Genomic DNA, 68217 nt, shown 5'->3' with positions numbered 1-68217 from the left:
CACCCCTAGCCCTAATGTCGGAGATATGGGGGGGGGGGGCCCTAACCCTAATGTCGGAAAGGGGGACAATAAGCCTAATGGCGGAAAGTGGGTACCCTAACCCTAATGTCGGGCAGGGGGCACCCCAGCCATAATGTCAGACTGAGGGCACCCTAACCCTAATGTCGGGAAGAGGGCACCCCTAGCCCTAATGTCGGAGATAGGGGGGGGGGGGGCCCTAACCCTAATGTCGGAAAGGGGGGACAATAAGCCTAATGGCGGAAAGTGGGTACCCTAACCCTAATGTCGGGCAGGGGGCACCCCAGCCATAATGTCAGACTGAGGGCACCCTAACCCTAATGTCGGGAAGAGGGCACCCCTAGCCCTAATGTCGGAGATGGGGAGGGGGGGGGCCCTAACCCTAATGTCGGAAAGGGGGGACAATAAGCCTAATGGCGGAAAGTGGGTACCCTAACCCTAATGTCGGGCAGGGGGCACCCCAGCCATAATGTCAGACTGAGGGCACCCTAACCCTAATGGCGGGAAGAGGGCACCCCTAGCCCTAATGTCGGAGATAGGGGGGGGGGGGCCCTAACCCTAATGTCGGAAAGGGGGACAATAAGCCTAATGGCGGAAAGTGGGTACCCTAACCCTAATGTCGGGCAGGGGGCACCCCAGCCATAATGTCAGACTGAGGGCACCCTAACCCTAATGGCGGGAAGAGGGCACCCCTAGCCCTAATGCGGAGATAGGGGGGGGGGGGGCCCTAACCCTAATGTCGGAAAGGGGGGACAATAAGCCTAATGGCGGAAAGTGGGTACCCTAACCCTAATGTCGGGCAGGGGGCACCCCAGCCATAATGTCAGACTGAGGGCACCCTAACCCTAATGTCGGGAAGAGGGCACCCCTAGCCCTAATGTCGGATGGGGGGGGGGGGGGGGCCCTAACCCTAATGTCGGAAAGGGGGGACAATAAGCCTAATGGCGGAAAGTGGGTACCCTAACCCTAATGTCGGGCAGGGGGCACCCCAGCCATAATGTCAGACTGAGGGCACCCTAACCCTAATGGCGGGAAGAGGGCACCCCTAGCCCTAATGTCGGAGATAGGGGGGGGGGGGGCCCTAACCCTAATGTCGGAAAGGGGGGACAATAAGCCTAATGGCGGAAAGTGGGTACCCTAACCCTAATGTCGGGCAGGGGGCACCCCAGCCATAATGTCAGACTGAGGGCACCCTAACCCTAATGGCGGGAAGAGGGCACCCTAGCCCTAATGCGGGAATGGGGGGGGGGGGCCCTAACCCTAATGTCGGAAAGGGGGACAATAAGCCTAATGGCGGAAAGTGGGTACCCTAACCCTAATGTCGGGCAGGGGGCACCCCAGCCATAATGTCAGACTGAGGGCACCCTAACCCTAATGTCGGGAAGAGGGCACCCCTAGCCCTAATGTCGGAGATGGGGGGGGGGGGGGCCCTAACCCTAATGTCGGAAAGGGGGGACAATAAGCCTAATGGCGGAAAGTGGGTACCCTAACCCTAATGTCGGGCAGGGGGCACCCCAGCCATAATGTCAGACTGAGGGCACCCTAACCCTAATGGCGGGAAGAGGGCACCCCTAGCCCTAATGTCGGAGATAGGGGGGGGGGGGCCCTAACCCTAATGTCGGAAAGGGGGGACAATAAGCCTAATGGCGGAAAGTGGGTACCCTAACCCTAATGTCGGGCAGGGGGCACCCCAGCCATAATGTCAGACTGAGGGCACCCTAACCCTAATGGCGGGAAGAGGGCACCCCTAGCCCTAATGTCGGAGATAGGGGGGGGGGGCCCTAACCCTAATGTCGGAAAGGGGGGACAATAAGCCTAATGGCGGAAAGTGGGTACCCTAACCCTAATGTCGGGCAGGGGGCACCCCAGCCATAATGTCAGACTGAGGGCACCCTAACCCTAATGGCGGGAAGAGGGCACCCCTAGCCCTAATGCGGAGATGGGGGGGGGGGCCCTAACCCTAATGTCGGAAAGGGGGGACAATAAGCCTAATGGCGGAAAGTGGGTACCCTAACCCTAATGTCGGGCAGGGGGCACCCCAGCCATAATGTCAGACTGAGGGCACCCTAACCCTAATGTCGGGAAGAGGGCACCCCTAGCCCTAATGTCGGAGATAGGGGGGGGGGGCCCTAACCCTAATGTCGGAAAGGGGGACAATAAGCCTAATGGCGGAAAGTGGGTACCCTAACCCTAATGTCGGGCAGGGGGCACCCCAGCCATAATGTCAGACTGAGGGCACCCTAACCCTAATGGCGGGAAGAGGGCACCCCTAGCCCTAATGTCGGAGATGGGGGGGGGGGGGCCCTAACCCTAATGTCGGAAAGGGGGGACAATAAGCCTAATGGCGGAAAGTGGGTACCCTAACCCTAATGTCGGGCAGGGGGCACCCCAGCCATAATGTCAGACTGAGGGCACCCTAACCCTAATGGCGGGAAGAGGGCACCCTAGCCCTAATGTCGGAGATGGGGGGGGGGGGGGGCCCTAACCCTAATGTCGGAAAGGGGGACAATAAACCTAATGGCGGAAAGTGGGTACCCTAACCCTAATGTCGGGCAGGGGGCACCCCAGCCATAATGTCAGACTGAGGGCACCCTAACCCTAATGGCGGGAAGAGGGCACCCCTAGCCCTAATGTCGGAGATAGGGGGGGGGGGGCCCTAACCCTAATGTCGGAAAGGGGGGACAATAAGCCTAATGGCGGAAAGTGGGTACCCTAACCCTAATGTCGGGCAGGGGGCACCCCAGCCATAATGTCAGACTGAGGGCACCCTAACCCTAATGGCGGGAAGAGGGCACCCCTAGCCCTAATGTCGGAGATAGGGGGGGGGGGGGGGGCCCTAACCCTAATGGCGGAAAGGGGGGACAATAAGCCTAATGGCGGAAAGTGGGTACCCAAACCCTAATGTCGGGCAGGGGCACCCCAGCCATAATGTCAGACTGAGGGCACCCTAACCCTAATGGCGGGAAGAGGGCACCCCTAGCCCTAATGTCGGAGATCGGGGGGGGGGGGGCCCTAACCCTAATGTCGGAAGGGGGGACAATAAGCCTAATGGCGGAAAGTGGGTACCCTAACCCTAATGTCGGGCAGGGGGCACCCCAGCCATAATGTCAGACTGAGGGCACCCTAACCCTAATGGCGGGAAGAGGGCACCCTAGCCCTAATGTCGGAGAAGGGGGGGGGGGGCCCTAACCCTAATGTCGGAAAGGGGGACAATAAGCCTAATGGCGGAAAGTGGGTACCCTAACCCTAATGTCGGGCAGGGGGCACCCCAGCCATAATGTCAGACTGAGGGCACCCTAACCCTAATGGCGGGAAGAGGGCACCCTAGCCCTAATGTCGGAGATAGGGGGGGGGGGGCCCTAACCCTAATGTCGGAAAGGGGGGACAATAAGCCTAATGGCGGAAAGTGGGTACCCTAACCCTAATGTCGGGCAGGGGGCACCCCAGCCATAATGTCAGACTGAGGGCACCCTAACCCTAATGGCGGGAAGAGGGCACCCCTAGCCCTAATGTCGGAGATAGGGGGGGGGGGGGCCCTAACCCTAATGTCGGAAAGGGGGGACAATAAGCCTAATGGCGGAAAGTGGGTACCCTAACCCTAATGTCGGGCAGGGGGCACCCCAGCCATAATGTCAGACTGAGGGCACCCTAACCCTAATGGCGGGAAGAGGGCACCCCTAGCCCTAATGTCGGAGATGGGGGGGGGGGGCCCTAACCCTAATGTCGGAAAGGGGGACAATAACCCTAATGGCGGAAAGTGGGTACCCTAACCCTAATGTCGGGCAGGGGGCACCCCAGCCATAATGTCAGACTGAGGGCACCCTAACCCTAATGGCGGGAAGAGGGCACCCCTCTCCCTAATGTCGGAGATAGGGGGGGGGGGGGCCCTAACCCTAATGTCGGAAAGGGGGGACAATTAGCCTAATGGCGGAAAGTGGGTACCCTAACCCTAATGTCGGGCAGGGGGCACCCCAGCCATAATGTCAGACTGAGGGCACCCTAACCCTAATGGCGGGAAGAGGGCACCCTAGCCCTAATGCCGGAGAAGGGGGGGGGGGGGCCCAAACCCTAATGTCGGAAAGGGGGGACAATAAGCCTAATGGCGGAAAGTGGGTACCCTAACCCTAATGTCGGGCAGGGGGCACCCCAGCCATAATGTCAGACTGAGGGCACCCTAACCCTAATGGCGGGAAGAGGGCACCCCTAGCCCTAATGTCGGAGATAGGGGGGGGGGGGCCCTAACCCTAATGTCGGAAAGGGGGGACAATAAGCCTAATGGCGGAAAGTGGGTACCCTAACCCTAATGTCGGGCAGGGGGCACCCCAGCCATAATGTCAGACTGAGGGCACCCTAACCCTAATGGCGGGAAGAGGGCACCCTAGCCCTAATGTCGGAGATAGGGGGGGGGGGGGGGGCCCTAACCCTAATGTCGGAAAGGGGGGACAATAACCCTAATGGCGGAAAGTGGGTACCCTAACCCTAATGTCGGGCAGGGGGCACCCCAGCCATAATGTCAGACTGAGGGCACCCTAACCCTAATGGCGGGAAGAGGGCACCCCTAGCCCTAATGTCGGAGATAGGGGGGGGGGGCCCTAACCCTAATGTCGGAAAGGGGGGACAATAAGCCTAATGGCGGAAAGTGGGTACCCTAACCCTAATGTCGGGCAGGGGGCACCCCAGCCATAATGTCAGACTGAGGGCACCCTAACCCTAATGGCGGGAAGAGGGCACCCCTAGCCCTAATGTCGGAGATAGGGGGGGGGGGGGGCCCTAACCCTAATGTCGGAAAGGGGGGACAATAAGCCTAATGGCGGAAAGTGGGTACCCTAACCCTAATGTCGGGCAGGGGGCACCCCAGCCATAATGTCAGACTGAGGGCACCCTAACCCTAATGGCGGGAAGAGGGCACCCCTAGCCCTAATGTCGGAGATAGGGGGGGGGGGGCCCTAACCCTAATGTCGGAAAGGGGGGACAATAAGCCTAATGGCGTAAAGTGGGTACCCTAACCCTAATGTCGGGCAGGGGCACACCCAGCCATAATGTCAGACTGAGGGCACCCTAACCCTAATGTCGGGAAGAGGGCACCCCTAGCCCTAATGTCGGAGATAGGGGGGGGGGGGGCCCTAACCCTAATGTCGGAAAGGGGGGACAATAAGCCTAATGGCGGAAAGTGGGTACCCTAACCCTAATGTCGGGCAGGGGGCACCCCAGCCATAATGTCAGACTGAGGGCACCCTAACCCTAATGGCGGGAAGAGGGCACCCCTAGCCCTAATGTCGGAGATAGGGGGGGGGGGCCCTAACCCTAATGTCGGAAAGGGGGGACAATAAGCCTAATGGCGGAAAGTGGGTACCCTAACCCTAATGTCGGGCAGGGGGCACCCCAGCCATAATGTCAGACTGAGGGCACCCTAACCCTAATGGCGGGAAGAGGGCACCCTAGCCCTAATGCCGGAGATAGGGGGGGGGGGGCCCTAACCCTAATGTCGGAAAGGGGGGACAATAAGCCTAATGGCGGAAAGTGGGTACCCTAACCCTAATGTCGGGCAGGGGGCACCCCAGCCATAATGTCAGACTGAGGGCACCCTAACCCTAATGGCGGGAAGAGGGCACCCCTAGCCCTAATGTCGGAGATAGGGGGGGGGGGGGCCCTAACCCTAATGTCGGAAAGGGGGGACAATAAGCCTAATGGCGGAAAGTGGGTACCCTAACCCTAATGTCGGGCAGGGGGCACCCCAGCCATAATGTCAGACTGAGGGCACCCTAACCCTAATGGCGGGAAGAGGGCACCCCTAGCCCTAATGTCGGAGATGGGGGGGGGGGGCCCTAACCCTAATGTCGGAAAGGGGGGACAATAAGCCTAATGGCGGAAAGTGGGTACCCTAACCCTAATGTCGGGAAGGGGGCACCCCAGCCATAATGTCAGACTGAGGGCACCCTAACCCTAATGGCGGGAAGAGGGCACCCTAGCCCTAATGTCGGAGATAGGGGGGGGGGGGCCCTAACCCTAATGTCGGAAAGGGGGGACAATAAGCCTAATGGCGGAAAGTGGGTACCCTAACCCTAATGTCGGGCAGGGGGCACCCCAGCCATAATGTCAGACTGAGGGCACCCTAACCCTAATCGGGAAGAGGGCACCCCTAGCCCTAATGTCGGAGATAGGGGGGGGGGGGCCCTAACCCTAATGTCGGAAAGGGGGGACAATAAGCCTAATGGCGGAAAGTGGGTACCCTAACCCTAATGTCGGGCAGGGGGCACCCCAGCCATAATGTCAGACTGAGGGCACCCTAACCCTAATGGCGGGAAGAGGGCACCCCTAGCCCTAATGTCGGAGATGGGGGGGGGGGGGCCCTAACCCTAATGTCGGAAAGGGGGGACAATAAGCCTAATGGCGGAAAGTGGGTACCCTAACCCTAATGTCGGGCAGGGGGCACCCCAGCCATAATGTCAGACTGAGGGCACCCTAACCCTAATGGCGGGAAGAGGGCACCCCTAGCCCTAATGTCGGAGGGGGGGGGGGGGGGGGCCCTAACCCTAATGTCGGAAAGGGGGGACAATAAGCCTAATGGCGGAAAGTGGGTACCCTAACCCTAATGTCGGGCAGGGGGCACCCCAGCCATAATGTCAGACTGAGGGCACCCTAACCCTAATGGCGGGAAGAGGGCACCCCTAGCCCTAATGTCGGAGATAGGGGGGGGGGGGGCCCTAACCCTAATGTCGGAAAGGGGGGACAATAAGCCTAATGGCGGAAAGTGGGTACCCTAACCCTAATGTCGGGCAGGGGGCACCCCAGCCATAATGTCAGACTGAGGGCACCCTAACCCTAATGGCGGGAAGAGGGCACCCCTAGCCCTAATGTCGGAGATAGGGGGGGGGGGGGCCCTAACCCTAATGTCGGAAAGGGGGGACAATAAGCCTAATGGCGGAAAGTGGGTACCCTAACCCTAATGTCGGGCAGGGGGCACCCCAGCCATAATGTCAGACTGAGGGCACCCTAACCCTAATGGCGGGAAGAGGGCACCCTAGCCCTAATGTCGGAGATAGGGGGGGGGGGGGGCCCTAACCCAAATGTCGGAAAGGGGGGACAATAAGCCTAATGGCGGAAAGTGGGTACCCTAACCCTAATGTCGGGCAGGGGGCACCCCAGCCATAATGTCAGACTGAGGGCACCCTAACCCTAATGTCGGGAAGAGGGCACCCCTAGCCCTAATGTCGGAGATGGAGGGGGGGGGGGGGCCCTAACCCTAATGTCGGAAAGGGGGGACAATAACCCTAATGGCGGAAAGTGGGTACCCTAACCCTAATGTCGGGCAGGGGGCACCCCAGCCATAATGTCAGACTGAGGGCACCCTAACCCTAATGGCGGGAAGAGGGCACCCCTAGCCCTAATGTCGGAGATGGGGGGGGGGGGCCCTAACCCTAATGTCGGAAAGGGGGGACAATAAGCCTAATGGCGGAAAGTGGGTACCCTAACCCTAATGTCGGGCAGGGGGCACCCCAGCCATAATGTCAGACTGAGGGCACCCTAACCCTAATGGCGGGAAGAGGGCACCCCTAGCCCTAATGCCGGAGATGGGGGGGGGGGGCCCTAACCCTAATGTCGGAAAGGGGGGACAATAAGCCTAATGGCGGAAAGTGGGTACCCTAACCCTAATGTCGGGCAGGGGGCACCCCAGCCATAATGTCAGACTGAGGGCACCCTAACCTAATGGTCGGGAAGAGGGCACCCCTAGCCCTAATGTCGGAGATAGGGGGGGGGGGCCCTAACCCTAATGTCGGAAAGGGGGACAATAAGCCTAATGGCGGAAAGTGGGTACCCTAACCCTAATGTCGGGCAGGGGGCACCCCAGCCATAATGTCAGACTGAGGGCACCCTAACCCTAATGGCGGGAAGAGGGCACCCCTAGCCCTAATGTCGGAGATAGGGGGGGGGACGACAATAAGCCTAATGGCGGAAAGTGGGTACCCTAACCCTAATGTCGGGCAGGGGGCACCCCAGCCATAATGTCAGACTGAGGGCACCCTAACCCTAATGGCGGGAAGAGGGCACCCCTAGCCCTAATGTCGGAGCTTGGGGGGGGGGGGCCCTAACCCTAATGTCGGAAAGGGGGGACAATAACCCTAATGGCGGAAAGTGGGTACCCTAACCCTAATGTCGGGCAGGGGGCACCCCAGCCATAATGTCAGACTGAGGGCACCCTAACCCTAATGGCGGGAAGAGGGCACCCCTAGCCCTAATGTCGGAGATAGGGGGGGGGGGGGCCCTAACCCTAATGTCGGAAGGGGGGACAATAAGCCTAATGGCGGAAAGTGGGTACCCTAACCCTAATGTCGGGCAGGGGGCACCCCAGCCATAATGTCAGACTGAGGGCACCCTAACCCTAATGGCGGGAAGAGGGCACCCCTAGCCCTAATGTCGGAGATAGGGGGGGGGGGCCCTAACCCTAATGTCGGAAAGGGGGACAATAAGCCTAATGGCGGAAAGTGGGTACCCTAACCCTAATGTCGGGCAGGGGGCACCCCAGCCATAATGTCAGACTGAGGGCACCCTAACCCTAATGGCGGGAAGAGGGCACCCCTAGCCCTAATGTCGGAGATAGGGGGGGGGGGGCCCTAACCCTAATGTCGGAAAGGGGGGACAATAAGCCTAATGGCGGAAAGTGGGTACCCTAACCCTAATGTCGGGCAGGGGGCACCCCAGCCATAATGTCAGACTGAGGGCACCCTAACCCTAATGGCGGGAAGAGGGCACCCCTAGCCCTAATGTCGGAGATAGGGGGGGGGGGGGCCCTAACCCTAATGTCGGAAAGGGGGGACAATAAGCCTAATGGCGGAAAGTGGGTACCCTAACCCTAATGTCGGGCAGGGGGCACCCCAGCCATAATGTCAGACTGAGGGCACCCTAACCCTAATGGCGGGAAGAGGGCACCCTAGCCCTAATGCCGGGATGGGGGGGGGGGGGGGCCCTAACCCTAATGTCGGAAAGGGGGGACAATAACCCTAATGGCGGAAAGTGGGTACCCTAACCCTAATGTCGGGCAGGGGGCACCCCAGCCATAATGTCAGACTGAGGGCACCCTAACCCTAATGGCGGGAAGAGGGCACCCCTAGCCCTAATGTCGGAGATAGGGGGGGGGGGGGCCCAAACCCTAATGTCGGAAAGGGGGGACAATAAGCCTAATGGCGGAAAGTGGGTACCCTAACCCTAATGTCGGGCAGGGGGCACCCCAGCCATAATGTCAGACTGAGGGCACCCTAACCCTAATGGCGGGAAGAGGGCACCCTAGCCCTAATGCGGGGAAGGGGGGGGGGGGGGGGGGGCCCTAACCCTAATGTCGGAAAGGGGGGACAATAAGCCTAATGGCGGAAAGTGGGTACCCTAACCCTAATGTCGGGCAGGGGGCACCCCAGCCATAATGTCAGACTGAGGGCACCCTAACCCTAATGGCGGGAAGAGGGCACCCCTAGCCCTAATGTCGGAGATAGGGGGGGGGGGGGCCCTAACCCTAATGTCGGAAAGGGGGGACAATAAGCCTAATGGCGGAAAGTGGGTACCCTAACCCTAATGTCGGGCAGGGGGCACCCCAGCCATAATGTCAGACTGAGGGCACCCTAACCCTAATGGCGGGAAGAGGGCACCCCTAGCCCTAATGTCGGAGATAGGGGGGGGGGGGGCCCTAACCCTAATGTCGGAAAGGGGGGACAATAAGCCTAATGGCGGAAAGTGGGTACCCTAACCCTAATGTCGGGCAGGGGGCACCCCAGCCATAATGTCAGACTGAGGGCACCCTAACCCTAATGGCGGGAAGAGGGCACCCTAGCCCTAATGTCGGAGATAGGGGGGGGGGGGCCCTAACCCTAATGTCGGAAAGGGGGGACAATAAGCCTAATGGCGGAAAGTGGGTACCCTAACCCTAATGTCGGGCAGGGGGCACCCCAGCCATAATGTCAGACTGAGGGCACCCTAACCCTAATGGCGGGAAGAGGGCACCCCTAGCCCTAATGTCGGAGATAGGGGGGGGGGGGCCCCTAACCCTAATGTCGGAAAGGGGGGACAATAAGCCTAATGGCGGAAAGTGGGTACCCTAACCCTAATGTCGGGCAGGGGGCACCCCAGCCATAATGTCAGACTGAGGGCACCCTAACCCTAATGGCGGGAAGAGGGCACCCTAGCCCTAATGTCGGAGATCGGGGGGGGGGGGGCCCTAACCCTAATGTCGGAAAGGGGGGACAATAAGCCTAATGGCGGAAAGTGGGTACCCTAACCCTAATGTCGGGCAGGGGGCACCCCAGCCATAATGTCAGACTGAGGGCACCCTAACCCTAATGTCGGGAAGAGGGCACCCCTAGCCCTAATGTCGGAGATAGGGGCGGGGGGGGCCCTAACCCTAATGTCGGAAAGGGGGGACAATAAGCCTAATGGCGGAAAGTGGGTACCCTAACCCTAATGTCGGGCAGGGGGCACCCCAGCCATAATGTCAGACTGAGGGCACCCTAACCCTAATGGCGGGAAGAGGGCACCCCTAGCCCTAATGTCGGAGATAGGGGGGGGGGGGGCCCTAACCCTAATGTCGGAAGGGGGGACAATAAGCCTAATGGCGGAAAGTGGGTACCCTAACCCTAATGTCGGGCAGGGGGCACCCCAGCCATAATGTCAGACTGAGGGCACCCTAACCCTAATGGCGGGAAGAGGGCACCCTAGCCCTAATGCCGGGATAGGGGGGGGGGGGGCCCTAACCCTAATGTCGGAAAGGGGGGACAATAAGCCTAATGGCGGAAAGTGGGTACCCTAACCCTAATGTCGGGCAGGGGGCACCCCAGCCATAATGTCAGACTGAGGGCACCCTAACCCTAATGGCGGAAGAGGGCACCCCTAGCCCTAATGTCGGAGATAGGGGGGGGGGGGGGCCCTAACCCTAATGTCGGAAAGGGGGACAATAAGCCTAATGGCGGAAAGTGGGTACCCAAACCCTAATGTCGGGCAGGGGGCACCCCAGCCATAATGTCAGACTGAGGGCACCCTAACCCTAATGGCGGGAAGAGGGCACCCCTAGCCCTAATGTCGGAGATAGGGGGGGGGGGGGCCCTAACCCTAATGTCGGAAAGGGGGGACAATAACCCTAATGGCGGAAAGTGGGTACCCTAACCCTAATGTCGGGCAGGGGGCACCCCAGCCATAATGTCAGACTGAGGGCACCCTAACCCTAATGGCGGGAAGAGGGCACCCCTAGCCCTAATGTCGGAGATAGGGGGGGGGGGCCCTAACCCTAATGTCGGAAAGGGGGACAATAAGCCTAATGGCGGAAAGTGGGTACCCTAACCCTAATGTCGGGCAGGGGGCACCCCAGCCATAATGTCAGACTGAGGGCACCCGAACCCTAATGGCGGGAAGAGGGCACCCTAGCCCTAATGTCGGAGAGGGGGGGGGGGGGCCCTAACCCTAATGTCGGAAAGGGGGGACAATAAGCCTAATGGCGGAAAGTGGGTACCCTAACCCTAATGTCGGGCAGGGGGCACCCCAGCCATAATGTCAGACTGAGGGCACCCTAACCCTAATGGCGGGAAGAGGGCACCCCTAGCCCTAATGTCGGAGATAGGGGGGGGGGGCCCTAACCCTAATGTCGGAAAGGGGGGACAATAAGCCTAATGGCGGAAAGTGGGTACCCTAACCCTAATGTCGGGCAGGGGGCACCCCAGCCATAATGTCAGACTGAGGGCACCCTAACCCTAATGGCGGGAAGAGGGCACCCTAGCCCTAATGTCGGAGAGGGGGGGGGGGGGCCCTAACCCTAATGTCGGAAAGGGGGGACAATAAGCCTAATGGCGGAAAGTGGGTACCCTAACCCTAATGTCGGGCAGGGGGCACCCCAGCCATAATGTCAGACTGAGGGCACCCTAACCCTAATGGCGGGAAGAGGGCACCCTAGCCCTAATGTCGGAGATAGGGGGGGGGGGGGCCCTAACCCTAATGTCGGAAAGGGGGGACAATAAGCCTAATGGCGGAAAGTGGGTACCCTAACCCTAATGTCGGGCAGGGGGCACCCCAGCCATAATGTCAGACTGAGGGCCCCCTAACCCTAATGGCGGGAAGAGGGCACCCTAGCCCTAATGTCGGAGATAGGGGGGGGGGGGGCCCTAACCCTAATGTCGGAAAGGGGGGACAATAAGCCTAATGGCGGAAAGTGGGTACCCTAACCCTAATGTCGGGCAGGGGGCACCCCAGCCATAATGTCAGACTGAGGGCACCCTAACCCTAATGGCGGGAAGAGGGCACCCCTAGCCCTAATGTCGGAGATAGGGGGGGGGGGGGGCCCTAACCCTAATGTCGGAAAGGGGGGACAATAAGCCTAATGGCGGAAAGTGGGTACCCTAACCCTAATGTCGGGCAGGGGCACCCCAGCCATAATGTCAGACTGAGGGCACCCTAACCCTAATGGCGGGAAGAGGGCACCCCTAGCCCTAATGTCGGAGATGGGGGGGGGGGGGGGGCCCTAACCCTAATGTCGGAAAGGGGGGACAATAAGCCTAATGGCGGAAAGTGGGTACCCTAACCCTAATGTCGGGCAGGGGGCACCCCAGCCATAATGTCAGACTGAGGGCACCCTAACCCTAATGGCGGGAAGAGGGCACCCTAGCCCTAATGTCGGAGATAGGGGGGGGGGGGGCCCTAACCCTAATGTCGGAAAGGGGGGACAATAAGCCTAATGGCGGAAAGTGGGTACCCTAACCCTAATGTCGGGCAGGGGGCACCCCAGCCATAATGTCAGACTGAGGGCACCCTAACCCTAATGGCGGGAAGAGGGCACCCTAGCCCTAATGTCGGAGATAGGGGGGGGGGGGCCCTAACCCTAATGTCGGAAAGGGGGGACAATAAGCCTAATGGCGGAAAGTGGGTACCCTAACCCTAATGTCGGGCAGGGGGCACCCCAGCCATAATGTCAGACTGAGGGCACCCTAACCCTAATGGCGGGAAGAGGGCACCCCTAGCCCTAATGTCGGAGATAGGGGGGGGGGGGGGCCTAACCCTAATGTCGGAAAGGGGGGACAATAAGCCTAATGGCGGAAAGTGGGTACCCTAACCCTAATGTCGGGCAGGGGGCACCCCAGCCATAATGTCAGACTGAGGGCACCCTAACCCTAATGGCGGGAAGAGGGCACCCCTAGCCCTAATGTCGGAGATAGGGGGGGGGGGGGGGCCCTAACCCTAATGTCGGAAAGGGGGGACAATAAGCCTAATGGCGGAAAGTGGGTACCCTAACCCTAATGTCGGGCAGGGGGCACCCCAGCCATAATGTCAGACTGAGGGCACCCTAACCCTAATGGCGGGAAGAGGGCACCCTAGCCCTAATGTCGGAGAGGGGGGGGGGGCCCTAACCCTAATGTCGGAAAGGGGGACAATAAGCCTAATGGCGGAAAGTGGGTACCCTAACCCTAATGTCGGGCAGGGGGCACCCCAGCCATAATGTCAGACTGAGGGCACCCTAACCCTAATGGCGGGAAGAGGGCACCCCTAGCCCTAATGTCGGAGATGGGGGGGGGGGGGCCCTAACCCTAATGTCGGAAAGGGGGGACAATAAGCCTAATGGCGGAAAGTGGGTACCCTAACCCTAATGTCGGGCAGGGGGCACCCCAGCCATAATGTCAGACTGAGGGCACCCTAACCCTAATGGCGGGAAGAGGTCACCCCTAGCCCTAATGTCGGAGATAGGGGGGGGGGGGCCCTAACCCTAATGTCGGAAAGGGGGGACAATAAGCCTAATGGCGGAAAGTGGGTACCCTAACCCTAATGTCGGGCAGGGGGCACCCCAGCCATAATGTCAGACTGAGGGCACCCTAACCCTAATGGCGGGAAGAGGGCACCCTACCCCTAATGCCGGAGAAGGGGGGGGGGGGGGCCCTAACCCTAATGTCGGAAAGGGGGGACAATAACCCTAATGGCGGAAAGTGGGTACCCTAACCCTAATGTCGGGCAGGGGGCACCCCAGCCATAATGTCAGACTGAGGGCACCCTAACCCTAATGGCGGGAAGAGGGCACCCCTAGCCCTAATGTCGGAGATGGGGGGGGGGGGGCCCTAACCCTAATGTCGGAAAGGGGGGACAATAAGCCTAATGGCGGAAAGTGGGTACCCTAACCCTAATGTCGGGCAGGGGGCACCCCAGCCATAATGTCAGACTGAGGGCACCCTAACCCTAATGGCGGGAAGAGGGCACCCCTAGCCCTAATGTCGGAGATAGGGGGGGGGGGGGGCCCTAACCCTAATGTCGGAAAGGGGGGACAATAAGCCTAATGGCGGAAAGTGGGTACCCTAACCCTAATGTCGGGCAGGGGGCACCCCAGCCATAATGTCAGACTGAGGGCACCCTAACCCTAATGGCGGGAAGAGGGCACCCCTAGCCCTAATGTCGGGAAGGGGGGGGGGGGGGGGCCCTAACCCTAATGTCGGAAAGGGGGGACAATAAGCCTAATGGCGGAAAGTGGGTACCCTAACCCTAATGTCGGGCAGGGGGCACCCCAGCCATAATGTCAGACTGAGGGCACCCTAACCCTAATGGCGGGAAGAGGGCACCCCTAGCCCTAATGTCGGAGATAGGGGGGGGGGGGCCCTAACCCTAATGTCGGAAAGGGGGGACAATAACCCTCATGGCGGAAAGTGGGTACCCTAACCCTAATGTCGGGCAGGGGGCACCCCAGCCATAATGTCAGACTGAGGGCACCCTAACCCTAATGGCGGGAAGAGGGCACCCCTAGCCCTAATGTCGGAGATAGGGGGGGGGGGCCCTAACCCTAATGTCGGAAAGGGGGGACAATAAGCCTAATGGCGGAAAGTGGGTACCCTAACCCTAATGTCGGGCAGGGGGCACCCCAGCCATAATGTCAGACGGAGGGCACCCTACCCCTAATGGCGGGAAGAGGGCACCCTAGCCCTAATGCCGGGATAGGGGGGGGGGGGCCCTAACCCTAATGTCGGAAAGGGGGGACAATAAGCCTAATGGCGGAAAGTGGGTACCCTAACCCTAATGTCGGGCAGGGGGCACCCCAGCCATAATGTCAGACTGAGGGCACCCTAACCCTAATGGCGGGAAGAGGGCACCCCTAGCCCTAATGTCGGAGATAGGGGGGGGGGGGCCCTAACCCTAATGTCGGAAAGGGGGGACAATAAGCCTAATGGCGGAAAGTGGGTACCCTAACCCTAATGTCGGGCAGGGGGCACCCCAGCCATAATGTCAGACTGAGGGCACCCTAACCCTAATGGCGGGAAGAGGGCACCCCTAGCCCTAATGTCGGAGATAGGGGGGGGGGGCCCTAACCCTAATGTCGGAAAGGGGGGACAATAAACCAAATGGCGGAAAGTGGGTACCCTAACCCTAATGTCGGGCAGGGGGCACCCCAGCCATAATGTCAGACTGAGGGCACCCTAACCCTAATGGCGGGAAGAGGGCACCCCTAGCCCTAATGTCGGAGATAGGGGGGGGGGGGGCCCTAACCCTAATGTCGGAAAGGGGGGACAATAACCCTAATGGCGGAAAGTGGGTACCCTAACCCTAATGTCGGGCAGGGGGCACCCCAGCCATAATGTCAGACTGAGGGCACCCTAACCCTAATGGCGGGAAGAGGGCACCCCTAGCCCTAATGTCGGAGATAGGGGGGGGGGGGCCCTAACCCTAATGTCGGAAAGGGGGACAATAACCCTAATGGCGGAAAGTGGGTACCCTAACCCTAATGTCGGGCAGGGGGCACCCCAGCCATAATGTCAGACTGAGGGCACCCTAACCCTAATGGCGGGAAGAGGGCACCCTAGCCCTAATGTCGGAGAGGGGGGGGGGGGGGGCCCTAACCCTAATGTCGGAAAGGGGGGACAATAAGCCTAATGGCGGAAAGTGGGTACCCTAACCCTAATGTCGGGCAGGGGGCACCCCAGCCATAATGTCAGACTGAGGGCACCCTAACCCTAATGGCGGGAAGAGGGCACCCCTAGCCCTAATGTCGGAGATGGGGGGGGGGGGGGCCCTAACCCTAATGTCGGAAAGGGGGGACAATAAGCCTAATGGCGGAAAGTGGGTACCCTAACCCTAATGTCGGGCAGGGGGCACCCCAGCCATAATGTCAGACTGAGGGCACCCTAACCCTAATGGCGGGAAGAGGGCACCCTAGCCCTAATGTCGGAGATAGGGGGGGGGGGCCCTAACCCTAATGTCGGAAAGGGGGGACAATAAGCCTAATGGCGGAAAGGGGTACCCTAACCCTAATGTCGGGCAGGGGGCACCCCAGCCATAATGTCAGACTGAGGGCACCCTAACCCTAATGTCGGGAAGAGGGCACCCTAGCCCTATGCCGGGAAGGGGGGGGGGGGGCCCTAACCCTAATGTCGGAAAGGGGGGACAATAAGCCTAATGGCGGAAAGTGGGTACCCTAACCCTAATGTCGGGCAGGGGGCACCCCAGCCATAATGTCAGACTGAGGGCACCCTAACCCTAATGGCGGGAAGAGGGCACCCCTAGCCCTAATGTCGGAGATAGGGGGGGGGGGGGCCCTAACCCTAATGTCGGAAAGGGGGGACAATAAGCCTAATGGCGGAAAGTGGGTACCCTAACCCTAATGTCGGGCAGGGGGCACCCCAGCCATAATGTCAGACTGAGGGCACCCTAACCCTAATGGCGGGAAGAGGGCACCCTAGCCCTAATGCCGGGAAGGGGGGGGGGGGGCCCTAACCCTAATGTCGGAAAGGGGGGACAATAAGCCTAATGGCGGAAAGTGGGTACCCTAACCCTAATGTCGGGCAGGGGGCACCCCAGCCATAATGTCAGACTGAGGGCACCCTAACCCTAATGTCGGGAAGAGGGCACCCCTAGCCCTAATGTCGGAGATAGGGGGGGGGGGGGCCCTAACCCTAATGTCGGAAAGGGGGGACAATAAGCCTAATGGCGGAAAGTGGGTACCCTAACCCTAATGTCGGGCAGGGGGCACCCCAGCCATAATGTCAGACTGAGGGCACCCTAAACCTAATGGCGGGAAGAGGGCACCCCTAGCCCTAATGTCGGAGATAGGGGGGGGGGGGGTGGCCCTAACCCTAATGTCGGAAAGGGGGGACAATAAGCCTAATGGCGGAAAGTGGGTACCCTAACCCTAATGTCGGGCAGGGGGCACCCCAGCCATAATGTCAGACTGAGGGCACCCTAACCCTAATGGCGGGAAGAGGGCACCCCTAGCCCTAATGTCGGAGATAGGGGGGGGGGGGCCCTAACCCTAATGTCGGAAAGGGGGGACAATAACCCTAATGGCGGAAAGTGGGTACCCTAACCCTAATGTCGGGCAGGGGGCACCCCAGCCATAATGTCAGACTGAGGGCACCCTAACCCTAATGGCGGGAAGAGGGCACCCCTAGCCCTAATGTCGGAGATAGGGGGGGGGGGGGGGCCCTAACCCTAATGTCGGAAAGGGGGGACAATAAGCCTAATGGCGGAAAGTGGGTACCCTAACCCTAATGTCGGGCAGGGGGCACCCCAGCCATAATGTCAGACTGAGGGCACCCTAACCCTAATGGCGGGAAGAGGGCACCCCTAGCCCTAATGTCGGAGATAGGGGGGGGGGGGGGGGCCCTAACCCTAATGTCGGAAAGGGGGGACAATAAGCCTAATGGCGGAAAGTGGGTACCCTAACCCTAATGTCGGGCAGGGGGCACCCCAGCCATAATGTCAGACTGAGGGCACCCTAACCTCTAATGGCGGGAAGAGGGCACCCTAGCCCTAATGCCGGGAAGGGGGGGGGGGGGCCCTAACCCTAATGTCGGAAAGGGGGGACAATAAGCCTAATGGCGGAAAGTGGGTACCCTAACCCTAATGTCGGGCAGGGGGCACCCCAGCCATAATGTCAGACTGAGGGCACCCTAACCCTAATGTCGGGAAGAGGGCACCCCTAGCCCTAATGTCGGAGATAGGGGGGGGGGGGGGCCCTAACCCTAATGTTGGAAAGGGGGGACAATAAGCCTAATGGCGGAAAGTGGGTACCCTAACCCTAATGTCGGGCAGGGGCACCCCAGCCATAATGTCAGACTGAGGGCACCCTAACCCTAATGGCGGGAAGAGGGCACCCTAGCCCTAATGCCGGGAAGGGGGGGGGGGGGCCCTAACCCTAATGTCGGAAAGGGGGGACAATAAGCCTAATGGCGGAAAGTGGGTACCCTAACCCTAATGTCGGGCAGGGGGCACCCCAGCCATAATGTCAGACTGAGGGCACCCTAACCCTAATGGCGGGAAGAGGGCACCCTAGCCCTAATGCCGGGAAGGGGGGGGGGGGGCCCGAACCCTAATGTCGGAAAGGGGGGACAATAAGCCTAATGGCGGAAAGTGGGTACCCTAACCCTAATGTCGGGCAGGGGGCACCCCAGCCATAATGTCAGACTGAGGGCACCCTAACCCTAATGGCGGGAAGAGGGCACCCCTAGCCCTAATGTCGGAGATAGGGGGGGGGGGGGGCCCTAACCCTAATGTCGGAAAGGGGGGACAATAAGCCTAATGGCGGAAAGTGGGTACCCTAACCCTAATGTCGGGCAGGGGGCACCCCAGCCATAATGTCAGACTGAGGGCACCCTAACCCTAATGGCGGGAAGAGGGCACCCTAGCCCTAATGTCCGGAGAAGGGGGGGGGGGGGGCCCTAACCCTAATGTCGGAAAGGGGGGACAATAAGCCTAATGGCGGAAAGTGGGTACCCTAACCCTAATGTCGGGCAGGGGGCACCCCAGCCATAATGTCAGACTGAGGGCACCCTAACCCTAATGGCGGGAAGAGGGCACCCCTAGCCCTAATGTCGGAGATGGGGGGGGGGGGGCCCTAACCCTAATGTCGGAAAGGGGGGACAATAAGCCTAATGGCGGAAAGTGGGTACCCTAACCCTAATGTCGGGCAGGGGGCACCCCAGCCATAATGTCAGACTGAGGGCACCCTAACCCTAATGGCGGGAAGAGGGCACCCTAGCCCTAATGCCGGGAAGGGGGGGGGGGGGCCCTAACCCTAATGTCGGAAAGGGGGGACAATAAGCCTAATGGCGGAAAGTGGGTACCCTAACCCTAATGTCGGGCAGGGGGCACCCCAGCCATAATGTCAGACTGAGGGCACCCTAACCCTAATGTCGGGAAGAGGGCACCCTAGCCCTAATGCCGGGAAGGGGGGGGGGGGGCCCTAACCCTAATGTCGGAAAGGGGGGACAATAAGCCTAATGGCGGAAAGTGGGTACCCTAACCCTAATGTCGGGCAGGGGGCACCCCAGCCATAATGTCAGACTGAGGGCACCCTAACCCTAATGGCGGGAAGAGGGCACCCCTAGCCCTAATGTCGGAGATAGGGGGGGGGGGGGCCCTAACCCTAATGTCGGAAAGGGGGGACAATAAGCCTAATGGCGGAAAGTGGGTACCCTAACCCTAATGTCGGGCAGGGGGCACCCCAGCCATAATGTCAGACTGAGGGCACCCTAACCCTAATGGCGGGAAGAGGGCACCCTAGCCCTAATGCCGGGAAGGGGGGGGGGGGGGCCCTAACCCAAATTTCGGAAAGGGGGGACAATAAGCCTAATGGCGGAAAGTGGGTACCCTAACCCTAATGTCGGGCAGGGGGCACCCCAGCCATAATGTCAGACTGAGGGCACCCTAACCCTAATGTCGGGAAGAGGGCACCCCTAGCCCTAATGTCGGAGATAGGGGGGGGGGGGGGCCCTAACCCTAATGTCGGAAAGGGGGGACAATAAGCCTAATGGCGGAAAGTGGGTACCCTAACCCTAATGTCGGGCAGGGGGCACCCCAGCCATAATGTCAGACTGAGGGCACCCTAACCCTAATGGCGGGAAGAGGGCACCCCTAGCCCTAATGTCGGAGATAGGGGGGGGGGGGGGCCCTAACCCTAATGGCGGAACGGGGGGACAATAAGCCTAATGGCGGAAAGTGGGTACCCTAACCCTAATGTCGGGCAGGGGGCACCCCAGCCATAATGTCAGACTGAGGGCACCCTAACCCTAATGGCGGGAAGAGGGCACCCCTAGCCCTAATGTCGGAGATAGGGGGGAGGGGGGCCCTAACCCTAATGTCGGAAAGGGGGGACAATAAGCCTAATGGCGGAAAGTGGGTACCCTAACCCTAATGTCGGGCAGGGGGCACCCCAGCCATAATGTCAGACTGAGGGCACCCTAACCCTAATGGCGGGAAGAGGGCACCCCTAGCCCTAATGTCGGAGATGGGGGGGGGGGGGCCCTAACCCTAATGTCGGAAAGGGGGGACAATAAGCCTAATGGCGGAAAGTGGGTACCCTAACCCTAATGTCGGGCAGGGGGCACCCCAGCCATAATGTCAGACTGAGGGCACCCTAACCCTAATGGCGGGAAGAGGGCACCCCTAGCCCTAATGTCGGAGATAGGGGGGGGGGGGGCCCTAACCCTAATGTCGGAAAGGGGGGACAATAAGCCTAATGGCGGAAAGTGGGTACCCTAACCCTAATGTCGGGCAGGGGGCACCCCAGCCATAATGTCAGACTGAGGGCACCCTAACTCTAATGGCGGGAAGAGGGCACCCTAGCCCTAATGCCGGGAAGGGGGGGGGGGGCCCTAACCCTAATGTCGGAAAGGGGGGACAATAAGCCTAATGGCGGAAAGTGGGTACCCTAACCCTAATGTCGGGCAGGGGGCACCCCAGCCATAATGTCAGACTGAGGGCACCCTAACCCTAATGGCGGGAAGAGGGCACCCCTAGCCCTAATGTCGGAGATAGGGGGGGGGGGGGGCCCTAACCCTAATGTTGGAAAGGGGGGACAATAAGCCTAATGGCGGAAAGTGGGTACCCTAACCCTAATGTCGGGCAGGGGGCACCCCAGCCATAATGTCAGACTGAGGGCACCCTAACCCTAATGGCGGGAAGAGGGCACCCTAGCCCTAATGCGGGAAGGGGGGGGGGGGGCCCTAACCCTAATGTCGGAAAGGGGGGACAATAAGCCTAATGGCGGAAAGTGGGTACCCTAACCCTAATGTCGGGCAGGGGGCACCCCAGCCATAATGTCAGACTGAGGGCACCCTAACCCTAATGGCGGGAAGAGGGCACCCTAGCCCTAATGCCGGGAAGGGGGGGGGGGGGGGCCCTAACCCTAATGTCGGAAAGGGGGGACAATAAGCCTAATGGCGGAAAGTGGGTACCCTAACCCTAATGTCGGGCAGGGGGCACCCCAGCCATAATGTCAGACTGAGGGCACCCTAACCCTAATGGCGCGAAGAGGGCACCCCTAGCCCTAATGTCGGAGATAGGGGGGGGGGGGGGCCCTAACCCTAATGTCGGAAAGGGGGGACAATAAGCCTAATGGCGGAAAGTGGGTACCCTAACCCTAATGTCGGGCAGGGGGCACCCCAGCCATAATGTCAGACTGAGGGCACCCTAACCCTAATGGCGGGAAGAGGGCACCCCTAGCCCTAATGTCGGAGATAGGGGGGGGGGGGGGCCCTAACCCTAATGTCGGAAAGGGGGGACAATAAGCCTAATGGCGGAAAGTGGGTACCCTAACCCTAATGTCGGGCAGGGGGCACCCCAGCCATAATGTCAGACTGAGGGCACCCTAACCCTAATGTCGGGAAGAGGGCACCCCTAGCCCTAATGTCGGAGATGGGGGGGGGGGGCCCTAACCCTAATGTCGGAAAGGGGGGACAATAAGCCTAATGGCGGAAAGTGGGTACCCTAACCCTAATGTCGGGCAGGGGGCACCCCAGCCATAATGTCAGACTGAGGGCACCCTAACCCTAATGGCGGGAAGAGGGCACCCTAGCCCTAATGCCGGGAAGGGGGGGGGGGGGCCCTAACCCTAATGTCGGAAAGGGGGGACAATAAGCCTAATGGCGGAAAGTGGGTACCCTAACCCTAATGTCGGGCAGGGGGCACCCCAGCCATAATGTCAGACTGAGGGCACCCTAACCCTAATGGCGGGAAGAGGGCACCCCTAGCCCTAATGTCGGAGATGGGGGGGGGGGGGGGCCCTAACCCTAATGTCGGAAAGGGGGGACAATAAGCCTAATGGCGGAAAGTGGGTACCCTAACCCTAATGTCGGGCAGGGGGCACCCCAGCCATAATGTCAGACTGAGGGCACCCTAACCCTAATGGCGGGAAGAGGGCACCCTAGCCCTAATGCCGGGAAGGGGGGGGGGGGGGCCCTAACCCTAATGTCGGAAAGGGGGGACAATAAGCCTAATGTCGGAAAGTGGGTACCCTAACCCTAATGTCGGGCAGGGGGCACCCCAGCCATAATGTCAGACTGAGGGCACCCTAACCCTAATGGCGGGAAGAGGGCACCCCTAGCCCTAATGTCGGAGATAGGGGGGGGGGGGGGCCCTAACCCTAATGTCGGAAAGGGGGGACAATAAGCCTAATGGCGGAAAGTGGGTACCCTAACCCTAATGTCGGGCAGGGGGCACCCCAGCCATAATGTCAGACTGAGGGCACCCTAACCCTAATGGCGGGAAGAGGGCACCCTAGCCCTAATGCCGGGAAGGGGGGGGGGGGGCCCTAACCCTAATGTCGGAAAGGGGGGACAATAAGCCTAATGGCGGAAAGTGGGTACCCTAACCCTAATGTCGTGCAGGGGGCACCCCAGCCATAATGTCAGACTGAGGGCACCCTAACCCTAATGGCGGGAAGAGGGCACCCCTAGCCCTAATGTCGGAGATGGGGGGGGGGGGCCCTAACCCTAATGTCGGAAAGGGGGGACAATAAGCCTAATGGCGGAAAGTGGGTACCCTAACCCTAATGTCGGGCAGGGGGCACCCCAGCCATAATGTCAGACTGAGGGCACCCTAACCCTAATGGCGGGAAGAGGGCACCCTAGCCCTAATGCCGGGAAGGGGGGGGGGGGGCCCTAACCCTAATGTCGGAAAGGGGGGACAATAAGCCTAATGGCGGAAAGTGGGTACCCTAACCCTAATGTCGGGCAGGGGGCACCCCAGCCATAATGTCAGACTGAGGGCACCCTAACCCTAATGGCGGGAAGAGGGCACCCCTAGCCCTAATGTCGGAGATAGGGGGGGGGGGGGGGCCCTAACCCTAATGTCGGAAAGGGGGGACAATAAGCCTAATGGCGGAAAGTGGGTACCCTAACCCTAATGTCGGGCAGGGGGCACCCCAGCCATAATGTCAGACTGAGGGCACCCTAACCCTAATGGCGGGAAGAGGGCACCCCTAGCCCTAATGTCGGAGATAGGGGGGGGGGGGGGCCCTAACCCTAATGTCGGAAAGGGGGGACAATAAGCCTAATGGCGGAAAGTGGGTACCCTAACCCTAATGTCGGGCAGGGGGCACCCCAGCCATAATGTCAGACTGAGGGCACCCTAACCCTAATGTCAGGAAGAGGGCACCCTAGCAACAGATTCAACCTCCTCAGAGTTCTTCAAGAAATATTTTCAAACACATTCCCTGCTATTAAAATATGCCTTCACTTGCATGTAAGGAAGGCAAAACACACGCACCCAGGACCTGAGAGGATGCACAGTAGTGAGAGGTGAGGCCTGGGTTCTACAGGTAAAGCTGACATATTTTCAGAGCAGGCCAGGGTTGATGTTAAGGTCCTGCTTGATTTCAACCTCAATTGTTTTAAAGAAAGACCTGTAGAGAAGGGTTCCTGTGTTTGACTGGGTTATCTGGAAATAGGACCAGAGAGGGCAAAAAACATGATAGCAGCAGCAGTTTTCAGGGTGTTCTTTCTCTATAGCACATAGAAGCAACCATCCCAGCATATCTGTGCATTTATTTTTCAGCATCAGCTAGAATCTGAGGTCTTTTAAATGTGCTTTAAGTTGAAAGACATAATTAGGAAGAATTACCTGCTTAGGAATGTCAACCAAAGAAGAAGCAGCAAGCAGAGTAAAGGTGTGCAGAGTAACAATGACCATCTTGGTGGAGGGATATGATGTTACCAGCTGCTGGAGCAGCTGCCGGGAGCTGGAGGCTAGGCTAGCATCATGATGCATGTGCTGTAGAATAGGGATCAACTTCAATAAGTCCACAGGTGTGGCCAAACCTGCAACAGGGAAGAGAAACAGGTAGTGTTAGTCCTTTGTACTGGCTTTCAGCAGTACTGAGGCACAGGTATGTCTGCATTGCTACCACTGCTGACTGCAGTACCAAGCACTTCCACAGCTCTTGGAGAAGATTGCTTCATTGTAGGTAAGACACACATCTGGTGTCCTCAACGTAAAGAGGACATGGAGCTGTTGGAGCAAGTGCAGAGGAGGCCACGGGGATGAGCACAGCCTGCAGCACTTCCCATAAATGACAGGCTGAGAACACTGGGGCTCTTCAGCCTCGGGAGGAAAAGCCACATGGAGACCTCAGAGCAGCTTCCAGTGTCTGAAGGGAGCTACAAGGATTTCTCAGGGACTGCAGCAACAGGTCAAGGGGTGATGGGTTTAAACATAAACAGGTGAAGTTCAGGTTAGATCTAAGGCAGAAGCTGTTCCCTGGGAGGGTGCTGAGGCGCTGGCACAGGGTGCCCAGAGAAGCTGTGGCTGCCCCATCCCTGGCAGTGCTCAAGGCCAGTTTGGACATAGGGGCTTGGAGCAGCTGCTCCAGGGAAAGGGGTCCCTGCCCGTGGCCCGGGTTGGAGCCGGAGGAGCTTTAAGGTCCTTTCCAACCCACACCATTCAATGATTCTGTGATTAACTCACCTGAAGCAACCTGTTATAGGCTATGCAAGTTTATTCATCATGCTATAGATGAGCTTTCACTCTTTACCAAACAGGTGTTTTGAGAACTTAAGATTTAAAGAGGAGGTACAAGCCAGGCACTAGATTAATGGTTAGCTAATTTAACTTAAAACCAGGAAATATTTGAGAATGAGGGCTACAGCATTTAATATTTATATAAGGATAATAAGGAACTCTCACAGAAATTAGGTTTTCCCTTTTATCACTCAATGTAACACATGTACCTTGTATCATCTCGCTGATTTTATTACATATGCCAGCAGCAAAATCCCTGTAGAGAAAAGACAAAGTATCAGGTGAGATAAATACAAGAGGGAAATCACTGAAAAATAAAACCATTTTTGAACTACCAAACACTGTGCTTTAGCAATAAAAGCTTTCACAAGAGAGAGCTTGCCAAGATCCCATTCTTTCAGAAACCCTGCACATGATCAAATGCGGGCTTCCAAGAACATGTCAAAGTGACAAGCAGCGCTACGTTTCGTTCCAGAACAGGATTTATGTAAAATACTCCTTGATTAAAGCTACTGCTCCGTTTTGCATTCTCATATTTATGAGCTTTCCACTACCATTTTAGAAAAAAAGAAGTATCTGTTAAATCTGTGCTCAGATTTCTTCATAATGTTCCATACAAGCAAACATTTTGATAAAAATTACATGGTTGGCACTACCAAAGGTTTGTGAATGCCAGTGCTAACGGGGTTTCCATTCTCTGTGATACGAAAAACTGGAAACAAAAATAACATCTTACTTTGATTGTGCAGAAAAATTGGCAGCAGCAAATATTGCAGCCTCAACTTCCACATTATCATGGGAATCCAAACTTTGACGAATACTGTGATGTGCATTCTTCCTTTCTGGAATGACAGACGCTATGCTGCCCAACATCCTACAGGAAGAGATGACAGCAAAATCAGGAAGAACAGTGATCATGAAGAAATGCCAGATAAAAACAAACAGAAACAGAGAAAGGCTGGTTAAAAGCCTATTTTGATAGAAAAATATGTTTATTTCTGTAATAGATGTGGATGAGCACAAACAGAATCATAGAACCAACCAGGTAAGATCATCAAGTCCAGGTTCATTAATGTCATTACATACCGAAGGGTAATGGCCCGAGCAACTGGATCATTGCTGTGAATGACGGAGAAGACTCTTTTGACGAACTCATCCACATTTAGGATCTTCTCTTAAGTGCTTCTCACTCTGCTGAGTAACTTTCAGCACACAGAGCCTCAGGAAGTTGTTTCTGTTAGGAGGCACACACATTTCCACACACATTCCTTTATCAGGTTGTTCTATATTAAATATTCAAGCACTTTCAAGATGAAAGTATCATAAAAACCAAAACAACCTCCCAAGAGTAAATTAAAGCAAGAAAAGATCTGTACTTTAGAGACATATTTGACTAAGAGAACAACAAAGAGACTATAGCCACACTATGGTGTTTGTCTTCTAGTATGGTAGGGTCAGATTCAGGCCCAGTTTCAGGGAAATTCACTCAGTGACACCAATGAGGAGAGCATAAGCAAATAATAAAATCATAGAATGGGCTAGGCTGGAAGGGACCTTAAGCTCATCCAGCTCCAACCCCTGCCATGGGCAGGAATCCCTTCCACTGGAGCAGGTTGCTCCAAGCCCCCGTGTCCAACCTGGCCTTGAGCACTGCCAGGGATGGGGCAGTGCTTCTCTGGGTACCCTGGCAGATGCTTCTCTGGGCACCCTGTGCCAGCGCCTCAGCACCCTCACAGGGAACAGCTTCTGCCTTAGATCTAACCTAAACTTGCCCTGTTTCAGTCTGAACCCAACACCCCTTGTCCTGTGGCTGCAGTCCCTGATGCAGACCCCTCTCCTTGTAGCCCCTTTCTGATACCAGATACCTGTTTTGGGCACACTTAGGGAAACAAATCTGATAAAAAACCATGTCCAGAAAAGCCTAAGCACAGCTTGTGCTCAGTGTAGCAGTATAATCACAAACGTACAAAAAACCTCACATGTGCCCAAGCTGCTGTGCAGCACCACTCCAAGACACACTACACTGCTATGGATAACTGACTGAGGCTACTTACCCGACTCAGAACACATCAGCCAACTTTAGGAAAGCTGAATTAATGAGAATGGGGAACGGGTATTTCTGGAAGAGCCTGGGAAAACGAACGACGGCTTCGCACTGCTCTCCGAGCTTCCCATACCTGAGACCTAAACGAGACACCAACAACCACTGCGGACACCGACACTGCTTCCCGGCCATGGCCTCTCCACCCCCCGCTGGCGGTACAAAAGCGAGCTCCCGTCAGCTGAGGACCGCGGGCCGCGACAACACCGCCCCTCAGGCGGTGGAAGCCGAGGACCATAACGGCAACATTACAAGGCAGGCACTGCCATGGCCGCTCGGCCTCACCTTTGTCGACTTCCATGAGAGCAGAGTTCGCGTCCAGCTCCTGCTCCCCATAGCCCGCATCGGACAGGAACGACTTGGCACTGGCAGCCATACCGACCGCTTCAGCTCGGACGGGACACCTGCGCATGCTCCGCTCAACCACACCGCCTCAGCGAACGCAACCGCCGTACGCAGGCGCCGTACAGAGCCGCCGTACGGAGCCGCCATTACGCACGCGCACTAGGCAGTACGGAGCCGCCGTACGAAGCCGCAAATATGCACGCGTAGTAGGCAGTACGCACCCGCCGTACGGAGCCGCCATTATGCACGCGTAGTAGGCAGTACGGAGCCGCCGTACTTAGCCGCCGTACGGAGCCGCCATTACGCACGCGCAGTAGGCAGTACGGAGCCGCCGTACGCAAACGCCGTACGGAGCCGCGGTACGCAGCCGGCGTACGCAGGCGCCGTACTGAGCCGCCGTACGGAGCCGCCATTACGCACGCGCAGTAGGCAGTAAGGAGCCGCCGTACGCAAACGCCGTACGGAGCTGCCGTACGGAGCCGCCGTACGGAGCTGCCGTACGGAGCCGCTGTACGCAAACGCCGTACGGAGCCGCGGTACGCAGCCGCCGTAAGCAGGCGCCGTACTGAGCCGCCGTACGGAGCCGCCATTACGCACCCGCAGTAGGCAGTACGGAGCCGCCGTACGTAAACGCCGTACCCTCATTTTGGCCCCCGCATGCGCAGTAGCAACTTCGGCCCGCGCATGCGCAGTAGCAATTTCGGCCGGCGCATGCGCAGTACCAATTTTGGCCCACGCATGCGCAGTAGCAATTTCGGCCGGCGCATGCGCAGTAGCAATTTAGGCTCGCGCATGCGCGGTAGCAATTTTGCCACGCGCATGCGCAGTAGCAATTTTGGCCCGCACATGCGCAGTAGGAATTTTGCCCCGCGCATGCGCAGTAGCAATTTTGGACCACGCATGCGCAGTAGCAATTCAGGCTAGCGCATGCGCGGTAGCAATTTTGGCCCGCGCATGCGCAATAGCAATTTTGGCCCACGCATGCGCAGTAGTGTTTTGGGCTCGCGCATGTGCAGTGGTGTCTGGGTTTTTGCGCATGCTGAGGGTCTCTTTACAAGCCCAATGTCACAGTTACTCTGCTTTCTTAGGGCAGGGCTTCCCATGCTCACGCTCTTTGGTGTGTCTGGTGGCATTGTGCCCTTGCTGAAGCTCGTCTTTGATACCATTTGTTACACATATTTTAGCAGATTGCAAGCCCTAGCAGATTGAAATCCTCGGGCTATCAGGTCTACCTGCACTAGAGTTATCGGGTTTTCAATCAGGTCTAATGCCATCCCTCCAACACTGCCCTGCTGGGTCCTAGAGCCTGAATGCAGGACATAGAATCCTGGAATGAGTTGGACTGGTAGGGACCGTAAAGCTCATCAGTTCCAACCCTCTGCCATGGCCAGTATGCAGATAAATGTTTTGGTGACAAAATGAGGGTCGATTGCCATGTTGGTGGCATCACTGCGGAGCTCACCATGTGTAGGTGATGTCCAGCATCATCTTTCTGTCCTGGAGCAGAGGCTGACGGACTGGATGTTCATACTTTGTGAACCCTGCTCTGGTATACTCAAAAGCCCTCACCAGAGAGGCAGTCCTGGAGAAGGGCATAGTGAAGCACCCTCCTGCATTGCTGCTCCCCAGGGAAGCACACTTCTGATGCCACCAAGCCAGGCACCAAGAGGTTAAATACATTTTACAAAATTTACTTATAAATAAAACCATAAAATTACCAGTAATACACCTTGGTTGCCAAAAAGAACATCCAAAAAAACCTGGAGAAAAATAATCATATGTACTGGCACCAGGAGCAACAGACCTGTAATGCAGAAGGTCACACACAGCATTGTGCAAAGGCAGCACTGCGAGGCCTTGGGTGGTCACACCATAGAGCAGGGGCTGGGGAAGGACACAGGGCTGGGGAGGAGACAGGGAGAGGGTGATGGGGACCTGGGATAGCGGCACGGAGGCCAGCAGGAGCAGGAACCAGGATGGGGCAGGTAGTTGTGGGCATTCCTGGGATAGGGCAGGGAGGGAGGGTTCCACTGTCCTTGGCACTCCATGTGTCTGGCACTGGAAAGCTCCTGGTCCTTTCTTGTGAAGCTCTCCGTGCAGGATTATGGCTTGGATAATGCAGAAAAACCCTTCTGGCCTCGAGCCAGAGTGGAGCTGGATGCCACCCTTTAACCACCATTGTCCAGTTCTCCAAAACATCCTTCAGCAGGTCTGGGAGAAAGCTGGCACTGTGGTTCTGACCCACAGCCACAGCTAAGGATTTGCTTTGTGCAGGTCGGGATGTCCCAGGGCAGTGCAAATAGGGGTTGCTTAGGGGCATTTGTGGAAGGCACAGACTGGTTTCTGTGTTGCTGTTACAGGCTGGCTGGAACAGTGTGAGGGATGCTGAATTTTTCTGCTTCTGCACAGCTTAGAGCCCTTGGCTAAATCTATGCCATGGGATTGTGCAAGATTCCCCCTGGCAACCCTGGGACAGGGCTTCTCAGACTGGTGCCCAGCTCCCTAGTGGGTTAAAAAACATATTGTAGGAAAAAAAAAACATTGTACTAGCACAAAACTGGTCCTGGCTGAAGACCTCCATCCAGGCAAGCTGGATGCTGGCTGATTCCTACTGAGCTGTGGTGTGACAGGAGAGTCACTACTGGTGACGTGGAGTGGAGCCTTGTTATCTGCTTGCTGGCAACAGGAGATTTTAAGAGAGAGGATAGAAAACAAAATGAAAGTGGTTGGTTTGGGGTTTTTCAACAAGGTCCAGATAATGGGATCCTGTGGCTGTAAGGGCACAGGAGGAGAAAAGGCAGCTGGTACTCCTGGGAGGGATGCTTGCAGCAAGCATGTGAGAGCACACGGGGCAAACACAACCGATTTTCCCTTCAATTCCTTTGGCTGGACTGTGGCTTGCAAATTCCTGTTAATTCTTGAATCCAGTTGCCCATCTGGCAGCTGGAGAAAAGGGACACGGAGTCCTTGTTCATCAGACTGGGGAGTACTGGGCTCACCATGGCTGTGCAGGTGCAGGGAGGAGGGATGTGTCAGTGCATCTGTGGATAGGGGACGGGATGGGTGGGCTGTGCTTGTTGGTGAAAGTGATTTTTGGTGGGGGGCTGTTAGTTGTAATAAGGTGGGGTGTGCGTGTGTGTGTAGGTTCCTTCCTGAAGAACTGCAGAGGCCAAAGGATGGGAAAAGTGGATGTGCAGCCTGTGCCAATGGCAGGAAGTGTCTCCTCGGTCCCACAGGATCCCTGGGGATTGGCACTGACTGGAGGAAGGATAAGGAGGTGTAAGAGCAGCACAATGCTTCCTCCAGGCTACAGCTGGAAATGTGCCAGGTCTGATTCTTCCTGAAGACCATGAGAAGGCCTGTGGTGTCCCAGGATCCCTCCAAGCGTGGAGCAGAACGTCCTCTGGGAGTTTTGCATCATCCTGATACCTGACAGGAGATTATTCGCTGAAGTTCCCTGACTACCTCCCTTGCCAGCTTCTCAGCCCAACAAGGGGGCAGAAGGGACACTGCTGAGGTGGGAGCAAGGAGGAGCTGCTGGCACGTCACCATTGGCACGAGTTGCTTGTTCACCTCTAACACAACAGGCTGTGGTGCAACACAGGGAGGGCTGTGAGCTGGCCAAGCCACCAGCTCTGCTAATAAATACATGGCTCATCTGAACTGTACAAGGTGCAGGGCAGTGCTTCTTGAGAGAGACACCCACCCCAAGCCACATGGAGGAGAAGGCAGACCTGGCTCAGATCTCAGTGGCAATGATATCCTCGTAGGGGACATCTGTGCCAGGTATGTCCAGCTCAATAGGTTCCCTGCCACCTTCCCCTGTGGCAAGCTGCTGCAGCATCTTCTCCATATTCTGGTTCCTCTTGTACATGTGCAGGTAGCTCTGCTGCAGCTGCTTCTGGTAGTGAATCACTTTCTCCTTCTCCTCCTTCCATGTCTGTCGCTCTTGCTGGAAGCTGGAAGTCATCTGCTCATTGTTGTCCTGCTCAGCCTTCAGCTCTGCCCTCAGCCTCTCCACCTCTCCCTGCAGGGTTTGAGCATTGTCCATCATGGGGCAGGGCCTGGCAACCTGCCGGGCTTCACTTAGCTGCTCCTTGAGGACGGCTAGCTCCGTCCGCAGGTCCACGATCTCCTGCTCCAGCAAGTTCACCTTCTCCCTCAGCAGCTCGGACTCGTTCTTCTTGCGCTGGAGCTCGTTCTCACACACTTCCAGCTCCATGGCCTTGGTGTGCAGGGAGCTCTCCAGGTCCTGGGTCTTCATCTCCAGCACTTCCATCTTCACCCTTATCTCCTTCAGCTGAGCCTTTAGGCTGAGGATCTCAGTGGTCTTGCTGTTGAGCTCTGTCTGGGATTCCTTCAGCTGCTGCTTCAGGAGGGAAATCTCCCCTGACTTCTGGCACACCTAATGGGAGGAATGCAGCACCCAAGTTAGGGCTGCATGTCGGAGAAAGCCCACAGCACCCATGGTACCCCATGCAACCCATGCGGGACACAGCTGGCACATCATGTGGAGACCCTGGCCATGAAATCCCACCCAGGGAGATGCCCAGCACAGGGAGCAATGCCCTGGGCAATTCAGGAGCTGGAGGGGACCCCATGTTCTCCATGCATCAACACCCCAGCTGACACAGAGGGCTGCTGGTGAAGATTTAAGGAGCTGACACCCTCAGTTGAGGTGTGGAGATGGAGGGTGTTGAGGAAATGCTCAAGTCTCCATATTTTGTCCAACATGTTTGCTGAAGCCACTGCTCCCATGGTCAGTTAAACTGGCTGAGCTCATTTCACAAGCAGACACTCAATGACACCCCTCAAAACTGCAGCTGGGAGCAAAGAACATAAATCCCACTGGAGCCTAAAGCATGGCTAGTACAGGTGCTCCTGGGGACAGCTTTTGGGGGTTTGGTGGGACACTGCAGCTTCAATTTAGGGAGGATCTGAAAACAGCCTGGAAAGCTGGCTTGAAATGCAAATAAACTAGAAATATTGAAAGTGATAAGAGAAATCCTTGCATGTGAGGGGGTGAACCTGAGCACCATGCTTTTTGAAGCACACTAGGCAACAGTTAATAGTAAACTATAGTGAAAACAGCTGCAGTGAAATTACATTGGTGTGTGTTGTTCAGGCTCACAGGCTCACATCTGAATTTTCAGCAGTTTAATGGTCTTTGTTCAGTGATGCCAAATCAGTGGGAAAAATAAGCTTAAGCAGAGAGTGGACGGCTTTACTGCTCTCTAATAAATGGCCCTGCAAGTCCAAGTAGTTCCTATTTACAGGTGGGAAGGCAGCTTTACTACTCCTCTGGGGCAGACAGCCAAAGCTGTTTTAGTGACTGGGGTTTTTTATGCAGCAGTTGTTTCTTTATAGGATGTGAAGTTCTGAGGAGTTCACAGAAGGCCACTGAGTCACTCAGTTACCGTTTACAGAGCCTCCACATGACAGGTGAGGGCTTTCCCTAACCCTAACCCTCTCCTACAGCCTGGGCTTAGTGAGTGCACCATCTGCTCTGCTCAGGCCCAGTGTGGTCTGAGCTGGGTGCAGGTATGGGCATGGAGAAGAGCTGTGTGGTTTATTGCTGGTGCTGGAGCTATCTCCTTCCAGGCATATGCTTTGCTTTGGGCATTGGAAGCCCAAGATGCCACTCGGTGCCACTCACCTCCCACTGGGTCTCTTCCAGTGCTGGGGCAAAGCTGGTCTTCTCCTTCTCGTAGGATCTCAGCTTGGTTTCCAGCAGGTTTTGCTCTTTCATGAGGTTCTCCAGCTCCTCCCGGAGCTGCTGCTTTTCCTGCTGCAGCTGAAACACCTGGAGATGAAAGACCTGCTGTGTCCGCTGGGTTTTCTGCAAGGTTTGCTTGAGCTTGCTATTGCATTTCTGCTTGAGGCCCTCCATCTCTTCCTTGCAGTGCCGCTGCTTCTCTTCATAAGCCTGGCAGGAGCTGAATTCCTTCTCCTCGAAGCTTGACTGAAGCTCCTGCAGCTCCCCTTCCCTCTCTAGAAGCTTCTGCTCCAGCTCCTGGATGGTGGACTCATCCATGGAGATGGGCGAACGGATACAAGTGGTCTTCTCGGCAGCATGGTTGGGGGTGGCCTTCCCAGGGTTAAGGATCTTGTTGCCTCCATCTGAGAAGGACATGGCTTTGAGGCTCATCATGTTGCTGTCCTGGATGATGGCACACTGCAAGATGTTGTGAGCTGAGCCCCCGAAGCGGCTGATGGGTCCCATTGGTGTGACGAGGGGATCGAGCTGGTAGCTGCTGCTGGTGCTGTGAGTGGGGAGGCTGGACATGGAATTCCTGCCAGAGTCAGACAGACCCCCTGAGCACAGCACTGGCTTCAGCTCCTGCTCCTTGGCTTTGTCAGGGGGCTGCAGCTGCTGCGAGAGGTGACCCCCATTCTCTGCGGATGAGTGAAGGATGGTGCCGGATCGGGGCAGCACTGGCTTGAAGGCAGTCGGTCTTGCAATTGGCTTCTCTGCACCCTGGGGAGAAGAGAAGAACAGAGACATCAGCATGGACCAACACCACATAAACACCACCACCACCTCCCCATCCCTCTGTCCCCAAGGACAAGACCCCCATGGCTGGGATGGCTCAGGTCTCCATCAGGGACCAAAAGCTCATGAGGATGATGATGGCTAAAATAGCCTGTTGGGAAGCAAATGGCACATTTGGAAAGTAAAGGATACAGATCATATTGTTGATCCGAATTCCTGAAAGCAGAAGGTGGCACAGTGCCTCCAGCACCTCCATGCTGCCCCTCTCATCCCTCTTCTTCAGCACAAACTTTCTCTGAGCCTTCTCCTGGACCAGAACAGCCCTGCAGTGGGATCTGCACCCACTTGGAGGGCAGATGTAGTCCAGTGGGATACCCCCTGATTCTGAGATGCCATCTCCCCTACTAACCACTTCCAGCTGACTTGGAAAGGGCATCAGCTTCTGCGGTGTGGGTGTGCCAAAGTCCATAGCACTGGTCCCAGCTTGGCTGCCGAGCTCCATGCCAGCAAGTGAAGTATAGTCTGCTCGGTGGGAGCCGTGAGATTTCTGGCTGACCTTGATGTAAAAGAAGTCCTCATTCTTGCTGCTTTTGGAGGTGGATTTGTGGCTGGAATCTTGGGAGAAGCCAAAGCGAAGCAGCCCATCTGAGTACCTGTTGAGCTTCTTCAGGTGGGATGACTTGCGGAGCTTGTACTGGGAGGCTCGGCAGTGCTTGCTGTGGAAGCTGTGGCCAGAGATGAGGCTACTGACGCTGCCCATGCTGCTCCCAGGCAGGGGACATGCGGCAGGGGGAGCAGAGCCCAGAAGAACTGTGGCACGAGGGCTCCGGGCAGCGAGTACAGACAGCAGCTGCTGCAGTCATAGCAAAGAACTCACTGTGCTAGGGAGCTGCAAGCCTGAGGAGGCAAAGAGAGGAGCAGGGTAAGGAAAAGGGGCCTGGGAGGTGGGCACGATGCTGTGGTCTGGGCATCAGTGACTTCTGATGGTGGTACCCCACTGCCAGCCCAGGGCAGCTCTTCCCCATCCCTCTGCAGAAGCCCTGTGTAAAGGAGGATGGCAGATGGGAAAGAACAGGGCTTTCCTTTGTGCCTGTGGATGGTTTCAGGAGCCTCCCACAGTCTGGGTCCCCCAGGCTGGCTGGCACCTGCCACTGCACAGTTCCCACTTGGATGAGTACATCCTGCCTGGTGCCCGAGCTCATCAGGAGCTCCTGGGTACAGTGCACCCGGATGAGGCCAGGAGGGCTGGGAGACACAGGAGACCCTGAAAATAATGAGAGGAGGAAAAGGGATTTGTAGTAATTTTTAGGTGCCTGATAGGCACCAATTTCAATGAGCACCCATGCTTCCTGCTTATCCCATGCCAGATGTATCCCATCTCCTGACAGCCGTGCTAGGGACTGTAAGCTGCAGTCACAACCTCTCCTGCATCAGCCTGTGGCTCCCTGATTTCTCTCCAATTTTCAGTGCTCCTCTTAATCTACCTGAAAAGGGCTGCTGTGAGGCTTAATTACACTTAATGTCTGTACAGCACTTAAGAAGATGAGAGGCGTTATGTGCATGCTGAGTATTATGAACACAGTTCAGAGGTATGCAGAGCTGTGCATTAATTCCCTTTGCTATGGGAAAAAAAAACCAAAAAACATAAAGCCTCAGCTCCTGGTGGCCTTTGGATGCTCGGCTCCCTGTGTCAGAGCTATAATGGACATGCACCTTCCATCTAGATAATTAAAGGATCAGAAGTCCAGGAAAATGCTGCTCGTAGGCAGAAGTTAGAGCATAATCAGAATGAGCTAAATCCTGTTTGCACAGGATGATGACAGAGGAAATGTTTCTGCACGGAAAAGAGCTCAAAGCTCCTGCTTTCAGTGGTGACAGTAATGCAAGGTCCAGTTCTTCTCCAGAGCTGCCCATGGTGGATTCTTATCAGGCATCCAGGGGGTAAAATGTCCCCTAGCAACTGGAAGAGAGTTGGGTGGTAGAAGAGGTGCAGGCACAATGTGCCAGGGCATCCTCACAGCCTCATCCTCATGGTCTAGAGAGTTGCTCCTATGTTTTTCCCATTCTTCATGTCCTGCCTTATGCTCTGGTGAAAGCTCCTCTGCATCCCAAAAAGGGTAACACAAACTGTTCTTATCCCTCAGCTTTATTTTTTTCCTTTTTGTCTGTGCTCTGAGAATCCAGGTTGATTAAGTGTCAAAGGAAAGTCCCAGAAAGACAGAATATCCTCTTTAATCCCTAACTCCATTTGGGGGGGATTAAGAGAAGTAAGAACTGATGTGTGAACTGCTGCCTGGATGCTGATATGCTAAAAATTATCAATGACTATGGCTTCATTCATTTTTACTGTGTAAGAGGCATAATGGAGGAATAATGGAAGGGGAAGGAATTGCTGCAGGGAACAGGATAATTGGCACAGGAGGTGGCTCTGCCAGCACATGTTCCAACACCATGCTGGTGTGTGTGATCCTGCACAAGAAAAAAGGCAGTTGCACAGCAGCAAAGCTGCCAGCTATAGTGACAGCATCCCAGAGACAGCATTCAACATGTGCAAGTGGAGGGGGAAATAGCTGCTACATTTATGTGCAGAGGTGTCAGGGAGGTTTGATGCCTTAAAGCACAGCGTTTTGCAGAGTGCAACGCCCTGGTGCTCTGGGGATGTTGGGCTCACTGTCCCCATGGCCAGAGCATTAGTTCCTTTGGACAGATACACCCCTGGGTTTTGCTTTTCTGCAGAAGATAGGAGAAACATGGGGAGGGAAAGGTAGGACTTTCCAGCCTTTTGGCAGGAGGTGTTTCAATCAGTCCCAGCCCTCCCACACATGCCTGAGAGGGTTGGGCATGTCTTTTTCTTCTCCTTCCCTCTTTTGATTTAAAAATGAGTACTTGAAAAGCCATGGAGTTCGTATCCTTGCACAACATTAGAAGAGAAAAGCTCTAGAGACAGCATAGCTTGGAGCACACCAAGTGAGCAGATGGCACAGGCTTCTGCTCCAGCTTCAGAGCACCTCCAAAAGGTCTTGTTCAGACTCTGGGGCACATGCTTGTGTCTTCCCCTGTGTCAAATCAAGTGGCTATGACTGTACAGGGAACCAGACCGGTTTGCTGAGACACACAAAAACTAGTCGTTGTGTATATACATATATATTTAGATGTTTGTATGTATTTTAGGAGGTTCTGCATGCTTGGCAACAGCCACAGTTCAGTTAGGTTGAACGTACTGCAAAGCATGAAGGGGGTTGGAAAAAAATTATAAATATGTAAGTGATACTGAGAGTGCAGGGTCTGAAAATGCCCCAGGAATGCTGTGTTGGATCTGGAACTGTGTATATCCATGGGGTCTGTGTGTGGCTGATGGTGTGTGATGATGATGCCACTGTAGCAGCCTTTCTCTGCGGCTGAACCCAGATGCCACAACCCCACACATTTAGCCCTGTGCTCAGTGTGATTACTTTGAATGCAGTTTGCCTTGTCACTCACCAATTAATGAGGACAGAAAGCCAGAAAAGCCATGAGCTTTTCCCTCTCACCTTGCTACCTCCAGCAAATGAGCCCTTTAAAACTTTTTGGCACTGTGGTGGGGAGGGGGCTCTAGGGACAGCAGTAGCCCCTCAGTTGCACTCCTGGGGTAATGCTGTGCTGACAGGCACTGCCTGTGCTCCATGAATCTTTGTGGGACTGCGAACAAAACCCATCGAGGTGGAGTGGTTAGTGGGGGTCTGGCAGTGGTCACCCGTAGGACAGACCCCAGATAAACACCCAGGCAGTGTGGGCTAAACCTGTGGGAGCAGGGGTGAAAACATGGATGCACCCACTCTTGCTTTTGCAGAAACAGAGGGGAAAAAATGAACAGTATCTCACAGTCATTGCAATCATGCCCACCCTGGGATCACACACAGGAGTGCAACTCTCCCCATCACCTCCTTTCTGAATGGGCTGCAGGAATTTCATTTTATCTCCTTTGCTGCACTGTTTCTTTGAAGCCTTTCCCTCCTCCCTGCAGAGTTTCACAGCCAGTAACTGTCTTTCTGCCTTCCCCAGACAGGTTACCTTCTAAAAGCCTTCTTTTCCTTCCTGGCTTCGCATTATTACTCCATCCCTGCTGATCCTGTTCTTCTCTCCTCCATATGTGAAAGCTTCCTTCTCCCCTCCACTCCTCTCACCTACTCTTTTTTCCCTCTTGAATCATTATTCATAATTTCCGTGCAGATGCACCCACACATTTTGGTGTTTGTTGGGAGAGGTACAGATTATACAGAAGCAGTAGCAGCTGCCAAGAGCCTGGACCCAGGAGCAGCCTCCTTCCTCCTTCCCTCAAAGGCTGCCAGGTAATGTGCCCTTTTACTTGGTAATCTGTGTCTTGGAGACACCAAGAATGTGGCCCCAGGTTAAAATATGGGCATTTCCATAGTAAAAAAGCCATCCACCTGCTAGTTGAAGCATCTGACATGTTTTAATGAAGAGAATGGCTTAATCCAAAACTTGTGAGTGCAGCAATCCCAATAAGATGGATTTGGGATCTGTAGCCAAAGCTGGGTTCTGATTTCAAGACCCCCAGATGCTACCAAACACCAGGCTGATGAGATTGACCCACCTCAGGCTGCATGAGCATCTGCCTGTCCCTGCTCAGACTTACTCTCCCCATGCCCAGCTGGAGCCAGGCTCCCTGAAACCTGCTCATTTTGCTTTCCAAAGAACTGGCATCAATAGGGCTTGGAAAGCCTCATCAGTAGAGCCGACCTTGCCCCCACTCTAATGGTGCTAATGGTATGAATTAAAACACACACCCAGGCAGATGCTGTCCTTGTGGTGTTCAATTGTGGCTTGGTGTCTGCAAAGGGTCCGGTTATAAGCCTTTCATTCACTTTAATTCATTGTCCCTCACTCATTCACTGACATTCATTGGGATCATTTTGATTGGAGGCAGGGAGTGAATTGAGTATGGGATTCACAAAGCACACCATGTGTTCTGCCCTGATTTGTCATTAGTGGAGGGGGACACTCCAGATGAAGAATAACCAGCCTCAGTTACATGTTACATCTACTCCAGTAGTCCAGGAGTTCATCACACTTAATATTATTTCAATGAACACTAAGAGAATTCGCACCCACTGCCTGGTGCTTGTTAGAGGAGCCAGCAAGCTCTCTGCCTGGCTTTGTCAGGCATTTGGGTGGGCTTCATGCCAGTGCAGCAGTAGGAGACTGTGCCATGTCTCTGCCAGTGTCCCTTGGCAGCCAGGCTCTTGTGCTATGACTGGTCATCCTGCTGCAGGCCCTGGAGGTGAAGGTGCAATAGCTCTACAGGGAAAAAAGCAACCAAAAGCAATCTGCATCCATTTGGAAGTCCAGGAGCAGCACGGAGCGCTGCCTCTTTGCATCCAGTTCCTGCATGGAGGGTGGCTCAGGTCAAGGTCACTTATCATAGAATCCTAGAATGATTTGGTTTGGAAAGGACGTTAAAGCTCATCAAGTTCCAAACCCCTGCCACTGGCAGGGACATCTTCCACTAAAACCAGGTTGCTCCAAACTCCATCCAGCCTTCTTCCTGCCAGCCATACTGGGAAATCTAAAAATCAACACTGAATTAAGCATTAGCTTCAGAAAGAGTTTGAAGGAGCTGTGTACATCTCTCCTCCATCCATCAAGCAAACAAGGCACTAATCATGACCAGGTATGAGTCAGTGAGTGGCTTTAATAGGAGAGCAGGGCAAAATCATCTGTGCGATGATCTAAGCGGCACAGAAGTGACTTGGCTTGAGCTATGTTTGGGGAAGCCAGTACTAGAATAAGAGGAATTTCTCAAATTAACAATGAATCATATTGTCAGACTGAGCTTTAGAGGATATCAGCTCAACACCTGCTGTGGGGTGCCTGATTCCATGCTGTCTGGTCCCTTTGTGGAGAGACAGCAGTGTTTTCCTGTGCCAGAGCCCCGGCTGAGCAGGGAGAGACTCCTGTCCCTGCCCAGGGGCAATTGCTCAACCACAGCAAATTGATGTAAGTCAGTAAAGTCCCGTGAGTTCCAATGTCTGTGTTTCTACAGAGCTTCATGCTTTCTCTCCTGCAAATGCTTACTGGACAGTTAGCCTGGGCACAAACTAATAGCACCAGCAAGTATGTGGGCTAGAGAAAGTGATGTGTTATTCTTCCTGTATCCGAAGCCTGAGAGGGAATTAGAAGTGGAATGAACCTTATAGCTGGGGGCTGAAAAGCTGCAGCCTCAGCAACAGCAGTTTACTCCCAGGAAAAGCTGATGCTTGCCCCGGTAGCCCACAGGAAAGTCAGGAGATGAGCAAAGGGACCTCTTGGGAGAGCGCTGGGGGCAGCATAATTGATCATTGGGCTCAGAAGGTCACTAGATGATCCAGTGATGGGATGCTGAAGAGCCCCAGCTTGCCCCTGCACAGCTGCAGTTTGTATTAATTAGCTTCATATGAAAGCAAACCCTAACAGCATTAGCAAGAGTTGGGCTTGAGACAGTCCCAGCATACCTCCCACTGTTGCTGTACCTCAGGGAGAGCTATTCCCAGGAGGAGCTGGCCCCATACAATGTCCTGCCCTTGCCAGATGTAAGCACAGCAGCAGCAGGGTATTGTGGGAATATCCCAACACTGCTCCAGGAGCCTGATCCTCCATTTATTACCACCTTAGTTTGGTCTACAACTCTTCTTTATGGTCCTGATACCCCACATTTCTGCAAGTAACCGTTGGTCCTACCTATGACATCCCCAGTTCTCTGCTCATTCCAGAGCCCAAACGCTTTCTCACTCTGTTCTATGTTAAATGCAACTCCAGGAGTCTCCAGTTCTAAAGCTTCACTGCAAGGAAACCCCACCTGTTTCACCCAGAGCTCTTCATAGCTTCACCCCAATAGCTTCACCCCCAGCAGCCTCACTTCATACAGATTTGGAGCTCAGGGGTGATTCAGCAGCCAAGCACAGCACCCACACAAGTCACATCAGTCATGCTCCTGGTACAGAGGTGATGCTTGTGTGAAACATAGTTAGATATTCCTGGGATGGAGAAACTGATCTTCACAGTTTACTTAATTCCTAACAGCATCTGTCTTCTCCTCCTAATGAAAAACTAATACTGCAATTAAAGCCCTGCTAACTGGAAACTCAGAAGTGCTCTACTCACTGCTTTTGTCTTTTGCAGGTCTGTGGAGTCCTGGAGCTGTGGCAGGCACACCTGAATGGTGATGCCAGCACCAGGGAATGGGCACCACCTCCAAACTGGTGAAGAGAAGGCTCAGGGGAGACATAACAATATCTACCAGGGGCCACAAGAAATCTGGAGACGGGTTTTGGACAAGGGCCTGTAGTGACTGGACAAGGGGGAATGGCTTTAACCTGCCAGAGGGGAGAGTGGGAACTTTTGCTCTTAGGCAAAAGTTCTTCCCCATGAGGGTGCTGAGGCGCTGGCACAGGATGCCCAGAGGAGCTGTGGCTGCCCCATCTCTGGCAGTGCTCAAGGCCAGGTTGGACACAGGGGCTTGGAGCACCCTGCGCTAGTGGAAGGGGTCCCTGCCCATGGCAGGAGGTTGGAACTGGATGAGCTTTAAGATTCCCTCCAACCCAAACCAGTCTGAGATTCTATGATTTCACACCCTTCCTACGACAGATAACATTGCTCCATGGGGAATAGTCAGGGCAGCCCTGCTATATCACAGCGCCCAGGTCACCAGGTCTCCATCAGCTGCTTGCAGGACGCCTCTGTTAACAAGGCGAGTTTTGGGGGGGGAGTTTTGTGTCCTGGGGATGCTGTTGGGGTGAGGGGACTCCTATTCCCACTGAAGACATTGCAGAAGGTACTATCCATACTGCTCCATCCCTGTGAGGCTGACAGGTGAAAAACAACCATTCCTTCCCTCACAGGAGTGTGACGGGGCCCTCACATCCCCACCACAGGTTAGCTATTTTGGGAATTGTCTGGAGCTTGCAGCTGGTGTTGGGGTGGGTGACAGCTGAGCACGGCTTTCACTTGGGATCTGCAAGCCCCTTCTGGTGCATCTATTTCCAACCCTGTAAAACACAATCTGCCAGGGTTTGGGGTGGGCATCCAAAAAAGCTAATTGCAAGGTACTGGCTTGGATTAGGCAGCTCAGGAGCACTGTACATCTTTCAGGTGCTTCTGAGGGTGGTTGGGAAGGATTTGCCCTTCTGTTCCTGCCTGTGCAGCACTGATGCAGCAAGTCTAATTGTTGTAGCTGTAGCCCGTTATGAGCCAGACTGGTGAGGTTTGGTGTCCTATATGTCCCCCATGTGCTTTATCCAGGGTCTAATTGATGGAAAGGGTTTGCCTGTCCACCTAAAAATAGTTTCATGTAACTTGAGATGAGCCTGAAATACATTTTCTCCCAGCTTTCTGCTTCCGCAGGCTTTGCATGTATGTTATTCTGTCTCCCTAATCATGAATAACACAGCAACAAGTGACAGGAAGCCCATTTCTTCCCAGATTATGACAAAATGGAAGCATCAAGGGTTTCTTCTACAAGCCAGTCCCTCATCAACCTCCAGGAAATACCTGGACTAAAGCTCACTCTTTAGGCTAAAGCTTCAAAACCCCCACAACAGCACATGGGAGAAGCATCCTTTTTATGCATGGGGAAAATTTAGAAGTGGAGCTGCAGGCTGCCATAGAGACAAGGCTCTATTTGCAATCTTCTTGCCTTTTATTTTCTCTCCTCCTCTCCCAGGCGGTTGGGAAGCAGCCAGGAGTACAGCACCATTCCCTCTCATGTTCCTGCTGGCCATGGCTGCCCTATAAAGTGCTTAAGAGGCTTTGCTGGGTCCTTCACCTCCTCTAGCCTTTTGGCACCTCCTTGTTGTATCTGGGGATCATAAAACAAATCTGTGCTGCTTCTCTCTCAGCCTTAATGGGTCCTCGTGCAACATCAGCACTGCCACAGTGCATGGACCCACTGTTTGCTCTCCCTTGCTCTTGGTGCTGGCCAGGCAGCTGAGGTCATGAGCAACCAAAGGCTGAGCTAGGGCTGGTTCTCTTGAGACATATTTTTGAAGTCATAGGCCTGCTGCAGTGGGAAGATTTGGCTACTTCTCTAAGAAACATGAGAGGAAATAACTGACCCTGGCAGCAGCTGAAAACCCTCAGTTTCAGTCCTTAGCAGTAAGGCTGCAAGTATCAGAGAAAGAATTCCTCTGAGGTAGGACCTGAAGATCTTCCAGTAAACTCAACTTCTACATGTCTATACTTGGCTTCATAACATCTGAACATCCACAAGATGTGCATTATTTATGTGCTGCCTTTCATTGTCTGTGATACCAGTTATGCTGTGGTTTGTCTAAATGCTGGGTATTTTTGTACCCTGCATGATGTTCAGCCAAGTAGGAGCTGAGAAAAGGCAACTTCTGCATGCTGATCAGAAGCCAATCTTAGCCCTTGCTGTGAAAAGTATCTGCTGTGCCATTGCTGTCTTCTCATCCTTCAACTCCCTCTCTTGCTCTCCGGCATGTTACACGTCCCTGTCCCTGCTCTGCTCAATCAGGCTTCAGTGCAGCAGCCACAGAAGAAAAAAACCAAAAGGCAAATTCAGTTTTTGCTTCCTATTTTCCTCCTCCTCTTTTTTTTCCTTTTCAAACTTGGCCCATTGTGAAAACCACCCCTTGAATGCCTGGCTGCCAAATAGAGCAGTTCTCTCCAAAAAGAAATGTACATCAAAATTGCAAGGAATATTCAATTAACCTTTAAAGGAGAACATCCGCGACTGGCTCACAGAGATGTCATTTAATTGTGTCTAAAAAATAAATAAACACAGGCACTTGCATTTCAAAGGAGCATGTCTGTTAAGACGGTTCTGGCTGATGTCTTGCTCCAAGGGATTAAATACCTAAACATTCCTTCCAACTTGCAATATGAGATAGAATGTATCTGAGATTTTATCTGAGATTCTCTCTGAGGTTATCTTTGCTTAGGCAACAGGACAAGTGGCCAGATTCATCCCTTCTGCATCTAGGAAACCTCAATAAACTTCATAGGATCATGTAATGGTTTGAGATGGAAGGGAGCTTAAAGCTCCTCCAGCTCCAACCCCCTGCCATGGGCAGGGACATCTTCCACTGGAGCAGGGTGCTCCAAGCCCCTGTGTCCAACCTGGCCTTGAACACTGCCAGGGATGGGGCAGCCACAGCTTCTCTGGGCACCCTGTGCCAGTGTCTTACCACTACCATAGTGAAGATTTGTTCCAAATATCTAAAATGCCACTCGTGGCAAACAGCTCTGTGTCACTGCACAATGTCAAGTTAAGAGAGATCTTTGGGAGGCTTTTACTCTTTCAGCAGGAGGGAGGTAAGTGCTGAGCTGCACTTACCTTACGCTGCTGAGGAAATAAATGGAGATCTTCTTTTAGCTCAGGAGAAAAACTGCTGTGTGTGAGGAGGTGGAAGGTCTGAACCAGAATGCTGCTCTTGAAAGGACCTGGTTGTAAAGGAATGCAAGGTTGGTATTTGCTGCTGCAGCTCTCGAGAGATCCTAGCTCTGCTTGTGCTACAGGATGTTCCTTTCCCCAAGATTCTGCTCTCCAAACCAGGTAGTGGCCCTGTGTCCACATTCAGGACTTCCTCGAAACAATTTGTCAAGCTTTTCCTGCTCATCTGGGAGCTTTTAATTAAGTGAGCAAGCACGAAACCCCAATGGTAGCAAACAATCTGTGCAGGAAAGACTTTGTGACCCATGGAATATAGCCCTAGAGGGCAGGGGGGGTCAAGACTTTTGGCTGATATTCAAGGATCACCTACTACAAGCTCACGAGTGTTGCATTCTAACTAGAAGGAAGTGTGGCAGGAGGGCCAGGAGACCTCATGGATGGATAAAGAGCTGGGGAGGAAACTTAGAGAGAATGAAGAGGCTTATAAAAGGTGGAAGCAAGAACAGGTGGCCTGAGGAGAATACAGAGATGTTGTCCAGGAAACTAGGGACCAGGTGAGGAAGGCTAATGCCCAGTTAGAATTAAACTTGGCTAGGGATGTTAAAGATAACAGGAAGGGATTCTATAAGTACATAGCGAATAAAACACAGACTAGGGACAATGTAGGCCCCCTCTGGAGGCAATCAGGAGAACTGGCTACCCTGGATTTGGAGAAGGCTGAGGTTCTGAATGGCTTCTTTGCCTCAGTCTTCACTGGCAAATGCTGCGACCACACTACCCGAGTCTTGGAAGGCGGACACAGGGACTGTGAGAATGAAGACTTTAGGCCCACTGTAGGAGAGGATCAGGTTTGAGACCATCTTAAGAATCTGGATGTACACAAGTCCATGGGACCTGATGAAAGCCATCCACAAGTCCTGAAGGAGCTGGCGAATGAATTTCCATCATATTTGAAAACTCAAGCCAACTGTATCCCGGGCTGCATCAAAAGAACCATGACCAGCAGGTTGAAGGAGGTGATCCTGCTCCTCTACTCTGCTCTCGTGAGACCTCACTTGGTGTATTGTGTGCAGTTCTGGTGTCCTCAACATAAAAAGGACATGGAGCTGTTGGAACAAGTCCAGAGGAGGTCACAAGGATGATCAGGGCCTGGAGCAGCTCCCGTATGAAGACAGGCTGAGAAAGTTGGGGCTGTTCAGCCTGGAGAAGAGAAGGCTGCGTGGAGACCTCATAGCAGCCTTCCAGTATCTGAAGGGGGCTTACAGGGATGCTGGGGATGGACTCTTCATTAGGGACTGTAGTGACAGGACAAGGGCTAATGGGTTTAAACTTAAACAAGGGAAGTTTAGATTGGATATAAGGAGGAAGCTTTTTACTGTGAGGGTGGTGAGGTACTGGAATGGGTTGCCCAAGGAAGCTGTGAATGCTCCATCCCTGGTGGTGGTCAAGGCTGGGCTGGACAGAACCTTGGGTGATACGGTTTAGTGTAAGGTGTCTCTGCCCACAGCAAGGGGGTTGAAACCAGATGATCTTAAGGTCCTTTCCAACCCAAACTATTCTATGATTCTACGTGCCAAATCTTTGTACATTTCCTGCTATTTTTAACTAATCTCTAATGGCAACAATGCCACTTAATGGCAACAATCCGTCCTGAAGCACGCCTTCACCACTGCTCTTCATGAGTGCTCCATGCCTCTTCCCTGTATCTTGCCCTTCCACAGGGAAGCTTTCTGTGCAGGTCTGGAAAACCCACGACAGCAAACCCAAGGGCAGCTGGTAAATACATAACATCAAATAAACTGGAGGGGGAGAGGTGATGGATTTTTAAGACATCTCAAGAGAAATATTTATAACCAACCCATGCAAGTCAGTGGTTAGAGGGACGAGGGAAAAAAACCCCTCCAGGTTTCCCATCAGTGCTAAGCTTCTTCTAAGTAATGGAGGATTAAGAACCTGTTCTTTATGGTGCAGGGCATGGGCAGGCTGTGTGGCTCCGTTCTCAAGCAGTACAGGGACATGGTCCTGTCTCTGCCAGCCTGTGTTGTTTGAGAAGCAATTATAGCACCAGTTTCCTGTAATGGCTGCAGTGATACTATCTTTTCGCACTTGTCCACGCAGCACCTTGCACTGCAGTCTCTGAGCTCTGCTGGGATGCCTGTGGGTGACAGAGTCCCAGTGGGTGAGCCTGGAGCTCACTGCTGTTGGAGATGGTGACAGGATTTTGAATGGTCCCAAGGAAAGCAGGTATGTGATCCAGCCCCCACCTGGATCACACCAAGAGTGGCTGCTCTGCGGCTGCCCATCTCTGCATGCCGCAGATGCCTCACCTAAGCTTGTGCTGAGCATGACTGTACCTGCCCGCAGCAAAACAGAGGCTTTCAAAGAGAGAGAAAAATCGTGATTTAGGGCAAGGGATATCATCAGAGCCAGAGATGCAAGAGGCACGGAATGGGAGAGCAGCAGCTCGCTGGGAATGCATCCCTGTCTCTGCCTGGTCCTGCTCTGCAGTGGAGCATCTACAAGAGCTTGACTGCCCCCTCTTCTCCAGGGCCATGGTTCCTCTGCCCAAGCCTGGGGTGAGGGTCTGTTCCATGCACCCTCAGTCAGGAAACCTGCCCTGGAAGTCCCAATGCCTGTCTCAGTGGTTCACAGCAGAGCTGGCTTTTTCTGAAGTCTCATTTTCCTGCCTGAATTTCTCATTCATTTGCCTCCCACCACTCTGCAGCACTGCCTGGAAGGGAAGAAGTGACTAAGGGGTGGGTGGAAAACAATGACTCAAAACCAATATAGAACCCTGCGGTGCCAAGAGGAGGGGGTCAGCAGGGAGCAGGAGGGACACCACAGCAGCCAGGGGCTCTGAGCATGAGGGAGCTGCCCCTCAAGCATGTGTGAGCCACAGGGCTGTGACTGGAGGCCCAGAAGGGAGCCGAGAATCCCCTGTATCAAGTGATTGTGCTCCCGAGTGCACTTTTGCAGCTGCCATTAATTGCCCCCACAGCTGATTTTGTACTTACAGTTCTTTGTCCCACTGATTAATGGCCCTTTTGATTAATTGTACAGGTGATGCTGCAGAACGGCTACCAGAGGGGGGCAGGGGTGGTGTCTACAGACCCTTAGAAAAGCCTGGGTGTGGGTGTAGGTGTGAGCTGAGTAGGTTGATGTGGTGCAGAGGGTCTCTGGAGATGGTGTGGCAGTGCATGGCTGGGGTGGGAGTTTGGGGCCAAGCAATGATTTCAAAAGGAAGTTCATCAGTGTCCGGAGTGATGGTATCAGGAAGACAGAAAGTGGAGACTAACAAGGACTTTTTTCCTCCCTGATCATGTTCCACATATCTTCAGTGAGGAAAACAAGCTCTCAGGAGGAATTTGGACAACCGCAGTCATTACTGTGGAAACACAAGACTGTTGGGGAAAACAGGTCAGGTGTTGGTCCCTCTGTGGTGAGCACACTGAGCCACATGTGTAATCAGGGCACAGGCCTTAGCTCACTTGTGAACACAGGAGAGAAAGGGAGAAAGCCCTCCCCAGTGCAGCTCTGCTGAGGTAGCCATGGCTGAGGGGCATCTGGGGCTTGGCACAGCTGGAAGAGGCCAGGGGGGATGTTAGCAAAAGGGGACAACAGGAAACCAAATGCAAACTCCCTGGCGAGAAAGGGTTTTGTGGCAGGGATGCTGCGGTACCACCACTGCAGCTGAGTCTGAGGTATGTGGGCACAGTGGTGCTGGAGGGTCTAAACAGGAGCTGTCAGGGCTCTCCCACAATCCTGAGTCAACCTCTGCATGTGGAACCCTCCTGCCACACCACTGGGAAACTTGAACCTGTGGCTCAGGTGGCTGAGCACAGAAGGGCGCATCCGGCAGTGAGCTTGGACCCTGGCTCCATGCTCATTCCCACTGTAACTGGCAGCTGTCAGGCTGTGTGGATCTGGAACCGATTGTCAGGAGAGTGAGAAGTAACAGCCCAGAGGTGGCTACTGCCCCAGCCACTCTCCAGCACTGCTCCCAAAGGCAGAGGTTAATCCCTGGCTTTCCAGGACCAGAGCACCCAAGAGTGTTCCTCTGGTCAGCAATGACCTCCTGGCCATGCACACTCCAAAGAAAGCCTTGACAGACCTGCCTGCCAAGACTGCAGGCACCCAAAGGATGGCTAAACCTCTTCCAGCCATACCTGGCTGTGCACTAACACGCAGCAAAACCTGCATCCAGATACAACCAGTATTGGTACCCAGAAGCACCTGATGCCCACACAAGCCCCAGCCTCTGCACTTGCAAACTCTTCCACCCCCTATTGTCCCTTCTGCCCCATGCACACAGGAGATACCAGCAAATAACAATTTCTACGGTGGGCAGGCAGTCCCTTCTCCCGAGGGTGGTTCAATCTGAAGACAACAAACCAAAGGCATCTGCTTGCTCCCTCTCTTCCCATAGAGTCTGGGGGCTGTGTAACCACAGCAGCCTGATCCAAGCTGCCGAACAGGCAACATTTTCTCCTTGTCTTGGAAAGTTGTTTTCCAGACTTCCGAGTGAAGTGAGCCGGAGCTGAGCACCGTGGGAGCCGCAAGAGGCTCCGACCTGGCAGAGGGATGCGCTCCGTTTAACCCGCTGTTCCGGCCAGCTCTGATATGTTATGCCCAATCCCCGCACTCTGCCACCGTGGCGTCGGGCCGGTGCCGTACTGAGCAACCCAACCCGGGATTTGGGGTTAAACCGGAGCGCATTTAACCCCGAACCGACGCGCTGCCGCCGCAGGCTGGGAATCCCGGCCGCGCAATGCACTCCCGGCCCCCGTCTCTGCTCCGAGGACGGACTCCCGGGGCTGATCCCCCCATTCCCCGCATCCCGTCCGTCCGCAGCCGCCGGGCTTCTCCCACCTCGGGTGTCTGCTTCCTCCTCCTCCTCCTCCTCTCCGCGGCGCTCCGCGTGCTTCCCGATGCCCGCGCGGCAGCAGCATCCCCGGCGCCGCGGAGGAGGAGCCTGAAGCCCCACGCCCGCCCCGCCGCAGCCCCCGGCCTTTGTGTCCCGGCTCCGCCCGTATCCCCCGGGATGGCCGCAGCCCCGCCAGGGAGCGATGGGACGGTGCAGGGCTGGGAACCGGGCGAAAGAGCCCGAGGCGTCTGGCGCACCGGTACGGCCGCTTCTACGCGGCGCTGGGATCGTGCCAGCGCCTTGGAAAGCACTTTGGCAAGAGAAGAGAGCCCTGCGAAAGCAGCCATCAGCCAGGAAGCTCACCCGGCCGGAAAAGGCCTGGGCTGAAGTTCCTGTTTGGCTTGATTTAGAGCAGGGCCATGAATCGGAGTCTCCAGTATCATAGAACGCTGGAATCATAGACTAACTTAGGTTGAAAGGGACCTTAAAGCTCCTCCAGCTCCAACCCCTGCCATGGGCAGGGACCCCTTCCATGGAGCAGCTGCTCCAAGCCCCTGTGTCCAACCTGGCCTTGAGCACTGCCAGGGATGGGGCAGCCACAGCTTCTCTGGGCACCCTGTGCCAGTGCCTCAGCACCCTCACAGGGCAGAGCTTCTGCCTAAGAGCTCAGCTCAGTCTCCTCTCGAGTAGCTTCAAGCCATTCTCCTTGGCCTGTCCCTAGAGGCCCTTTGTTAGAAGTCCCTCTCCCCAGTTTGGGATGGGCCCGGGTGTGTCTAGCTAATGCCACAGCTGGTCCTCCCAGCAGGAGCAAGGACATGTTACCCAGGCCTCTGACCACAGGGAACCAAATCGCTGAGGCCATGGCCAGAGCCTTCCTAAGTGCAGATGGGGAAACTGAGGTACACCACCTGCAGAGCTGCATCAACCACTTGGGGTGCAGAGGCAACGGAGCTGTCAAGTGTTAGCAGACACAGATAAATGCAGGACAAGGAATAGCTGAGCCCAGAAGCCTATGCGCAAGTGGCTGCTCCCATCCTGGCTCCAGCAGTGTCAAACCCAGCAGGAGTTTGCTCTCTGGACAGCCCTTCCTTCAGGCAGAGAGCAGTAGGGCCAGGTCAGAGTGAGCTGAGGAGCACCCATGGGGCTGGGAATTGCTGTGCCAAGGTGCAGACAAGAGTGGGACCAGTCTGTGACTTCTCCTGGTCTTGCTTTTAGTGCTGAATATGGGGAAGAATGATGTATAGAAAAAACCCTGAGCATCTCTGCTAGATCACCTTCCCAATGCAATACAGGCCAGGGCCATGGGACTAATTTCTGTAGCCTGTGCAGGCTGGGCTTGTTCGCAGGTAAGGCCCATTGTGCTGGTGCCGATGATAAGCCGGTATTCACACACACGGGGACTTCCAAAGCACCAGGCAGCATTCAATGTGTCCCACTAGTCGCTGGTAGGGTGGAACAGGCTTGGAGGTGCAGTTATGTTCCTACATCCCTTTTCTCTCTGTAAGTCTGCCCCTGGAGAAGTCTGTTTGCCTCCTTCTTCCTCACCTAGTCGTTAATCTGCTCCTACACAGAGGCAGGTTTCCTGCCTGTGTGCTTTGAGCAGGACAGCTGACACAGTGCTCAAGAATTCACAGCTAGCAGCACACCTGGCCTTGCCCCATGCATTGTGCAGTATGGCTGCATCCCTGCCAGGTGTGCAGTGAAGAGGTTCCCCGTGCTCCATCACACACCTCTGCATGCTGGGGAGCAGCCTGATCCCATCCCCGATCCTCACATCAGCTTCTGCCCCTCTCAGCACTGAGATGGAGAAAGGCTGGAGAAGATGAGAGCCTCAGCATGAGCTGGAATATCACAGCATGCTTCTAGGGGTGCATCAGGAGAGCTGTGCTGTTTCCTTCCCAAAGCCAGTGTGGGAAACCATCCTGGGCACTGCATTAGCGTGAACACAAGAGCCCCAGCAGTGGCACAGGGAGAGGCAGGTAGGTCAAGTAGGACCTCCAGAACAAGAGGGGACTAAACCAGTCTCTTAACTGCTTTGTGTATCTGGCAGGTCCCCACTGGATTGTGCTCATGTCCCGTGGATGGTCACACCACGACTGCCGGCCTTTGGCAAAACTCAAGGAGGGTGGCTGGGGCTTGGCGCCCGGGCTTGCTTTGCTCCTGTGAACTGGAGCAGCCAGGTCTGCTGCCTTCCTCCTACATCCTAGCACAAATCCCAGCCCTCAGCTCCCACTATCAGGGCATTTGACACCGAGTGAAATAGTTTTGCCACGGTGGAGCACAGGAGAGTGTGCAGTTTTAGCTCTGCACAAACTGCAGGGCTTTGATTTATGGCAGACGAGATGCACCCCCCTGCTTTTTTTAATATTGTTTCCTGGCAGCTTAGTTGGCTTCTCTGTTGATTTGAGCAATGCTCCCACAATCTTGCAAGTGCCTTGAAAGCAGTCATCTGGAATTTGCTATTTTAGGATGTAAAAATTGAAGAGAGGAAGAAGAAGGAGGAGAAGAAGAAGTAGGAGGAGGAGGAGAAGAACAAAGTGTGTATTCATGTGAGGAATGGTTTAGCAGGATTTCACTCAAAGGGAAAAGGCACAAAAAAAAGAGGTTAATTTTCAGCCATGCAGAGCTTCCTGTTTCTGTAGTAAATCACAACAAAACAGGGCAGCAAAACCAAACAGTTATTTGTACCAGATGGGGCGGTAGTTCTAGCTGCAGCTTTTCAAGAATTGTCCTGCCTTGGGCAGATTTTGAAGCTGGAAGCTCGGAAGTTCAGCCATCAGCAGGGAATAGAGTGGCCCTCCTGTCTCCCTTGGCTGTCCATGCCTAGCTGCAGGGGGACTGCTGTCTCCTAGTCTGTGTCGCCCCGTCGGCTCCTCCTGTGCTGAAACTTCTCCTCTCTGGCTCATTCATCCCGTTCATGTCAGCACTCGCCCCTTCTGGTGTGTCTTCACCCGCGCAAACGAGTCTGACTATGTGGTATTGCCTCATTTGGAAGAAGCTTTCCCAAGGCAAGGGAGCCCTGGAGAGTAATAGTAAAGGGCTCTAATGGAAATTTGAGTTATTGAGGAGCACAGCATGAATACCCAGCCCTTGCCTGCCCACGGAAGGCTGTTCTGCAGCGTGGCATGTAGCTGAGATCTCCCAATGTTGAGAGCTGAGCCCTGCTGAAAGATCCTGCTGCAAACATGCCCCTGTCTCCTGCCTTCATTAATGGTGAGATTAAAAGCTCTTCCAACAAAATCCAACTAAAAGTGATTCAAAATAATTCACTCTTTGCACCCTCACTGCAAACAGGTGATGAAGCACCAGCGACTTGTTTCCTTGCAGGAAAAACCAGGCAGAGAGTGTATGGAACATTCACCCATCTCCCTGGAGTTTGGTACCTCCAGGTGCTGCTGGCAGCTCAGGGACCATGGAGGAGTCACTGATCCCTTCCACTATGCTCATCTTCCTTAATCACTTAGCATAGTCATCCTGTACACAGCCACAAGTGGATTTGCATAGATAGATTGAATAAGAGCCCCTTTCCCCTTATATTTTGGGATAAAAGATGAGCAGAAATGGCAAAGACAGGATTTTTTCCTCTTCTTTTTATTTTACTATCAGATTATTTACAAATCCATTGAAATTGGATGTAATTTAGTTCATACTAATTTAAGGCTCTGTAGGGGAATTACAAGATAATAAGATCAGTGATAAAAGCAAGAAGTAGGTGTATTTAATGACTTTTTCCCCTACAGAGCTATGAAGCAATATTGGAAGAGTGAGGCAAGTGTGGGAAAAGGAAATGAGCCCAAAAAATGTTTCAGAGGCTCAGGTCGTACCCAGAGAAACAGGATGAGAATTCCAGTGTAGTAAATAATATCTTTACTTTTGCACATGAATTTTAAACAGCAAAATGTGCACCAGATGTGGAGCCAAGCTGAGAAGAGCTGGTGGTGTGGGGAAGGGACATCCCTGGTCTGCCTGCACTTGCCCTGCTTTGCTTCCCAAAGCTGCATGGCCAGGTATTTCCATTCCAAGTGGTGTGGAAGTGGCAGCAAGGAAAGCTGGAATGTGGGAACGCTGCTGTGGGGCTGCACAATGTCTTAACCTTAGGTGACAGAATGGGAACTCGGGGTGTCAGGGCTGGGGTATCCCCTTGGGATTGTTTAGTGCTGGAGAACATCATCCCTTATCCCTCTCAAAAAAACAGCTCCTGAGCAAACCATAATACATCCCCACTGTGTGTTCACCCTCCCTGGAAGCTCACACTGTGCCTGTGCTTAGCCCTGCCTGGGGATTTGGAGATGAAATGCAGCAGAGAATGAGAGTTTGGTATTTGATCATTTTTGGTAGGCAGGTGGATTGCAAATGACAATAAGCCTGCTTGGCACCGTTGTGGTGGAGCTGCAGGGACATGTGTGTGTTGACATGGGATGCTGCAGGATCAAAACGAAGCCACTTAGCCATCCTGTCAACGGTAAATATTACAGTAGTGATCTGCAAGATAATGGGAGAGGAGCTTATGTATGAGGCCAAGAAGATCTTGGCTGATGCTTGTGGTGGCTACAGATGTCTCCTGTGGGGTTTACTTTAAGCTCTGCAAGGCTGTTGTGAAGGGGGTGATGCATATCCAGCAGCTGAGCCCTGCTGTGGCCAAGCCATCAGCTGATATCTCTGATGTGCCTGGGATATTGTCCTCATTGTGCTGCAGAAAGCAATCTGCAGTCAGGGCTGGGGGTTTTTCATGTTTTGGTTGAGGTGGAGGAGAGAAGCCATCTAGCTAATCCATTCCTGACAGGGTTCAAGGAGCAAGCAAAGTTATGTGGCACCAACATGACACTTGTCTCTGTGCTCTCTCCTTTCATGCTCTGTAATTTTAGGTAAAATAAAGCCAGACAAAGCTGTAATGAAAAATAAACTACATGGCTTTCCCAGCAGGAGAATTTCACCTGGTGAGTTCAAGCCTACTTAGACTGGACTTTGCTCTCAGCTCTCTTTCTTGGAGCCCTGAGAAGAGGCCAGCAAATCCTGATTTCAATCCCAGCCAGTTTAGCAGCAAAAAAAAAAAGCCCCAAAAGGTCACAAGAAAAGTGTATCACATCTGAACTTACATAAGCAGACTGAAATTTCCTCTTCCACTTCTGGGATTCATCCACTTCTTTCCCATTAAAATTAATTACAAGAGCACGTCTCAGCTCCTGGGTAGCTCTTCGGCCTCTTCCTTTGCTTGATGGCAAAATAGAGACAAGCCCAGGCTATGTCCCCAGAGCCACAGAGCAAAGTTGGCTTTCGTATTTTAAACAAAGCAGCTTCCTCTGCCTGGTGGAGTTGCAAAACAGGGATAAGTTACTGTGTAGTTCTTGGTATTGATCAGTGATGCTAATCTGGGTGTCTGTTAGCTGGATATCCCTGTCACACCACGAAGTCTTGCTTGTCTGGTCCAGATCTCATACAATCAGTGATTCCTCTAAAGCATCACCCTGGCATTGTTCCATGACATGAGCTCTGATAGTAAATGCAGTTTCTAGTCATCAGGGCCAGAAAGAGAAGCTGGAAAATTTGGCTCCTTTAGGAATTGAAGACAAAAGGCAAAACCATGCACAGACCCTCAGATAAATTATCTTTTAGAGCATTGTGTGCTCCAAATCCTGCTGTGATTTGCAGAAGGAGCTGATGGATAATATCTCATGGGTGAAGGTGGAGAGAGCGAGGAGGTGATCCCAAACTGCTGGACCTGGACCAGAAACATCCTGGATCAGAAACAGCAATCAGCTGCAAAGCCAAAATGTCCCAAGTCCCTGTGCCATCCTGACCTTGGAGCTCAAGTGGGATTCTCATCCCATAGAGAGGATCCTATAGGTTTTCCCTCTTGCAGCCTCCCCTCCTCCTCAGCATTACTCAGCCTTATGCAATGATTATCTTCCAGCCCTCCGCACACACCAGTAACCAGTTGGGCGGCAAAAATATCCTGCTGGAAAAAGCAGTTTGTCTGACTCTGCCTGCATGGTCCCCAGGACTGTCCCAATACCATCCAGGCTGCTTTCCTACTGATTCCCAGCAGGAAAAGAACAGGAAAAAGGGCCTGTCTGTCTCTTGGAACTATTCAGTGTCCTGCTCAGTTCAGTTTGCTTCTGCTTCATCGGCCTACAAAAGCAAATCCTCCTAAATAATTCAGCAGAGCTGCTGCACTACAGATCTAAATAATTCATCCTGGGTCTTTAAGGAGGGAAAATATGGTTACATCACCTTTCAGAGCAAAGCTTTGGGGGTTCTTCCACTCCCTTCCAGAGCAAAGTTTCCCTCTGATCAGGCCAAGATGCTGTCAGGGCTGTGGGGGAAAAGCTGCTGTGCAATGGGATTTGGAAGGAGCTGGATCCCATGGAGCCACCAAGGGCTGCAGTGCCCTCACATCTCCCTTTGCCATGGGAGCTGGAGGTGTTCAGGAATTCCCAGAAGAGGGGAGCAAAAAGGCAGCATGAGGGGCTGATAATGGGAGGCTGCACCCATGGGGAGGACAGTGGATACTCATGCTTCTCCTCTTCTCTTTTCTCTCTTTGGAAGTTAAGGATCCTGCTGTGCAGGGAGGGAGGTAGATGAGGCAGCCTGGTCCTCAGGCTGTGTGAGGGGAGGGAGTCATAGAGGAGAAGGGAAAAGGTGCCTTTAGGAGGGGGTCATAAACACCCATGCTGTGTCTTCAAATCTCTTTCACCAGAGATGAATCTCGCATGGGGAATAACTGAGCAGCTCACGTCTGCAGAGTGCTGATTTCTCCATTGGCAGATATATGTGCCTGCTTCTCCAAGGAGCTGCGTAAATTAAGAATTCACTGTTGATGGCCAGGGCAAGGCAGTGATCATTAACCCAGCTGGGGACTGCCTGGTTGCAGAGGGATGTGGCACCCACACAGTTATCCCTATGTATTTCAGTGTAGCACACACCGTACACATACCATGCTGAAAGCATTTTGTTTAAATATTGATGAAATCCTTCCAGACCTGAAATACAGCCATTTCTGGAGGTGTTCAGAGCTCTGCTACCAGCTCAGGCACAGCTGATGCTGTGCCATGCCAGGCAATGGAGAGCTTGATGTTTCTGTCACTTAGAGAAGAAGCAAGATACTGACAGATGCTTTTTCCTGCCCTTCCAACACAGTCCCAGCCTGGATCCCAAACCCATACTGGTTTGCACCCTGGACCCCAAATGTGCCCTGGCCTGGGGAGGAAGGAGAAATGCAGCCTGAGGTTCAGACCAGGCTGAGGGGAAGAGCATTTCTCTCGGAGGAAATGGGGGTTAAAGAGCATGAGTAACAGGGAAAAAACTGATTATTCTCTTCCACTGGTCAAGTCCTCTTTGTTTTCCAGACCAGCAATGCCCCACTCTGCAGGCTGCAAAAAGATCACCTTAATCTTGATCTGGTTTCCTTATATTTCTCATCCCTTTCTGCTTTACATCCCTGCAATAAAAAGCTGTTTTCTCCCCACACTATTCCTCCCCCTGAGTGGGGCTGGGCCTTGGCCTTATCTCTGCACAGAGTAATTTCACCACCATGGAAGCACTGGCAATTAGCACAATAAAAGAGATTTGCAGACAAGGGGGTGAGCCTCCATCACCCTCCTCTGTAGCTCCGGGTTTCTTCACCCTCCTGGGCATGCAGCAGGGAGTAAGCCCCCCACCAAAAAGACAGGAAAGCATCTCTCCTGCTCCTTCACTCTGTACGTGGGATACATGGATTATGACTGAGCTGGGGCTGCAGAAGGGGGATGCTGCTGCCAGGGGGTCTTTCATCCCAAGCTGTAGCATGAGGTCTGCAACAGGAGAGGCAAAGGGCAAGATCCCTAGTTTTAGATTCACATGGCATTGTTTGCTCTGCATCCCAATGGGAATGCAATGATCTTTGTGCTGCTGCCTGGTCCAGCTGCTCTTTCCCAGGCGCACTGCCACTCGTGTTTATGGCTTCTGTAAAAGCCAAAGTACTTTGCAGTACAGCTTCATATATTATAAACCATAATCCAAACCCCATAAAGGAGTAAGTCCTTTGCATAATGATCACATACGTTTCTTTATGTGCTTTTATAGTGTGCCAGAGCCGTGGTTACAACATCTCTCCACTGCTCATATGTGTAATTAAAGCAGTGGGAAAAGCCAGTCCAGGCTTGGTGGACCCATTCCCTGCAGAGATGTTGGTTCCTGGGTGGGAGGACTGATAGAGCTGGTGGCACCCAGCAGCCTGGGGGGGGTCTGTCCTGGGGGCAGTGTAGCTGCCACAGGGATGCTCTTGTGCAGCTCAGGCTGGGTTTTGGGTATGGACTGGAGGATGTGGGGTTATTTTGCCATGTGCTGGAGGGAATCATGGTGTGTTTGTGATGGGCAGGAGGCCATGACCAGAATCACAGGAAGTATTTTTAGGGACCTACTGGGTTTTTTAATCATGATTCAGCCCTTGGCTCTGCTCCAGTATCGTCATGGCTGAGGAGTCCTCAGACCTGAGGCAATAGCAGTCATCATCCAAGGGCAATTGGTGATCTGTTAATGTGGTGCATGCCAAATCCCCATTGTGTTCACCCTTGCTTGCACTCGTGGCTGGACCTTTGTGCTGAGGCTTCTGTGGAGCTCACAGCACTATTTGGGCAACCCCAGCTCTGTGCAGGACAAAATATTTGTGGTGTATCCACTGAAGCTAGACAGGAAGCATCCCTATGGAACAGGGAGCACCCAATGCAGAGCTGCAAGGAGTTGAGGAGCTGTGTCTGTGTCGTCTGTGCTGTTGCTCTGGCTGTTACCAGGTTAGTGCGGGTATGGACAGGGTTGCGCGCTTTGCAGTTGTTTCTCCTGTAGCAGGACAGAGGGGTCTGCAGGCACGAACCCCCTGAGCACGTGGGTGTTGCTCCCTGGTTAGGAGTTAACAGCCTAGAGGGAAAAATAAAGTAGAAGCAGAGATGCAAAACCTTTCCTGGATGCTTTCCAGAGTAAAGGGAAGGGAGATGTGGAACAATGGTGTTGCAGTCTGGTCTCTAGTAGGGTATTCCCCACCTTTTGGAGGGATGGAAGAGTTTGCAACACACAATGCCTTGGGGAAAAGGGCCTGGTTTTCTCCCTGTTTTAGGGGTTGTTTGTTCCTGAGAAGGATGAGGCACTGTGGTCTTTCTCGAGTAAAAAGAGTGGTTTTCCCTTGGTTGCTTGTACTTGCTGTCCTGCAGCTAGCTGGTTAATGGGGAGGAGAGCCTAGAGGTGGCAGAAGTGAGAGTTTTTGCTAGAAACCCAGCAAAAGGCTGATTTCTTGTGTAAGAAGGGGGTCATGAGGGGACTGGTATGGTGCTAGTGCTGCTCTGGGCAGGTTGCAGCCTGCCCTGGGAGAGCAGCTTTGTGATGGGGGTCACATCAGCTCCATTGCCCTCAAGTCTTCCCCTAAAACTTCCAATTATTGCTCACCCCACAGTAAAGGTTTATATTCTCTTGGGAATTTCCATCTTACTTAAAAAATGTGTTAGCAAGCTGAAAAGATGATTATGTGAGGTTGTAGAGGTGGGGACAGACAGGATTTCACTGGGGAGGGAGTGGGACTTAATAACTTTGTGCTTGTTGTGAGCTGAGAGAACTATGCTGCTGATTTTGGCTCAGTTCTTGGATTTGGATGGTCTTGGGCAAAATGTTTTCTCCTTGTCTAATTAGTCCTTAATGTACTTGTGGGCGATATTCTACATCTATGCTGTGTTTAAGTGGAGGTAGGCTAAAGACAGTGTTCTAAGTAAATCCCTGGTTAGCCTGAAGCAAGTTGAGTGGCATCTGACAGTTTGAGTCGTCTTTGTTGTGTACTGCAGAATAAAATCATCCTGAGTGGGAGACACTGGAGGAGGAAAAAGGATTGCTGACAAGATAGGGACTGGCTTATCTATGCAGAGTGTGACTTGAAGTCAGTACTCAGCCTAGACAGTGCAGTAGGTAGAGAAAGATGATTTAATCACTTATTTACAAGGTGATGTTGTCAGGTGAAGCACTTTTAGTGTAATGTAATTCCTTAATTCTGTTAGATCTCAGTGCTGATCAGAAGCAGGATGTAGCTGGGGGTGGTGAGTTTGGTCTTAAATGGTTTATTCTGATATATGATCTGAGGCAAGATTCCAGATGCAAGCATGCAGTGCTTGCCTCCTATATGTGGATAAGCATTTTCCTTCTCTTGAAGGAGGGAGAGCTGAGGGCTTGATTGTGCTGCCTTTCCCTACCCAAGAGGTGCTTTGTTTTCCCTAATGAAGTGCTTCCCTGTTCCTTGTTTCCCTGCCAAGCAACTCCACTTGACCAAGCCACTGCAGCCCAGGACCCGAGGTTGGGTGCTTGGAGCTGTAGCACTCGCCTTGCCCACAAGAGGCTGCTGGTGGCGTTTCCAGCATCCCTGATGCTGCCTTCCCTCTTAATTCTCACTCTAGAACACTAACAGTAAGCTAAAATTAGAACAAGGAAGGAGTTATTTCTCCTCCAAATGTGCCTGGGATCTGGCACTTGCCAAATATGCTGGGGTGACCTCGGGGAAGGGTGCTGGGATGGGGCAGGGCAGCCAAGGGGGAATGTCTTGGGCTGTGGGAACAGGGCAAGAAGTCCTGCGTGAAGAATTAAGTGGTGGATAAGCAGGAACAGGGCTGTTGCTGAAGTCCTGTATTACTGGGCTTTTCTATTCTGCTCAGTGGCTTTTGTAGGGTTTTGAGCATCTAGGACCTGTGTTCCCTTGGGAATATCCTCCTGTAGGGCCAGGAATTGCTGGTTCTAAAACATGGGTACTCCTGTAATCAGTAGTTAGGCTGCCCCTCAGTGCCTTTTCTGTCCTGCTTTGTCTCATTTCGCCCATGAAACTTGGCGTGGTGGGTCTGTGAAATCCCTGTGGATGTGCCTGTGCATTCAAGCAAAGAGGGAATGGAGACAAACAGAATGATCAGTTAAGGTTTGCCTTACCTTCCATGTGGTTATAAAGTAAGCACAAAGGCAATGCTGCAGATTGTGATCCTTGGATGGTTTTAGAAAAGGCTAGCTCCTATTGAGAGGCTTTTCTGACAAAGCTTAGGTGGTCCTTTGGTTAACAGGAACTTAATTGACCTGCCTGTTTTGAAGACCAGATCTCCCAGCTGTTGTACCCTCCCACTGCCTGGGCACCAGTGCCCTTGGCATGTCTCATATACTGTGTCCCCAGAGCTGTGACTCCCTGAAATGCCTGAAGAGAGGAAAAACTCTCCTGGTTTCCTAAGAGATTCCAGCATGCAACAGGTAACTTAATTACTTTAAGAACAATCTGTGGAATTGATTCATAAGTAGATATAAATTATGCAAGCATCAAATGTAATTTTATTTTTTTTAAAATACTGTTGCATATTAAAGTATTTAGATTATTAGTGAAAAACTCTTGCTGTTCCTGGGAAGACAAGTTTGACTAGGATGAAACACCTGATGCTGGTTTTGCTTTCTGACCTTGGCTGAGCCTGTTGGCTGAGGGTCACTGTGGACAGCTGGTTTCACTGGACAGCCTGTGCTGTGTTCTGCTACAGGTTCCTTGTATGACCTTGGTAATGTCATCTGCCTGCCTGGTCCACTGTTCTCCAGCCTCAGCCTTTGTCTGCCACATCCATGCTGTTGGCTTGTGGGCTAGAGACCATGCCTTGCTCCCCGTTAGGAGATGTCCCTCTCTCTTCCATGGAGATGCACTGCCACTCCTTATCCTCTTTTAGAGAATCTCTTCAGTGCACAGGGTTGGGAGCTGGCCATGGTGTTCAGAGCAGAAAGTTGTTTTTTTCTGGCTGCATCACTCTGGTCATCAAGGAGAAGCCAGGAGTGGAGTTCAAACCATCTGCCCAAGTTCAGAGCTTCCAGCTGGTGGGAACAGGATGGAGGGGATGTTAAGGACAGCCAGGTCCCCCAACTCTCCACTCTCACCACTCCCCAGCTGTGGTGACTAAAAGCCCCTCTAATTTCCTTGCATCTCATTGTATATTGGTGGTCAGGGATGTTGGGTAACCATGGCAACTCAGTGATTAACATCCAGCCCCTGTGAAATGAAGAACATGAAACCACAAGAATTAGAAATGATGCTATATTGTCTGCTGCCAATAGGCTGATTGCTGCCATTTTCTGCCAGGTAGATCAGCTTTTACAGGCAATCTGGTGGTGTGTAATTACTGTGCTGTGACTGATGCATTGCTATAGTTACTGTCTGTTGTGTTCCCTGACTAATAGTTCTTAAATTCCTCTTCAGATGGAAATGGGTTGCTTGTAGATGTGAGAGGCAGAGGTCTACAGAGCCAGGGGATTCATCGTGAGGGGAGTCAGTTTGGCCATGGAAGAGAGGGTCTTGTAATATTAAATATGGTGGTCAAGTGTGTGACTCACATGGATTGAACTGCTGATGATGGCTGATATGGGGGGGATAAACCAGGTTGTGAGTTGATTTGAGGAGGAATTTGTGGTGGCACAGGCAGCTGAAGTGCTTCATGAGGCCTAAAACACTTGTCACTACATGGTTGTCTTAAAAACAACACAAAAACCCCTTTATTTGAGTGGGTTCTGGCATCCTGCAACATGGAATCCTCCTAAAACAAGGAACAGGGACATTCTACTACCAGAGAGATGCAGTCCATAGGGTGGGCATTGAAAACTGAATCTGAAAACCTCGGTGCTTCTTGCATCCATCCTTCTGCAGTGGATGTGGAGTGAGGTGGGCGGGGGTGGATAGATGCTCTGTAGAGGTTGGTGTGTTGTCCTGCAAGATGTAAATGTGAAGCTGCACAGACCTGGTGCTGCTGGTCAGTCATTGGCTTATGTTCAGAATTTGGAGCCCCAAGTCTGGAAAGGGATCAGATAGACCCAGGCTCAGATCTGGAGGACTCACAGATGGACTTTGCCTCTCCTGGGGTGAAAATGCCAGCAGTGCTACAGGCCCCTCTCCTCCTCTCCCTTGTGCATTGCCTCTGGTGTTTAGACATACCCATAAACTAAACAAAGTTAAAAGGGGTTTGTTTCTTTTCAGGCTGAATGCAGCCAGGGTAATTTAGTAGAAAAATGTCATGCTAATGCAATTTGAAGTTCAAATGATCTTTTATTTTGAGGGAAAGGAGAATGTGTGTGCAGTCAGAATGTTAAAATCCAATACTTGCCTTGCGATTCAAATAGAAATATGAGCTTTGGGGGATCCATAAGTCACATGAAGTACAGTAAGTAAAACACAAAATGAATAAAAATGATCCGTAAAACATTATTAATGTTGCTGGGGGGGCAAATCCAGCTCAGAACAAGTGTAGTGGCCATCAGGAGCATTGTTGGAAAGGAAAAGTTTGCATGAAATTACAATAACATAGTAAGATGCTTTTTCATGCTAATATATAAATGCTCTCTGTGTATGTATGCGTAACTTCCTCCAAAGCCTCTATCAGATTTTGTCACTTTTTTGGGCTGGGAAGCTGCTTAAATGCCTCTGGGACTTGCTCGCTCTTTCTGCAGGAGGAAGATAATATTTGCTAATCTATCTGATTGTTCATCTTATTGTGGTTGGTATGATAGTTCATTTATAAACACAAGTAATCTAACATGAGCTCAGATGGGATGCTTTTTGTGCAGTATTTTGTATCACTGGTTTCTCTTACCACAGAGCTTATTATTATATCATGGGTTTTAAGTATAATATGGTCTTTTGTTTTTGAACTGCCTCAAAAAAAACAGACAAGAGGAAGGAGTTTCCTCCAGTCTCGGTGGTTCCCAGGAAGATCACAGCGCATGGTTGGGCTGGTGATCCTGCTGTGCCCTGCAGCTCCTGGGGACAGCTTTTGGAGTGGTGGCTGATGCTTCTCATGTGAAGTGGAAGGAAGGCATCTAGCTGAGATGCATGAAGGGCCTGCTGAGCCTTAGTTTGACACTGCTGGAAATCTCTGCAGGCACAAATGTATTCCTGCAGATGTTTAAAGGAGGGAAGTGTTGGAGAAACCCAGGCTGGAGCTCAGCTCACATCATTGCTGATGTACTGGCAGGCTGGGAAAAAATCCCAGCACCAAAGTTAGGGGCATTTGCAGCCTCACAGTCTGAATCCAGGGATGCTTAAAGAAAATGGTGCTTGTTTGTGGCTAGATATGAGTTTTAGGGAAAAAATATGTTGCTTCACAGAACCAAACTGCTTCAGCTTCTGAGCACACCTATGCTGGCAGTGGAGCAATGATTTTATGTGTTATTATCAGTATGTTGGGGACAAGCAACCTGCAACAGAGACTGACCCACAGGAGTGAATCCTGTCCTAAGGAGCTTTCAACAGAACAAACCCTCCTTGGATGGAGAGCTGAATTAAAATACCAAGGCTGGTGAAAGAGCAGGGCTGGGGGAAGAAGGGCTGCTTTGGGCAACACTCCATGTGCCTGTCCATGTGTGTGAGGAGGCAGAGGCGGATTTACAGTCTGTTTAGCAGCACTCATCACCAGCGATATATATTGGGTATGTAACATGCTTGTTCCTTAAGATAACACAAGCTGTTTAGTAGTGATTGAGTTACTCCAGCAGCGCTGCCTATGCCATTAGTGCCCTTGGAGGATTAATTACAGGGATATATACCTCTCTCTTCAAGGTGTCTTGTAAATCAAGTGTGTGTTTATAGTGGGCTAACATCTCCAAAGGCTCTTTGCCAAAGAAAAGGGAGGAGAAAATGCAGTATCAAAATGCAGGAACTAATCTCTGCTCTGAGGTGACCACTGTATGGGAGACTGGATCTATGCCACCAGGGATTCAGGCCTGGAAATGATGGATGAGGAAAAAAAAAACAAACCCTAATTTACTCCTTTTGCTTAAACTCATTGTGAAGTAAAACTTAATAGCTTAACTTTAGTTACAGATCCTGAAGCACTTCGTTGTGAGTGCTGTGGACTCTGCTCTCCTACCACTATAAATCCAAACTCCTCTGGACTAATGATTAGACCTCCAGCTACAGTGATAAGGCTTGAAATGCTTTCCCCAGAGTGGAAAAGTAGTTTGGCTGAAATCAAAGGCTCTGTTCAGATAACTCAGTATTGATGACTTCCCAGTAAAAGTGATTGCGTATTGAAAAGACAGTTTTGTAACAAAATTAACTTCCTCAGTGATTTTTGTCTTGTTTTGACTTTTTTTTTTTTTTGGCCAAAAGTCTTAAACATTTGAATTGAGATAATTTCCAGTAGCAAATTCTCAGGTATGAGAGGACTTCAGAGATAAGACTCCATGCCTACTTCAAATAAGCCACAGCTATGGGTCACACCTGGTAATACGTCAAGCTGTTTGCCATTGCTGTGCAAGGTCATCCCTTCTCTGCTCCTGCCATCCTCCTTCCAGCCCCACTGGCAGCGTTGCAAACCTCTATCCCCAAAGTACCCTGGCACTTTCCATGGCAGGAAACATCTCCTGCCTTTGATCTACATTAACTCTTCATGGAGGGAGAAGTGATTCATGTTAATGACAGTTTCCTCACAGCTTTTTCCTTTCCTCCCTGTCCAGGTAGGCTGCATATTGGTATCTCACTTTTGCTTAATGAGCCTCATCTAGGGAGGAAGTTCCCAGGCAGAATTCACAAGCAGTGGTGTTATGAATTCCTCTTGCCTGGCAATAACTTTTTAATGAGGTTTTTATTTTTTTAGATAATATATTAAACCCATATTTTTTGCAAGTTTGCTTCTGCTCATTCCTTGCCCTTCAATTCTCCTCCTTTCCCTCCCTCTTTTCACCTGAGTGGCACTTTCACTAGAGATGTTTAATACAGCTCTAATCCGCTGATTCCCTGAGGTACATGAAAGCAGCTTTACGAGCCCATAAATCCAGAAAGATAGTGTGTTTTTACTAGTCATTTTGCCATGAAAATACAAAAAAAAAGTCTAATATGAAACAGTCAGTAACAAATTTGCTTAATATTTCCACTTATCACAGAGAAAGCACTTGGAGAAAGGCTCTGCCAGGGTGTTGGTGGTGGAGAGAGATGCTTGGATGAAGGTGAAGAGCTTCAAGGGCTGGGACAATCATAGCTGGGGAGTTAATGGGGTGCATGGGTTGGGAGACCCCCCCAGCCCTGCAAATACAGTTTCCCAGCACAAACCCCATGGCCCAAGTGATGCATTTGCAGGTGAATCATTGATGGGTTTGCCTGGTTATGCAGGGAGAGATTTTTTTGTGGGTTTGGGTTGGACAGGGAAGGGTGAGCGGAGCTTCATATGGCTCAGATGTGAGCTGGACATGGGCTGTGGCTGTTCTTCCCTGCCACGTGTTACCCCTGTGATGCTAGAGCTGTGCCCATCTGAGCTTGCAGAGGCACAAAGCAGTGGTGCTGAGGGGGAGCATGGAGCAGCCGGGGATGCTTTTCCCTCTCTGCATTTGTACCCCTCTGGCCCCAGCCCCATGGAAGGACTCTCAGTTCCAAGGGTAATCTGTCCAGGCTTGCTAGTGTCTGGCTTTCCTTGGCATGTGTGCAGCCTCTGTGTTAAGCACACTCACCAGGAGGTCACCCAGGCTCATTTCTGTGGCTCTGTGTAGCCTCTGCCTTTGATCTGTGCTGGCCACCAAGGAACAGCCACCAGAGAAAGCCCTTTTTCTTCGTCCCCCCATACAGCATTGCCAAGACCCACTTCCTCTGACCTCTGCTCTCCCATCTGACCTTCTCTGGGGTCTTCTGAGATGTTTTTCCCCCAAAGCCCTGGTCATGACCTGTTGGAAAGAGCAGTTTCCCTTGGGTCCTTGGTGAGTTTTCACACTTGGCCTTTGGCCTGGCTACAGGCTGGAGCACAGCTGGGGTGCTGGAGCACTTGGGGAAGCTGTGAGCAGCACTAGATGTCAGGAGTCAGTCATGCAAAAGGATGGGCTGTCTCCCTCTGAAAATCCTTTTGAAGCTGCTGAGGTGGAAATCTGCCAACTCGCTCAGAGCTGTGTGGACTAGGATGTGCTTAAGTGCTGAGAATCCCTTTCCCAACCAGACTTTAGGACTCTGCCTCCCATCTTTCGCACAATCCACGAGTACCCTGCTTGAGGATTGTGAGATTTGACAAGGCTTTAGCAACTAGGGTTGTATTTGCCTGGTGAATCTTGGCTCAGATTTGGGATGTGCTCAGAGTATTGGATGGGATGGGGGTTGCTGTGTGGTGCGGATGTCTGTGTGATTTGTTTGGGGGATGTTTGAGAGCTGCAGCCAGGTTCCACTGCTCCTGCCTTACTGAGGAGCATCACCTGGGCATCCTGAGAGCTGAGGCAAAATAACAGCAGACTTTTACACCCACATCCCCATTCTCCATTTAGATGTCATCTTTAGCTGCTCAACCAAATTACCCTTGCTTAAATCTTTGCCATTCTACCCATTCAGCTCTGCTTTTTGGAGGGAAGCAAAGAGCTGGGTGTCTGCTTGAGGCATTTTCCTGTGTTTCCAGCCTGTGCCCATCCCTCCTGGTACAGCACAGGCTGCACCAGCTCCACGCTTGAGCCAAACAGCCGTTTAAGTGAGAGGCACTTGGAGATGCTCTAAGTCTTGTTCTAACTTTTATCTTGCTGTGCCTTTGCTTTCAGAGATGCTCTTGGTGGCTGGCAGCAGCTGTCACATATCCCACTCCCTAATGGTGTTTCCTGTCAAGCATGTGTTGGTGCTGCTGTAACCTTTCTGTAGTCTGTGCTGCAATATTGTTGGGCCAGAAACCTGAGAGAGAGACAGATGATGCAAAAATCAATCTCCGGAGCACTTGAAAGAGGGAAGATTGGTACCAAGTGCTGTAGCAACAACAAAAGAAACAGTTGTTTCCTCAAAGTCTTTGCTTTGGAAATTCCTCCTGGGATGGAGATAAAGAGTTGCTTTACCTCTTCCAGGCTGGAGGAATCAGGAGCAGGAACAGCACAGCCTGTGCTTCTGTATGCCAAAATCTGGGGGACAGGGTAGCTGCTCCATAGTAAATGCAACAGAGCTGGTCTGTGCTCCAGGGAGGCAGAGATCTGAGCAGAGAGCAGCCTGTCCCTTGTGGCTGGTTCAGAGAAGGCATCAGGCATTGATTACTCCTTTCATCATGGCACAGAGAGGATTGCTAATGATATAATTGTTCCTCTCATCCCAGCCCAGAGAACTGAGTAAAGATAACTCATTGGTACTAACCGCAGCTTCAAAGACTTGCTCTGCCAACTTATTTTTTCTAAATATTATATTATATGTCAACTGGTAATGGTAAAGCAAGATGTTCCCAGTGCCTGTGCTGGAAGCATAGCCCAGAGCAAGGGAGCATCCACCAGCTGAGTGTGAACTTTGCATTGCTCCAAACTCTCCCAAAGTCCTCGGGATTTCAGCAGGGTATAAACCAGCACCTGATACCTCATCCAGCCCATCACTGGAGGTTGCAGACTCCTCAAAATCAGATGTACCCACAGAAAAGCCACTGCAAGCAAAGGCAGAGCTGTGTATCAGGCTTTGCAGTGACTGTCTCTGATGAGAAGGCACATGTGGAGGCTATGTGGTAAGCCTGAGAGATAAGATTAAAGCTGATAGGAATCGCACTGTAAAATACAGGCTTATATCTGCTGCTGATGGGGATGTTTATTTTCAGTGAGGCACGTTTGCTCTGGAAATTAGCACCAACACAAACTCTAAACCTGATGTTTCCCCATGAGGTCAGAAGCTCTGGTTGTGGGAGGTGGTGGCTGTAGACAGCGGGTACAGCTGTGCCCATTACATTTTCTTTGTATAACCTTTTATATTATAATAACTTATAGTTTTTGTAAAGTTTGTCCCTGATTAGAGGTTCACAGATCTGAGGCTAAGTCCTGTATGAGGTAAGGGAGGAGGTTCCCTGTAGGGACATGGGGGGGTGGTGTTGATGTGGGGATGTCAGCAGGGCACATTTGCATCCTGGGTTTTGGGCTGGCCCCTTGCAAGAGAGAACTGGCAAACATCTGGGCAAGGGAAGCCTGTGCAGACAGCTGCTTTCTGCCTGAACATCTGTCCCTAGAAAGCATCCCCTCAGATCCAGGGATGTGCAGGCACAAACTACTTGTAGACAAGGGTATTCTGAAACCTTCCCCCCCACACTTCTGACTCCAGCTGCTGCCTGGGGATGCATTGAAAGACTCAAATTGGGAAACATTATTGGCAAGTCATTACCCAGCTACATTTTTATCCATACCCAGTGAGAGAACAAGGTGGCAAAACAGCTTTTGTGAAAGATGGATGCAGCCCTATTCCTCCAACCCCCTTTCCAGACAGCAGCTGGATTCAGCAGTCTCCTGGCAGCCTTGCACAATTTTGGCAAGGCTGAAGATGACCTTTCTGTACAGAGAGGAAAATGAGAGGGGAA

The 68217-nt window shown here is 53.2% G+C and overlaps 1 protein-coding gene and 1 long non-coding RNA gene across 3 annotated transcripts; both read right to left on the bottom strand.

Annotated features, from left to right (window-relative positions):
• Window positions 1-23727: 23727 nt before the first annotated feature.
• LOC117437134 (uncharacterized) lies at window positions 23728-27360 on the bottom strand. Its single transcript, XR_004550371.1, has 6 exons — window positions 27137-27360; window positions 26805-26934; window positions 25837-25984; window positions 25487-25624; window positions 24960-25006; window positions 23728-24050 (listed from the first exon to the last, which is right to left on the bottom strand). It is a non-coding gene; the product is annotated as an uncharacterized lncRNA (long non-coding RNA).
• Window positions 27361-28957: 1597 nt separating this feature from the next.
• On the bottom strand, window positions 28958-49051 carry LZTS1 (leucine zipper tumor suppressor 1). Of its 2 annotated transcripts, XM_031044338.2 has the most exons (5): window positions 48946-49051; window positions 44020-44126; window positions 34099-34586; window positions 32853-33674; window positions 28958-31601 (listed from the first exon to the last, which is right to left on the bottom strand). In XM_031044338.2, exons 3-5 carry the CDS (start codon window positions 34447-34449, stop codon window positions 30936-30938), a joined length of 1839 nt encoding a protein of 612 aa, XP_030900198.1. In that variant the 5' UTR covers window positions 34450-34586; window positions 44020-44126; window positions 48946-49051; the 3' UTR covers window positions 28958-30935. The 2 variants fall into 2 exon arrangements, with proteins under 2 accessions (XP_030900198.1, XP_005139488.1); XM_005139431.3 differs by lacking the exon at window positions 44020-44126.
• Between the last annotated feature and the right edge of the window lie 19166 nt (window positions 49052-68217).

This window comes from Melopsittacus undulatus, chromosome 18 (genome assembly GCF_012275295.1).
Source record: "Melopsittacus undulatus isolate bMelUnd1 chromosome 18, bMelUnd1.mat.Z, whole genome shotgun sequence".
Lineage (NCBI taxonomy): Eukaryota > Metazoa > Chordata > Aves > Psittaciformes > Psittaculidae > Melopsittacus > Melopsittacus undulatus.
This window is presented reverse-complemented; position numbering and strand designations above follow the sequence as displayed.

What these genes read in the sequence shown, in the direction of transcription:
- LZTS1 (XM_031044338.2), bottom strand. Translation starts at nt 34,449, where the DNA reads ATGGGCAGCGTCAGTAGCCTCATCTCTGGCCACAGCTTCCACAGCAAG. An exon ending in TTCCAAGTCAGCTGGAAGTG is followed by an intron (nt 33,675 to 34,098) that starts GTTAGTAGGGGA and finishes TCTTCTCCCCAG; the next exon opens with GGTGCAGAGAAGCCAATTGC. An exon ending in TGGAAGAGACCCAGTGGGAG is followed by an intron (nt 31,602 to 32,852) that starts GTGAGTGGCACC and finishes TCCTCCCATTAG; the next exon opens with GTGTGCCAGAAGTCAGGGGA.